Here is a 72089-nt window from a genome sequence, read left to right on the forward strand (position 1 = left end):
CCAATATTTTTTGGCCATGACTTTATGCTGGCATTTTTAAATCTCTTTGATTTTAATGTATCTAAGCCTTTAGAGCGCGTGTGTGTGTGTAAACCAGTATATTGTGATAGTGCTGACCACACACACTTTAATAGTTATTACTCATAGTGAGGAAAGGTGTCCTACTTCCTAGGATACTACACTAGCAAACAAAAAAAACAAAACAAAAGAAAACTGGGTACTGGGCTGAGGGCTGAACCCCCCCATCTCCACACATGGCTGTAGAATTCTTAGCATCCGACTCTAAAGTGCATCATGTATCTCTTCCAATTGGTAAATCCCCAAAACAAAACATTTGGATGTACACATCACACGTAAGCAGATTTTTTTTTTATTTTACTAAACAAGTACAGACTTTGTGTCAGCTCAAGAACATAAGGCTTTGTTTCCATATCCAGTGTTCAGCTGCTAAAACATTAATGACCACAGACACAGGAGATGGTGATTTTCAGCAGCCTGACAGGATCCTCTGTGAATGCCTGCTGTAGCAAGGGTGACAGTCTGTCTTCTGTAGTGAAAAAGACTACAAATGTTTTTTCTGCAAAAGTTTGAGTAATGAACACTTGTGCCACATTTTATTAGGGAAATCTCTCATTTTGAAGGGATGAAATCATCATTTCATATAAATGTCTGCAATGATTGACCTTGATGCATTCCACCACATTGTTCTGTAACTAGACAGCCACCTAGTGAACATTTACTGGAACTTTATGCCTTGAGCCAACGGCAAATCCTTGCTGTAATTGATGGTACTGAAATGAGAAAATATATGATCAATTTACTTAGACTTTTTAGTAAAAAAGGACCCTGAATTATGGTGTATTAGAGAACACAAATCAGCATTTCCACTGCTTAAAATGGATTGTTTTATGTTGCATGGTATAAATAGCATAGTTGTGATCTTCAATCATATCTTGAGATGGACTAATCCTACAGCCATGTTATGACCAAAAGGCAAGAATCAACCTATCAGCTGGGTTCCAGATCCAACTTGGACCCCTTACTTGGGACATATCCCAGATTGCAGTCAGCTGCTGAAACCCAGGATCACACCAAGGGCATTCAGCTTATCAGTCTGAAGAAAGCAACAGACTGGAAATATAAATAGGCATTTTATTATTTAACGTACTCTAAATTTACATATTTGCCAAGTTTTTTTTATTTAGCTGTAAATTTCTTGCCAATACTATTGCTTTTTTTGAGTTGGTGGTGGTAAATTAAACAAATTCTCCTGCTCCTGACAATCGCAGCTATACCACAGAGTTGTGTTCAAAATAATAGTGTGTTGAAAAAAGTGAATAAAGCTCAAAATCCTTCTAATAGCTTTTATTTCCATACACACACAAATGCATTGGGAACACTACACATTCTATTCCAAATCAAAACATGAAGAAAAATATCAAAATTTGTGTTGTTCCTCTAAAAAAAAAAAAAAATGAAGAAAAGTCAATATTAGACTGTTCAAAAAAATAGCAGTGTTTGTATTCTTCTTTACAAACTCAAACATTCACTATATAAACTGAAAAATGTTTGAAGATTTTGCTTTCCTTTGAATCACTTAATGAATATTTAGTTGTATAAGCACTGTTTCTGAGAACTGCTGTACATCTGTGTTGCATGGAGTCAACCAACTTCTGGCACCTGTGAACAGGTATTCCAGCCCAGGATGATTGGACTACATTCCACAGTTCTTCTCTATTTCTTGGTTTTGCCTCAGAAACTGCATTTTTTAGGTCACCCCACAAGTTTTCTATTGGATTAAGATCCGGGGATTGGGCTGGCCACTCCAGAACGTCAATCTTGTTGGTCTGGAACCAAGATATTGCACGTTTACTGGTGTGTTTGGGGTCATTGTCTTGTTGGAACACCCATTTCAAGGGCATTTCCTCTTCAGCATAAGGCAGCATGACCTCTTCAAGTATTCTGATGTATTCAAACTGATCCATGATCCCTGGTATGCGATAAATAGGCCCAACACCGTAGTATGAGAAACATCCCCATATCATGATGCTTGCGCAACCATGCTTCACTGTCTTCACAGTGTACTGTGGCTTGAATTTAGTGTTTGGGGTCGTCTGACAAACGGTCTCCGGCCACTAGACCCAAAAAGAACAATCTTACTTTCATCAGTCCACAAAATGTTGCGCCATTTCTCTTTAGGCCAGTCAATGTGCTCTTTGGCAAATTGTAACCTCTTCAGCACAATTTTTTTTTCAAGAGTGGGACTTTGTGGGGGCTTCTTGCAGATAGCTTGGCTTCACATAGGCATCTTCTAATTGTAACAGTACTCACAGGTAACTTTAGACCTTCTATGATCTTCCTGGAGCTGATTGTTGGCTGAGTCCTTGCCATTTTGGATATTCTTCTATCCATTCGAATGGTAGTTTTACGCTTTTTTCCATGTCTTTCAGGTTTTGGTTGCCATTTTAAAGCATTTGCGGACATTGTAGCTGAGCAGCCTATCATTTTCTCCACTTCTTTATATGTTTTCCCCTCTCCAATGAACTTTTTAATCAAGGTACGCTGTTCTTCTGAACAATGTCTGGAACAACCCATTTTCCTCAGAATTTCAGAGAGAAATGCACTGTAACCAGCATGTACAACATTTGCTGCCTTCCTTCCTAAAATAAGGGCAATAATTGCCACCTGTTTTTCAAAGAATGAATGACCTCACTAACAGAACTCCACACTGCTATTATTTTGAACATGCCCCTTTTAATTAGTGATTCAATTACACAGAATCAGCAGCATGCATGTCATGACTGTTGGGTCTGTTGGATTTCTATTACTCTACTACACCTGCTAGTAAATTTGCCATGTAGAAATATTATTTCTACCAAAAACAGTGATTGATCAGGTTAGTAATGTCTGACTGCTATTATTTTGAACACAACTGTATGTGTATGTTAGTGTGGTTTTTAGGTAGAATAAAAAAAAAGCAAAATGCTCAGTTATTTATACCCATAGTAGGACCCAAAAACAACTGACATGAACACGGATACGAATTTAAAAAATATACAGACCCTATCCTTTGACGCTGACCTTGACCCTAACACTAACCCTGGCACTGACCAAGCTCAAACCTTGATATAGCTACTTTTTTCTTTAACCGCTTTCCCGCTGCCCTATAGTACAACTTCTGCTACAGGGCGGCAGGGCTGCGCAAAATCACCATATGTGCATCAATCATCATATATACATGATTTGCATTCCTGGGTAGGGCACGCATGTGTTCCACCCTAACTGCGCCTCCATTGGCGGCTAGGCATGTTAATCACCGGGTCTTGGCGATCGCCATGGAAAGCTGACGGGAGAGACCTGTGTGTAAAAACACAGTTCTCTCTCCTGTCAGCAAGGACATGCTGTTTTGTATTTCTCTGCACAGCAGAGAGATACAAAACAGCAGTTCTCCAAGGTAAAACAGCACACACAGTAAACAGTTAACCCTTTGATCACCCATAAGTTAACCCCTTCCTGCCCAGTGTCATTAGTACAGTGTCAGTGCTTTTTATTAGCCCTGATCACTGTACTAGTGTCACTGGAGATGTCAAAGGCAGTTAGTTCCCATCCAGTGTCAGAATGTCCACTGCAGTCCTGCTATAAGGTCGCTGATAGCCGCCAGTAAATATATCGCCATATGTAGGCACTAACTTTCATGTAAAGCAATTCACACGTATTGGGATTTTTTTTTTTTTTTTTAGCAAAGACATGTAACAGAATACATTTTGGCCAAATTTATGACAAAATTTGATTTTTAAAATTTTTTCTATTGGCCATGTTTAATAGCAAAAAGTCAAAAATACCAAAGGTGATGAAATACCACCATAAGAAAGCTCTATTTGTGGGGAAAAAAGGGACATAAATGTACAGCATGGCATGACCATGCAATTGTCAGTTAAAGTAATGCAGCGCTGTATCGCAAAAAGTTGCCTGGTCAGGAAGGGGGGTAAATCCTCTGGAGGGCAAGTGGTAACACACATTTGTTTACATCCTCATCTTCTGCAAGGAGAAAAAGATACAATTCATCTTTCTGTTAATTCAGGAGAGAATGTAAACAAATGGGCGGGCACAGCAACTGATCACTGTGATAGCCAATCAGAAGCTATCACAATAATTAGGTGACCCAGAACCAGGAGTCCTGGGCCCTGATCAGTAGTCTGATGCCTGGGGATCTTGGCGACAGCCCGGTCTCTGTGCTAGAAGCATGCTGTGTGGCGCACTCCCAGCACAAAGAAATTGTATGCATATATGCAGCCCCACGGATAAAAGCTCACTTCTGTGAGGCTGCATATATGTGTACGGTCGGTGGGAAAGGGTTAAATTTCATTCTAGCATACTACAGCCTTTTTGCACTGCTTCTCTTTGTGATCATCTTTTGCATGAATTTGGTTACACTATTACCCAAGCATGCTGGCTGCACTAGTTTGTGTCAGAAGGTAAGCCCAGATTCTAAACGTGTATTGCACCTAACTGCATACATATGTTTGTGCTGGTTTATTAGAGTTTGTGTTTTTTTTCCATTACCCTCTATGAAATATTTCCTTTTTTTCCCTTCATTGTGGTAATATCTGCTCTCTGTAGTGATTGAGCACACTAAAGGAAAATGTTTTGTTTACCCCTGCCACTATCCTATTTCATCAGTACAGGAAGAATAAAGAGCTATATTTGGATGACTACTAAACAATACAATAATCTATATATTTACTATTGACTGGTGAGCTATCTTTTGTGTTTTTTATTGTATTGTTTGTCAATGCTTAATAAAAACTCCCAAATGTAAATAAAGACATTAACTATTACGGATTCTTGCCCGTTTACCTACCATGTTGACCTTCTCATATAATGTTTCCAGGAATCACTTCCAGACTCTCTTCCACCACCTGTGTGCTTTTCACCACCTTTAAAAAAATAAAACAAAAAACAACCCACACGCAACATATTAGCAAAGAAGCGATAACAATCAAATGTAATATATTTAGTAAAACAAACTGTACAGTTGTTACTTTTAGATCTCATGCACATGGGGTATCCGTTTGGCCCCTGTGGATACCATCACACCTGGCAGAAGAAAAGCTGTCAAGTATTTCAGCTTTTAATGCAATCCAATGGCCAAAATAAATAAATATTCTGGCCAATGGAATCCATAAAACGCTCAAAACGTGTTCAATATTTAAGTGCATTTAGGCACATGCCCCTCTCTAATATACCTGTAAATGCCTATGTGTACATGGACACATAGGCTTACAAAGAGGTGTTTCTACAGGCTGAAAAAACACAAAAAAGCCAAACCACTGGTAACAGCTGAGTTTTTAAGCTGTGTGCATGGGGTTTTCTTTTTTAGTTCTTGCAGGCATAACAGCTGTAGTTACATCATCCTGTGACCAAATCAGACCTTCCTCAAAAGCAGCATTGTAGCTTTAATGACCAAAAAGGGCTAGTTCCATCCAGAATATGAGATAATATACAAGGTAATACTTCAATTCTATGACCCTTGGTTTAGGGATATACAAGATACAAGCATATTCCCATCAATAGGGTTACTCACCAAAAGCTCCACCAATTTCTGCTCCACTGGTTGGAATATTGACATTTACTATACCACAGTCTGATCCCTTTGGCCTAGGAAGAAAATAAGACACTTACCAGCATGTGAATCAAGGTTGAATTGAATTTGGTTGCAAAGTTTTCAAGAAGCTATTGAATGTGAATTTATTCTGTTGCAGGTTAGCAGAAAATGTATTTATGCTCCTCCATAGGAGGGGTCCTTCTTGATACCCTGAGCGCACAGGAAGAGAGCTGAATAGCGCTGGGCATCATTCAACCCAGAAATTTGAAGGAAAACCCCCATATTAAAAAGTGTATTCAGACAGAATTAGCACTCCTAAGTATGACCCAATTTGTGTCATTTGCACAACAGTAACTTTTTGGTAAAAAAATAGCTACACAAACAAATATAAAATTGTACCCAAGCCAGCGGAAAATTCTTCCCAGGTCCTTTGTAAAGATGCTGCTTGACAGGCCTTGCTTAACCTCATTATTCCATGCAAAAGCCTCTGCTTCAGTCTAGGGAGAAAGAGGATGAATGTAAGAGTACAAAAAAAAGGGTATAAAAAGCTCAGAGCCCCTTTACTGGTGAGAGAAGTTTGATTATTTTGACTGCTCTAAAAGCAAGATCTGGTTGCTGTGGGTTACTGCATGTTTTTGCCATTTGCTTACCTTATTTTAACCCCTTCAGGACCTCCCGGCCCTTTAAGGGCTTCAGAAGCCAGGAGACGGGGTGGGGTTTAGGGTCATGTGACCGCCGTGACAACGGTCACATGATCGGGAAAGGTCCTGATCGAAAGAGGAGATCGGGACTTTTTTGTGAGTACTGGACATGTGTGCTGGGAGCGCGCAGGGCACGCGCTCTCAGCACACGTTCTTTTTTTAATAGAACGCAAATGTGCGGCCGCTCGGTGTCTAGGCCCAGATGCCGGGAGGCCGCACATTTGCGATCGCCCGGCGTGAAGAGGTTAAAGTCCTGCCAAAGCCAACATAACATTTAGGAGTCAACACTGCTCTGTCATCTTCTGCCTTCATATACAGTTAGGTCCATATATATTTGGACACAGGCACAAATTTTAGTTTTTTTTTCAGGTATTTACCAAAACATATTCAAGCTATAGTTATATAATGGATATGGGCTGAAAGTGCACACGCAGGTTTACTTTGAAGGTATGTACATCCCAATTGGAGGAAGGGTTTTGGAATTTCAGCTCTTAAGAGTAGCCATACCCCCCTTTTCAAGGGGCCAAAAGTAATTGGACAATTGAATCAAAAGCTGTTTCATGGCCAGGTGTGGGCTACTCCTTTATTTCTTCATCAATTAAGCAGGTAAAAGGTCTGGAGTTGATTCTAAGTGTGGATTTTGAATGAATGATGTAGGTTCACAGCAATAGATTCCAAATGCAAAAGGAGCTGTCCATGCAAGTGAAACAGGCCATTGTAAGACTTCAAAAATGAAACAAATCGATCAGAGAGATAGCAGCAACATTAGGAGTGACCAGATCAACAGTTTGGTATATTCTGAGGAATGAAGAATGCACTGGTGAGCTCAGCAACCTTAAAAAAGGCATGGAAGACCACAGTGGTGGATGATTGCAGGATCCTCTCTATGGTAAAGAAAAGCCCATTCACAACATCCAGACAAGTGAACGACACTCTCCAGGAGGTGGGCATATCATTGTCAAATTTTACAATCAAGAGAAGACTTCACGAGAGCAAATATAGAGGGTTCACCACAAGGTGCAAACCATTCATAAGCCTGCAGAGTAGAAAAGCCAGATTAGACAAAAAGAAAAAAAAAAAATCTAAAAAAGCCAGACCAGTTCTGGAAAAGCATTCTTTGGACGGATGAAACTAAGATTAATCTGTACCAGAATGATGGAGAAAAAAAAAAAAAAAAAAAAAAAAAAAAAAAGGTGTAGCGAAGGCTTGGAACAGCTCATAATCCAAAGCAAACCATCATCTGTAAAACATGGTGGAGGAAGTTTGATGGCATGGGCATGCATGGCTTCCAGTGGCACTGGGTCAGTGGTGTTTATTGATGTGACAGAAGACAGAAGCAGCTGGATGAATTCTGCAGTGTTTAGAGATATACTGTCAGCCCAGATTCAGCCAAATGCAGCAAAGTTGATTGGACGAAGCCAACAGTACAGATGGACAATGATCCAAAACACTGCAAAAGCAACCCAGGAGCTTTTGAAGGAAAAGAAGTGGAATATTCTGCAATGGCTGAGTCAAACACCTGATCTCAACCCAGTTGAGCATGCATTTCACTTGAAGGCAAAACTAAAGGCAGAAAGAACCACAAAGAACAACTGAAGACAGCTGCAGTTACGAGCCTGGCAAAGCATCAGAAAGAAGGAAACCCAGTCCTTGGTAATGGGGTCCAGACTTCAGGCAGTTCTTGCCAGTAAAGGATTCTCAACAAAATATTAAAATGAATATTTTATTTTTTATGATTATATTAATTTGACCAATTATATTTGAGCACCTGAAAATGGAGGGACTGTGTATAAAATTTGTACTTGATATTTATGTTCAACCCCTTGAATTAAAGCTGAAAGTCTGCACTTCAAATTCATTTGGATGGTTTTGTTTTAATTTATTCTAGTGGCATTCAGAGCAAAATGTATGAAAATTGTGCCTGTGTCCAAATATATATGGACCTAACTGTATCTTTCTGCAGCACACAGTTCACAAACCCCAAAATATTCCTAAAAAGTCACATATTGGAAAACATTCTTTGAGACACAAGATTACTGCACTTCGTGTAGTTGGTGAGGGCAAAGAAGGTCTAATATTTTAACTCATGCTTGTATCTCTCTAGCTGATCTGCCTACATTAATGAGATTCCAAACATAAACCTTTTATTTGATTATCTCCACAAGTGAGTTAATGCCTCTACATAACCCCCCCCCCCCTCAGTCCTATCTCTTTAGATGTAATCCACACAGGAAGGAGGCTCCACCTGTTATATTTAAGGTCCAGGACTAAAACAAGGCAGCATAGACGCTTCAGATTAATGACCATCCAGCGAATTGGATTGTATTCTAGATAATGTAACAGAAGGCAAACATCCAAATCCAAGCAGCTTTCCTAATCTGCTCATGCACTTACTGCACAGCTTGGCCGTTGGACTTGTATGAGCTCTCTGGACTGATACAAAGGTGCATGGGAGCAGAATACATTACAAGTCAACCATAGCATCAGTTCTAAGCACTCTTGTATGGTTATAAGTCAACCAGTAGGATTGTGCATGCTGCACCCTGTGTGCTCAGACCAGTATAGCCAGTCATGTGTACATGTCTGGCATACAGGATATCTAGCAGACTGTTGGTTTGTGTATGCAGTTATTCTCAATATAAATTCTTTGATTCATTTTGAGTCTGAGTGAGAGGAACCAGCTACAGACACAAGACTTTGGAATCTCTTACTTCCAGGCATACCGGCTAAAGAAGGGGCTAGGATGCGGTCAGTTTCACTTTAGACCCCCTTATTACAGCACATTCACCCAGGTCTTTGCAACTGTGCAGTTTTTAAGCATGAGAATATTGCATAAAGAAAAGTATTTCTCAGCTTTTGTCCAATCTACGAAATCAGAGAAATATTCCATCACTGCAATAATATGACAATTTTATTGCCAGTATTATGGAGAATAAAGTGTACAGTCCCTATGTGATGATTTTTCTTTAAAGTGTTACTAAACCAACAGTAAAATCAGTCTGTATATGCAGTAAAGCATGCTTGTTATACTCATTGTGGAACTTAAGGGGTTAATCCTCTGCACTGTGTAAAAACACGGTTTGATCCTGACTTCTCTGATCCTCCCTTTCTTCCAGTGTCCCCCTCTGATCTCCTGAGAAGACATATGTGGCAACACTCTGCACATGCTCAGTTTAGTGAGTATTGCTAGAGAGGTTTTTTTTCTTTTCTTGGGAGAGTGCATGTGATCAGCATAGGGCCAATCAGCACTGTCCAGACAGGTTAGGGGTTCACCAGCAGAAAGAAAACTCCTCCTACAAGCTTTAACCAGTGCTTGGCTGGACACGGATAGTTACAAGACTACTGATGGGGAAAAAAAAAAAAAAGTATTTAGCAGTTCATATTACCAAAGTAATTGCATTTCCATTTTCTGTGTACTGTGGGAGACCAGATATAGTGAATGCAGGGCCCTGGGTTTAGTAACACTTTAATTCAAAAAATTGCCAGTCCAACTTGGAGATTACTACATTTTACACTGCAAGTTAATTCACTAGCTTACAGGATATCCAAAGGGATCATGATAACTCATGCTGTCAGATGTCAATGCTTTTTTTTCCCTGATCGTCCCTTGTTTTCTTTAACACACACACACACAAAAAACACACATTGTAAATGATAAAGGCTAATTCACACGGGCATTTGTATATTTTCTGCACGGAACACAGGTTGTTGGTAAAAGCTCCTAAAGTACCTGCATAAAGACACATCGTGTTTAGACAATTCTTCTGAAGGCTTTATGGGTGTATGTTTAGACATGTTTACATGCATCAACATACGTAAAATCTGAAGCTGTGTATGGCCCAAGAAACAGCGGTGTCCTACCTTTTTTGTACACTGCTAAAACACGGCACACATTTTTGTTTGTAGCCGCAGCTATGTGTATGACCCCATTGACTTCTATAGCACAGCGTTTAAACACAAAAACCAAGTGCATCTAAACGTGGCACTTTAGAAGCCTGTGTAAATGAGCCCTTAGAACTTAAAAAGGACTCGTAATGATAAATTTTTTTCCTGATTCAGTTGACAGAGGCTCTAATTCTTTTTTGGAAGAAGACACCAGCACCAGTGTAACATGCCATCCTGGAATCTCTATATAGAGATTCTGCACGGTGAAATAATGTTACTAGACATAAAGCTACAGGGGCCTGTCAGAGCCATGTCCTTCTAAAACTTTTGGATGGAGCTGCTCCTTAAAGAAAAATCTATACTTTATAGCCAAGTTGAAGCTACAACTCTTCTCCATTAATACAATTATCTACGATACAAATCACTTATTATTGAAGAAAGCTGCCCTCTTGTGGCAGATCAAGATATCAGTCTGCCATAGATCTGTGTGCAGAGCCACTGATTGACCAGCTGCCCCCGTATGGGATTAATGTAGTGGTAACCATCACATAACCCTGAAGCTCTGTTCTCCTTAAGGTAAGAATTCCACAGTTACAACAAATCCTTTATTGTACATGAAAGACTGTTAGCTATAGCTTTGCCAGTCTTGAACTCCAGGTAGAATTAAAAATAAATTAAAAAAAAAAAAAAAAAAAGTTACCTTTACAGTGTTGCAAGGCTTAAATGCTCAGTTTTGCTAGGGAGGACAGAAATAAGTTTTATTTATTTTATTCCACGCTTTCTGCTCCACTCAGATGTTCTGGGTTGTGGACTGGGCCCTGGACTTGCTCACTTACGATGCAGGACTATTGGTCCTGCATTGTATATGATGGCATCAGAGTGCCTGTGAGTTATGTAATTATGGCTACAACAATACCGAAATTGTGCCAGTACTAGGCATTTGAACGAGTACTTGTGCAAATGCTCCAAAATACCTGAAACCAATGCCTTTGCAGTGTTATTTGAGCCTTTATAGCTCACTGAAAAAAAAAATTAAAAAAAAATTATCACATGTGATTTGACTGAAATTGCACTATTTCAGCTGAAGTAGCAGTGCAATTCCAGTCCGATGCACATGCAGTTTCTCTGCCCACACAGTGCAATTTGCACCATTTTGTATGGCTCAAATCACACTGCACCCACAGGGGAACCCCATATAGTTCAGACAGGAATCGCACCGCATTCCTGTTCAAATGTAATTTGCAGTGCGATTTGAGCCCATTCATTTTGTATGGGCTCAAATCACACCACAAGAGATCGGTGTCAGTGAGTTCTTGAGCACAAGTAGTGGTACTCGTAATGATAAAAAAAAAAAAAAAAAAAAAAAAAAAAGGCATTGGTGCAACCCTACATATGACAACCTTTTCCATTCCTCTACACAAAAAGCTGCATTTAACCCTTGCAGTTGAGCTTTAAGTAGAAGTCTGCTTTACTAAAAGCTAAAGAGTAAAAAATATAATTTTACCTTGAATTTAATAATGTAAAGTATCGGAGCAAATGTTTCCTTGTGAACAATTGGGGAGTCATGAGCAAGGCCAGTCATGATGGTTGGTTCAACAAAATTTCCTGAACGATCAATTATCTTTGTCAGGTATAAACGGGGAAAAGAAAAAAAAACAAACAAAAAAACGTTATTGATAATGAAACCATTATCTGTTCATCAATATTGATCTCTCTTCAACATACCTTGCCACCACACACAACGGTACCACCTTCACATTTTGCTTGTTCGATGGCTGAAAGGAACATTTCCACAGACTGCTTAGTGTGTAGAGGTCCACATAACGTGTCAGCTGAAAAGAGCCAGACAGACATGGTCTTTAAAATACACAGAAAAAAGTAAAAGACCTGACATATAAAGAAGCAAAAAGAGACTGGAGATATTCCCTATGGCAACCCTTCAAGTTTTTTGTGTTTTTTTTTTACATTTTTATTGGGTAATCTTGCTTCCATGCAGCTTTCAAACACAGATAGATAGGAAAAATTTCATCAAAAGTGAGAGGAATGTCTGGTTTTAGACAACTGAAACCAGAACATGTCTACACTGGAGGAATTCCCCTCACCTCTTGTGCTGGACATCGGAAAAATAGAGGGGTGAATCTCCCCAGTGGAAACACAGACAACTATAAAAACCCCAACACGATTTCTTACCATTGGCCATTCTACCAAAAAATGAAAATCATCTTGCCTTTACACTCAATTTTAATGTTATTTGCAAAAATTGTATGCCCAACATAGCCCCTCAAATCTTTCCTTTGTTTTATCTATATACATACAGGAAGACAGACAAATTTGCTTAAAATTCTCTTCAGGTAACTTCTCCTTTCATTTATTTTCACAGTTTATAAGCTTCCAACGGAAGTGCTACCATCAGATTATGGTACAGAAAGTAAAATTTAAAAACACATCCAAAAATGAATCTCCGGCAACAGTTACAACACTCAAATTCACAATTAAAGCGGAGCTCCAGCCATTGTGTGTTTTATTAAAAGTCAGCAGCTACAAAAACTGTAGCTGCTGACTTTTAATAAAAACACAAAAAACTTGCCTTTCCCAGGGTCCAGCAATGTGCACACACGCGCGGTCCTCCTCTTCTCGCGGCACCAAAATCTCAACTGTGGGTACCAAGCTTTGATAGCTTGTGGCTCCTGATTGGTCTGGCAGTCTTCTGGGACCTGTGGAAGTTCCCTGGAGACTGTGGGAAGGGAAGAGAGGGCCAAACTTCGTGGCAAACTGAGTCAGAAGTGGGAGCGGGTACCAGTCCAAACCAGGCCCCCGCTCTCACCTCACCCCCAAAAGGTGCCATATTGGGGGGGGGGGGTGTACGAGGCAAACAAGCGGAGCTTCCGCTTTTGAGTGGAACTCCGGTTTAAGATTATTATTAAATATGTTCCCTTAACCACTTGAACTCCTGAGGATTTACCCCCCTTAATGACCAGGCCTTTTTTTGCTGTTTGGCGCTGCACTAATTCAAATGATAATTGCGCGGTCATGCAATGCTGTACCCAAACAAAATTTATGTCCTTTTTATCACACCACCTGTGCACTTTATTTTTTGCACTATAAACAAAAAAAAACATGAAAATTTTGAAAAAAACCACAATATTTTCTACTTTCAGCTATAAAAAATATATCGTAAACTCAAAGTTAGTCATAAATTTAAGCCAAAATGTATTCTGCTACATGTTTTTGGTAAAAAAAATCCCGTGCATTAGCGGGCAAACTGGCGCTATCTGGGAGGGGCGCTAACACTATCGGAAGTCACCAGTGACACTGATACAGTGATCAGTAAAAATCTGTTCACTGTAATCAATGACACTGGTGACAGGGCAGTGAAGGGGTTAACGGGGGGGGCAATCAAGGGGTTAAATGGGATTACTGGTGTACTGGTGGGCAAACCGGCGCTATCTGGGAGGGGCGCTAACACTATCGGAAGTCGCCAGCGACACTGATACAGTGATCAGTAAAAATCGGTTCACTGATCAGTGACACTGGTGACAGGGCAGTGAAGGGGTTAACTAAGGGGGGGGGGGCGCGGTCAGGGGGTTAAATGTGTCCTAGAGAGTGTTCTAACTGTGGGTATGTGCCGTTTTACTCACAACTTGTATGTCTTCTTCTCTGTCTGGAATGGAATGTGTCCAGGCAGAGAAGAATGACATCATATCCTGTCCTGTGTAACTGTCAACACAGGACAGGATAGGACAGGGACCGATCATCCGATTTGAGCCAGACATCACTGGCTGAAATCGAATGATTGATCCCTCCGGGATCAAATTGTGTCACCCACAGGTCGGCGGGAGCGCGCACGCCCCCTGCCCGCAAAAACGTCGGGAGGGCAGAGCCCGTTTTAAAACGTGCTTTTGCGCCCCAGTGCCGCCCTGCACACGTATATATGCAGTGGCAGGGCGGCAAGTGGTTAAAAAAGAAAAAAAAACAAAAAACACACCACACTACTCACATTCCCAAGGGTCTCCGATACGCACTTGTGCATAGGCTTTGGAGAGTTTCTGAACAATGTCATCATGGATGCTTTCATGCAAGAACTATGGACAAAGAATTCTGGATAAGGACATAATACAATACCAGTAATGGTCATGAGAGTCACATAAGAAAGCCAAAATTTTTCCTACCAGGCGTCTGGCTGTGGTGCATCTCTGACCTGCAGTGCCCACAGCAGCAAACAGGACTGATGGGGTGACCAAATTAAGATCAGCATCTTCAAACACTACAAGCAGATGACAGATTTGTGCATTACAGATTGAACACAGATTTGTGACCTACAAATACACTCACCAGCCATTTTATTAGGTACATCTTGCTAGTGTTAAGAAAATATCCCCCACACCATTACACCACCACCAGCAGCAGCCTGAACCGTTGATGTAAGGCAGGATGGATCCATGCTTTCATGTTTACGCCAAATTCTGACTCTACTGTTGCCTATCATGTTGAACTTTTGACCTAAAACAATGGACGCATGTAACTGCCTCAACCTTGTATTCTCCTACCTATGCACTCTTTGCAACCTCACCAACTTCCCTCTTTCTCTCTCTGATCACTCCATTATTAGCATGACTCTCTCCTTGGCTTCCTCCTCATCTTTCAACTACCAAACAGTTACCCGTAGAAACCTTTGTTATCTTAACCCTTCTCTTCTTTTTTCAGCAACAGATTGTCTGACAACATCTCAGCCCTGTCCTGCCCCAACCTGGCCACTTCTGTCTACAATACTTCACTGTCATCCACCCTGGACACATTGGCCCTCCTCACTACACACAGAATTAGGCCCCAACCGGTACAGCTCTAGCAAACAGACAATACCAGATGCCTTAAAAACTGGAGTGTTTATGGCATAAGACTAGGACCCAGCAAGACCAATATAAATCCTCCCTTCAAAAATACAAATCTGGTCTCCACACTGCTAAACAGACCTATTTTATCACTCTCATTAACACCCTCTCACACAATCCCAGTCAACCCTTTTCTACCTTTAACTCTACCTAGTCCTTTACTTCCACCCACTAACTCACTCTCTGCCCAGGAGATCACTAATCACTTCAACAATAGAGATCTCCACTGTATAGATATCTCCCTCACCCTACACTCCTTGTCCACCTGCACAAACTATACTTTCCTTGTTTAACCCAGCTACTATAGAGTAGGCTGATAAACTGTTTTCTAAAGCCCACCCAACCACCTGTCCCCTGGACCCTGTTCCAAATACTACATTCACCCTCCGGCTCTATCCTTCTTTCTTTAACTCATATCTTCAAATCTCTCCCTTTCTACTGGCATCTTCCCCAGCTCTCTAAAACATGCGCTAGTCACCCCCGTACTTAAAAAAGCCACACTGGACCCCGCCAAACTAAGACCCATCTCCTTACTTCCTTTTGCCTCCAAACTCCTTGAACGTCTAGTCTACAACCGGCTCAGCTGCCACCTTATTGAGAATAACCTTCTCAATCCCCCTCAGTCTGGATTTCGTCCACAACACTCCACAGAAACTGCTCTCCTAAAAATTACAAACTACTTACTGACTGCTAAAACCAATGGTCACTATACTCTTGCTCTTGGACCTCTCCGCTGCCTTTCACACAGTTGCCCACCCCCCCTCCTCCTCAAAAAAACTATTTACTGGGTCTCTGTTGGTTTGAATCTTACCCATCTTACCACACCTTCAGTGTCACTTACAACTCTACTTTCTCCTCTCCTACTCCTCTTACAGGTCAGGGTCCCCCAAAGTTCTGTCCTTGGACTTCTCCTATTCTCGATCTACACTTCTTCCTTGAGTCAGCTAATGGCTTCCCATGGTTTCCAATACCATTTCTATGCTGATGGCACACAAATCTATCTCTCTACGCCTCAGCTCACTCCATCAGTTTCCCCACGTATCTCTGATTTACTAACAGACATATCAGACTGGATGTCACATCACTTCCTAAAACTCAATCTATCCAAAACTGAGCTCATAATATTTCCTCCCCCACGTGCTTCTTCCCCGGATTTCTTGGTCAGGATCAATAGCACCACTATCAACCCATCCCTGCATGCCAGGGGTAACCCTGGATTCTGAGCTATCCTTTCAGGCCCACATCCAATACCTGTCCAAATCATGCCGCCTCAACCTCCGCAACATCTCTAGAATACGCCCATTTTTAACCAATGATACCACAAAGCTCCAAATTCATTCCCTGGTTATCTCTCGCCTCGACTACTGCAACTCCCTCATCGGCTTACCTTTATCCCCCCTCCAGTCCATCATGAATGCTGCTGACAGGCTCATCCACCTTACCAACCATTCAGTGTCTGCTACCCCTCTCTGCCAATCCCTCCACTGGCTTCCACTCTCCCAACAAATAAAATTCAAAATACTGACAAAAAACTTACTAAGCCATCCACAACTCTGCCCCCAGCCATATCACCAACCTGGTCTCTAAATATCAACCAAACTGCTCTCTTCGATCCTCCCAAGACCTTCTGCTCTCTAGTTCCTGTGTCACCTCCTCCCATGCTGGCCTTCAGGACTTCTCCGGAGTTTCTCCCATCCTATGGAACTCCCTACACCAATCTGTCCGGCTGTCTCCTAATCTATCTACCTTTAGACGATCCCTGAAAACCTCTTTAAAGAAGCCTATCCTACTTCTACTTAGTAAAGTGCCATTTATTTCCCCCATCAGCTCATCCCCCACAACTATTACCTTTTGTATCACTCAACCCTTCCTCCTAGATTGTAAGCTCTAACGAGCAGGGCCCTCTGTTTCCTCTTCTACCAAATTGTATTGTAACTAATGTCTACCTTCATTTTGTAAAGCGCTGCGCAAACTGTTGTTATTATTCAGGATTTATATAGTGCCAACAACTACCACCACCACCAGGCTGCCCATTCTCCTCTGGCATCAGCAAGGCATTTTTTTTCCACACAACTACAACTCACTGGACATTTTCTCTTTTTTCAGACCATGCTCTGTAAACCCCAGGGATGGTTGTGTGTGAAAATCCCAGTAGAGCAGCAGTTGGTGCCAGACAGGCTGGACTGAGTATTTCACAAACAACCATGCCTCGTTCAAAGTCGCTTAAATCCCTTTTTCCCCCCCAAATCTGATGCTCGGTTTGAACTTCAGCAAGTAATCTTCACCACGTCTAGATGCCAAAATGCATTGAGTTGCTGATTGGCTGATTAGCAATTTGTTACCAAGCAATTGAACAGGTGTACCTAATAAAGTGGCCGGAGAGTGTAGATCATCACTCTAAAAAAAAAAAAAAAATTAAATACATTTTACAGTTAATTCTTTAGTTAAATCAAGCAGAAATTAAACAGATTCCAGGCCTGAATTGACTGTACACCAAACTTTGAATGTGAGGCCTAAAAGGGCCAAATAAATAAAATTTAAACCTTTAAATGAACACCCTCAAATTTTATTTGCCTTTGTGTGTAATAGATGTGCCAATATTAACCATTTTAGGCACAGCGTCCTATTACAAAGGTGATGTAGAAAGCTCCTTTCAGCCATATTAAGACAATACAGAGTTTCAGCACTTGTCAGGTCCTACAAATTAGGGCTTGTTCACACCAACAGCTAGGTTATATTGTGGCAGCCAGTGTGCATAGTGAAGGCTGCGGTGCTGATCACACCACACTTTTTTTCCCAACTTTATTGAAATTTCACAAAAATGACATTGCATTCATCTTTATTCATCACAGCAGTGTAGTGTGTCATAGAATTAAAAAAAAAAAAAAAACCCACACATCTTTTTTTTCAAAAAATGCCTCACTTATGCATTGAGGCTGTTAGGCAGGACTATACAGTGCAGCCCAACGCATATGATGTGGATGGGCCTCCTAGGGGTGCTGCAGATGTCAGTGACAGCTAGCAGCACTTCCCAAGTCACAGAACTGATTAGCTCCTAGGCAAGAGATCAAGTTACAGAGTATTCCAACAGAGCACCCTGTACCACCATGCCTCAAGGATGGTAAATCCCATTGATTTACACTCAAATCTTGAATATATAAGACGGAAGCACCCAACAATAATCTAATTAGCTACTACTTAGTGAACACACCGTGTGCACAGTTACTTTTTATTTTCTTTAGTGTTATCCTTATTGATAAGCAGAAATGGTAAACACTGAAATATGGACAAAACCCTATAAAACATTACACTGTGGATTCACCGGGTTTTTTTTTTATACTCACCAATGATTGCATTGTTTCCGCCAAGCTCAAGTAAGTTTCGTCCTACAGAAAACAAAACACGGAATATTAGTCTCCCTAATGTTTGGCAATTTGGCACCTGAAGAATTTTTCTGCTTTGAGAGGAAATTACTTACTAGCTCTTCACCTTTTGAAATCTATTCTGAAGAGTAAATACATACAACAGGCATCTAAAGAACTTTTAGAATTTTTTTTTTTTAGACAAGCAGCTTTCTCAAAGCCCTTTTAAAAATCACCCTTCAACTCCAGTCATCAAGTGTATTAGACACTGCAAACATCGAGCAGTGCTAAAACTTGCAGAAATTTCTTTAAAGTGTACTAATGGCGTGTTTAAAGTAGAAGATATGGCATGAACCCATAAAATATATATATTTATAGTGAGTATATGCAATTAATATATTTTCATGGGATTATTATGAGCTATGAGCCCACGTTTGCATTGCCAAGATTGCCTCCGATCAAAATAGCTAGTCTTCCCTGCCTTCATTGGTATACTAAAGCCAAATGTGACAGATTGCATTTAAGTTGGCCCTTTGTCTTCAGAGAGCTGGTGAATGAGTGTAGACCAGTTTCCAGAAATTGGTGCCGATTTACTAAAACTGGCGAGTGCAGCTGTGCATGGCAGCCATTCAGCTCTTAACTTCAGTTTGTTCAGTTAAGCTTTACCAAAAACCTGCAAGCAGATTGGTTTCTATGTAGAGCTGCACCCAATTTTGCACTCTCCAGTTTTAGTAAATCAACCCTACAGAGTCTCCATTTGGTCATGTGGCTTTGGTATGCTAAGTTGGCTTTTTCAGGAGATAAGCTTAATGAATTTGCAGGTCTTCAATACATGTTCTAGACATCAAGTCATCGGAATAGCAACTAGAGATAGTAATTAGTATGGAAGAGTTGGAATGTTGATCAGTCTATGACCGGCTTTTAGGGAGACCTTGGCTGGGAAGACCTGACTGAGGAGATTTGTAATATTGGATGTGCTTTCTGCATAGAGGTCTTTCCAGTTGATTGCTTAAATATGGTCTTTGGTTGTCTTAGGTACTGGTCTTCCAAAGTGCAGAGGTTGTATTGGGTATTATTATTACACTTGGTAGTATTGGGTATTATTGCCGCTAATGTAGGTCTGTGATTTATATGCCACTTAGAATTGGTTCTGTAATATTTGTGGAATGTTTTCTTGGCCGTTAAGTAATTTTCTGTCATTTGTATGCTCTACAGTATTGTTTTCAGTAAATTTTCCTTGTCTGTAACATAGCTGTACATGTTCAGTCTTTATGAAAGGGCATAATGACAGCTGTAAATACTTGTGATACACAGTAATCTTCAGTCTTTTTTTCTGAAGTTGAAATCCATGAGAACTAGGCCTAAAAGAATTAGAGATACACCAGATAAGATTATCCATTAGACTCAATTGTAACCAACTGCTGGATTTACTCATGTATCACATGGTTTCTCTCTTCATAAGAACTATGCAAACTGCAATGTCAACAATCTGTACTACGGATGATTTTTTACTTTGTTTTTAATTGATTCAAATAAAGATTTGATATTTTTATAGACAATGGTGATGGCACCATTAAAGGCATCTTAGTTTTTTTTATAATGCTCAAGAATTGAGGATATGGTACCTAGTTAATGGTCGTGTGAGAGTATATCCCCCCCCCCCCATCATTTTTGTTTTAGCCCAAGAAAGCAGGCTTAAAATGCAGGAGTATGGCCATACTGTGGAGCAAGAAGACAAAAAAAAATTGTACATTTATACCCTTCATGCTTAAGGGTAAAACAAATCTTAACTTTGACATGTGTTAATAAAACCGTAAATATCACCACAACTTTGTACATCCAGGTGAATTATACCTTGGTTTTTTTTCAGGACAAATTGGGCTTTCATTTGGTGGCAAATGGTAATGGATATCTCCTGATTTTTTTTATCAAAAGGAAAACTGGCCCAAAAATGGTAAAAAAAAAACACTCACCACACTCATTTTAAATTTAGGGGTGTTTCTTATTACTACCACATATATGAATGAGCGAGATCGAGAGAGCGAACGAGCGAGAGATCGAGAGAGCGAATGAGCGAGAGATCGAGAGAGCGAACGAGCGAACGAGCGGACGAGCGAACGAGCGGACGAGCGAACGAGCGGACGAGCGAACGAGCGGACGAGCGAACGAGCGGACGAGCGAACGATCGGACGAGCGAGAGATCGGACGAGCGAGAGATCGGACGAGCGAGAGATCGGACGAGCGAGAGATCGGACGAGCGAGAGATCGGACGAGCGAGAGATCGGACGAGCGAGAGATCGGACGAGCGAGAGATCGGACGACAGACAGACAATGTATCGCCTCCATTCAGAGAGAGAGAGAGAAACCAAAAAAAAAAAAACAAACCACCACAACAAGGGGGGCAGCCTGTACAATGAAAAATCACTGTGATTGCCAAATCGGAGGCCATTGCAGCGATCATGCGACCTGGAATTGGGAGTCCCAGGTCCTGATCGTTAGAACGGGATCCGGGATTCTCCTTGACACCCTGGTCTTTTTGCTGGGAGCAGTTGTGTGGAGCTCCCAGCACAAAGACAAGTACGCAAATATGCGGCCCCACAGAAAAAAAAAAAAAAAAAAAAAAGAAAAAAGGCCTAGTTCTGTGAGGCCACATATTTGTGTTATGTCGGCGTGAAGGGGTTAATGTGCTAAATAACTGCTTGCCAACCACCTCATGTATGAGCACGGTGGCAGAGTGGCTCTCCTGCGTCCGATCACGTATGCTATACGTCAGGGCTTAAAAACTTTCAAGCCCTGAGCTACTAGCCAGGCTTTAAGAGTTACTAGCCACCAGTTGCCCCACCCAACCCCTACCCTGCTACACCCCTACACACCCTCGTAAATTACTTCATGAAATGACACGGTTAAATGTTACCCACATTACATCAGGGTCCCCAGAGTCTCCCCACATTACATCAGGGCCTCCAATGTCCCCCTAAACACTCCATCATACTTAGACCATGCACTGCATACAACCATAACCCTCCATAATCTTTCACTCACAAAACCATAACTCTACCAAGCATATCCTACCTACTATCCAACCCAGCAGTACCTCAAATGCCCCATATTCTACCACTTATAATAACCACATCATTCTGAACCTGAGCAAACCACCCATACATGTAGGTTTACATACAGACATATGTACACACACAAAGTTGCAGCACTTCGTTGTTCACTCACAGAGCTGGGTACTGCACTCTAAGGGGAGGCAAAGAGCACAGCACACACTCCTTCCCTTTGCTCAACTATTGAGCAGTCTGATAGCTCCCAGTACGAGTGACAGATCCGGCACAGAGTTCCGAGCCTGCTCCATAAGATGGCCCTGGGGACACACTCGCCCCCACCATAATTTCCACTCGCCAATGCGAGCAGGCGAGTGGAAATTTCAAAGACTGCTATACGTGATCCTGCTCTTTCCATTCGCCGATCAGCGGGTCCCACCTAATACTTGCTGGCCAGGACCCACCGATCGGTGAGGAGGAAGATGGGACAGAGCTCTGTGAATGTAAACCCAGAGCTCTGTCCTGTCAGTGGAAAAGTGCCGTTTTTTCTTTCCTTGCAAAGCAGGGAATAAAAACTGGCACATCCTCTTGTAAAATCGGCACACAGTAAACACACCAAAACACTGTTAGGCACACAGTTAACCCTTTGATTGCCCCTAATGCTAACTCATTCCCAGCCAATGTCATTACAGTGTCAGTGTGTATTATTAGCACTCATCACTGTATTAGTGTCACTGGAGCGGTCAGTAGCAGTTAGTCAGTTTTCATCAAGTGTCAAATTGCCCACTGTGCTATCACAGTCCTGCTAGAAGTCGCTGATCGCCGCCATTACTAGTAAAAAAAGAAAAGAATAATAAATAAAAAATTCCAGTATCTATACCATAGTTTGGTTTGAGCAAACGTTATAGCATCTACAAACATATATAGCAGAATACATTTTAACCTAAAATTTATCAAGAAATTTGATTTTTTAATTTTCTTTTTATTATTGGATGTGTTTTATAGCAGAAAGTAAAAAATAAATTCTCAAAAGGTTTTGGTCTTTTTTCATTTATTGGCAAAAAAAAAAAAAAAATAACCCAGTGGTGATCAAATATCATCAAAAGAAAACGGTTTGTTTAACCATTTCAATACCGTGCAATTTTACACCTTCCTGCCCAGGCCATTTTTCACGTTTCAGCGCTCTCACACTTTGAATGACATACAACATTGTACCCAAACTAAAATTTTATCATTTTCTTCACACAACTAGAGCTTTCTTTTGGTGGTATTTAATCACCGCTGGGGTTTTTTTTTTTTGCTAAATTAACAAAAAAAGACCAAAAGTTTAGAAAAAAAAAAAAACCCATTTTTCTTTGTTTCTGTTATAAAAGTTTATAAATAAATAATTGTTCTTCATAAATTTAGGCCGAGATGTATTCTGCTACATGTCTTTGGTGAAAATAACCCAAATTAGGATGTATTTTTTAGTTTGTAGGAAAGTTATAGAGTTCACAAACTATGGTATAGATCTAAATATTGATCAATCCTGAAGTACTGACAGCCAATCTAATTTCTTGAGGTCCAAGAATGTCAGAACAGTACAGATATCCCACAAATGACCCCTTTTTGCAGAGTAGACAGTCCGACGTACTTCATAAGAGGCATGGCGAGCTTTTTGAAGTTGTATTTTTATGACATAATTTTTCGGAAAATGAAAAAATTAAAAAAATTATTTTCACTATTTTTTTTTTTTTACATACTGTCACCAGTGCAGTACAGCGTCATCATATAACTGGCATGGCGGTTAACAGGGACACTGACTGGTGACAGTATGAAAAAAAAATATATATATATATTTTTTTTTTTTATATTTAATTTTTTATTACATTTTTTTTTATAAAAAATTTTCATATTTTACTATGACCAAAGTAGTACAATGTTACCATAGTAACACTGTACTACTTTGGGGAAGTGATCAGTATTTTTTTTTTTTTTTACACACAATTTGCTTATAGCAAAGAATTACTTTGCTATAAGCAAGCATTTACCTGAATGAAATCGATTCATTCAGCTTTTTTTTTTTTTTTTTTTTTTGTGCTTAGCTGTGATTTGGTCACAGCTAATCACATGACATGTGACATGACATATACTAGTGCCTAGCTGTGACCATTCACAGCTAGGCACTAGTATACAATGGATGGCATGAATGAAGCCATCCATTGTAAGCAACTGTCATGTGACCTGCTGTGATTGGTCACAGCAGGTCACATGGTACCAACAACGGGAGCCGGTACTCGGATCTGTCATAGACCGTGTCCGAGGTGCACGGCCCGTGACAGATCCCGCTGCTGCGCCGCTCTGCATTGCCGCAAACGGCGCATGTGCGGGAGCACGCCAAATGGCGTGCACCCGGAATGGAGAAGCACATCTGAAGCCGCCAAACGGCCATTGGCCGGGCGGCTAATGGTTAAAAAAAAAAAAAAAAAAAAAACAAAACTACATTTATTGTGTACAGTGTTGCATGACCACACAACTGTGAAAACACTAGCCCATTGGGCATTTTCACCCCTTCCTGCCCAGACCAATTTTCAGCTTTCAGCGCTGTTGCACTTTGAATGACAATTGCGTGGTCATGCAACACCATACCCATATGAAATTTTAGTTTTTTTATAGACCGAGCTTTCTTTTAGTGGTATATAATCACTATGGAGTTTTTTTTTTTGCTAAAACAAAAAAGGCCTCCCCCATTTTTTTTCCAAAAAAAAAAACCCACACACCTTAGTTTATGTTATAAAATTTTGCAAATAAGCAATTCTCCTTCCCTGATGTGCACTGATGAGTTTGCACTGATAATCAGTGGAAATGTCCCCTGCTGTCACACCGCTGAGGAAAGGATATGCAGATAACTGGCATTTGTTTACATATGATCAGCCGTGCCCAATCACAGCTGATCACATGGTAAAGAACCAACGACATTGGCTGTTTACCCTGATCGGTGATGCGCTGAGTCCAAAGGAACACAGCTCACCAACAACTGCCGCACCCCCACTCCCCCCCCAAGGCACGCATGTGCATATGTCAAATAAGCTGGATGGGGAACTGGGTAAAGTAACAGTGCCAAAATAGCAAACAAAATGGCCTGGTCATGAAGGGGACCAAATCTTTCAGAGGGCAAATGGATAAATGTGCTCCACTGGCTTTAGACTTTAAAGCCCGCAGAGCCCAATAAAAATACAGACATTCTGTATGTAAAGAGAAGCCCAGAGGAGAGCTTATTAATGTGACCTGTCAAAGTCACATAACTGGCTTTCCTTCAATCAAAAGGCTCCATGGAGATGTGTTGGCTACACACGGTGGGCTGATTTTTATGTATGGCTGGGCCACAATGTGCATAGCAAAGTGCTGTGCAACAGATCGCATATAGCTATAACTGCTTTCCGTTATACATGAACCCCTAAGACACCGCTGTGACCATTGGGGTAGCAACCCAACCTGCCTGCTGGTCATTTTAAAACAAAAATAAAGCACATCTAAGGCATGTACAGAGTATGTATAAACCTAAACTGTGCATATGCAAGCAGAACATAATAGCCCTCTTGTACACATTATAGGTCCCTTCTAAAGAAGAGACAGCTTCCCATGAAATAAAACTCACCAAACCTTTCTTGAACCTTCAGAGCCACTTGCTTCCCCACATTTGTACTGCCAGTGAAAGAAACCAAATCCACACTCTCATCCTTGGCTATAGCATTGCTAGAAGAATAGCACAGAAGAGTCACAACCTGCATCTGAAACAGGTACAACATACAGAATGGTTTATAAGAGAATGTGGGAATAGGATAGATACGGCAGACTGAGCAAGATTACCACCTATATGTAATGGGAATGTCCTTCAGATGGCTGGTGGCTGATAATGAGTGACTAATGAAAAAATGATTGAGGAAATAATTGGGCGGAGTTGGAATATATTACATGAGTAGCTTGCATTTGACAACAAATCAATTGCATTTTTACAGCGCTTCAATATTTTTTCAGCCATATTCCTTGAAGAGTAGAAATATCACTTTAGCCTAGTAAGAATTTTAATTTAGCCATAATATTTATATACAGTAGTATCTCATCTACAATCCTAAAAAAATACATATCAGAAACGCATAGTGCAAACAGAAGGCTAGGCATGCCTAAATTACTAGGCAGTACTGTATAATAAATTAACAGAAGACATTGCTGAATTTGTCTTCCAGAAAAAAAAACAGCGCAAAAGACAGAGTTATGAAGTAACATTACTTTTACCATTTGTTAGATATACGTGTCAAACTACCAAATCATCCACCAGAACTTTTTAAAATTTCATTCCTTAAAGAATAAATAGCAAGTACATACTGTATAAAGCTATGATGCATCTTCTGAAAGAACATTACTTCAAATGCGCAAGTACAGTATGTACACTAATACTACACAGGAATGCACATTCATAACACAGCAAGGGGTGCAAACACCTGTCTGCTACAGAACAAAAAAATCCAAAAACGGTTATGACACCGTCTTCAAAGACTAGAAATGCCTCCTGGTCTAATGGTAATGATGAACTTATGTCAGTGGGTACATGACATTGTATGGGTAGCATCTCTTTCAAGGTACACCAACATTCATATCTGCCAATTTTAGTGTTTTCAGCCCAACAAGACAACTACATACCTTTTGCCGAGCTTCATATGTCGTCAGGCATCTCCTGCTAAATTCTCCATTAAACTATCACTACAAAGCAGGGCCCAATGAGAATACCTGTTGGGAGGTAACATGCCATCTTCCATCCAATGCCATCTATTTTATTGCGCTGTATAACTATATAATAACTGTATAACTATTTAATCACCTGCCTAATACATTTGACATTTTACATTTATGCTTTGTATGTGTTTACTGCCTTAAAAAGGCTAGTTGGCATGCTGAACTCCCAGGTTCCTTCTGAGACCCAGGTTCTTGGCTTATCACAAAAGAAATATGAAACCTTCTAGAAATGACATCAGAAAAGATTAACTCACCCAATGTCAGCGCCACCACAGGTCAAGGAGCAGATTGCACCAGGCAGATTATTGTCTTCTAGAACTTGAGCAATTATTCTAAAAAGTGCAATAAACTAGGTTAACCAATTTTCAAGTTCATGTAAGCACTCTAAAACATAAAAACAGTTATGGCAACTATTTGCATATAATAACTATTGAATCAAAAACCGGGACTGTACTATTAGTACACCCACAGACTACAAACTATTTTTATACACAAAACGGAGAAAAATTTAGTTCTCACGCAAGAAGTGCCACATGTAAACATTCAAACAAACTGCAATATATATATATATATATATATATATATATATATATACATACATATACATACATACATATATATATATACATACATACATATATATACACATACATACATACATACATACATATATACATACAATTTCTTAACAGGCAAACAACATGTTATGACATTTCAACTGGGGTAGGTTAGGTCTCAGCGTTTTGTGGTATATAGTCACTTCTTAAGGACATAATACCTTACCATCAGTCAATATTCACATGGGTAAATATGCCAACATTTTCCAACAATGCATAAAAACATAAAATCTGTCTTCTAGTGGTACACATTTAATGTGCCCCTCTTTGGTCTGACTGCCACTGGACATTCAGCTGTTGTGCTACTTACAGATGGAATCTCAGGAACATGGCTGCCACTTGCATCTCCAAACACAGGGAGTCTCGTGACCACCTGTGTTTGGAGATGAGGGTGTGTGTGTGTGTTTGGAGATGAGGGTGTGTGTGTGTGGAGATGAGGGTGTGTGTGTGTGTGTGTGTGTGTGTGTGTGTGTGTGTGTGTGTGTGTGTGTGTGTGTGTGTGTGTGTGTGTGTGTGTGTGGGGGGGGGGGGGGGGGGGGGGGGTGGGGGGGTGTGGGGGTGGGGGTGTGGGTGTACAAATTGCAATTTAAAAAAGCCACAGATGTGGGACATTAACCTCTAATTGGCATTTTAACCTGTGTGTGTCACCTTGTGTGTCTGTACCAAGGCCAAACATTCCAGGGGATGTAAACTTTTGATCATGGCCATTTGGGCGATTTCTGTTATTTGATAATACATGGCTTCATATGATCATCATCCTTCAATAAAAGCATTTTTTTGGCATGATCAGTCATATTTTCAATATCAATGCCAAAATTTCACAATTTCTGCCAGGGAATGCAAACTTGTGAGCACAACTGTATCTATCTATCAACACACACTATATTGCCAAAAGTATTGGGATGCCTGCTTTTACACATACCTGAACTTTAATGACATCCCAGTCTTAGTCTGTAGGGTTCAATATTGAGTTGGCCCACCCTTTGCAGCTATAACAGCTTCAACTCTTCTGGGAAGGCTGTCCACAAGCTTTAGGAGTGTATCTATGGGAAGGTTTGACCATTCTTCCAGAAGCGCATTTGTGAGGTCAGACACGGATGTCGGACAAGAAGGCCTGGCTCACAGTCTCCGCTCTAATTCATCCCAAAGGTGTTCCATCAGGTTGAGGTCAAGATTGTGCAGGCCAATAAAGTTTCTTCACCCCAAACTCGTGCATCCATGCCTTTATGGACCTTGCTTTGTGCACAGCCATGTCGGAACAAGAAGGGGTCATCCCCAAAAACTGTTCCCGCAAAGTTGGGAGCACGAAATTGTCAAAAATGTCTTGGTATGCTGACGCTTTAAGAGCTCCCTTCACTGGAACTTAGGGGCCAATCCCAACTCCTGAAAAACGGCCCCCACACTGTAATCCCCCCTCCACCAAACTTTACACATGGCACAATGCAGGCAGGCAAGTACCATTCTCCTGGCAACCACAAAACCCAGACATGTCCATCAGATTGCCAGACAGAAGTGTGATTCATCACTCCAGAGAAGACATCTCCATTGCTCTACAGTTCAGTGGTGGCGAGCTTTACACAGCTACATCCGACGCTTTGCATTGCACTTGGTGATGTAAGGCTTAAATGCAGCTGCTTGACCATGGAAACCCATTCCATGAAGCTCTCTATGCACTGTTGTGCTATTCTGAAGACCACACGAAGTTTGGAGGCCTTTAGCTATTGACTCTGCAGATAGTTGGCGACTTCTGCGTACTGTGAGCTTCAGCATGCACTGACCCCGCTCTGTCATTTTGCATGTTTACAGTTACTTCCACTGTGTTATAATACCACTAACAGTTGACTGTGGAATATTTAATAGCAAAGAAATTTCACAGGTGGGCTTATTGCACAGGTGGCAACATATCACAGTACCACGCTTGAATTCACTGAGCTCCTGAGACCGACCCATTCTTTTACAAATGTTTGTAGAAGCAGTCTGCATGTCTAGGTGCTTGATTTTATACAACTGGGGCCATGGAGGCGATTGGAACACCTGAATCCAAAGATTTGGAGGGGTGTTCCAATACTTTTGGCAATATAGTGTGATATATAGAGACAGGCACATATATATGATGTGTAATAAAATGGAATGACGCAGGAGGTAAAATTAAAAAAAAAAAAAAAAAAAAAAAAAAAAAAAAAAGGATTGAACACAAGAAGAAAGGGAGGTGCAAAAAGGCATGGAAAGCCAAGGACACAAGCTGAAATGTATCAATAAGTAGACAGCAACCTGCCCCTTGTTAGCACAAGTTATAAAGAAAAAAAAAAAACACAACACACACACACCACACAAACACCTCTGCAAAACCTGTTTTATCTCATCTATACACACCTATCAGCCATAACTTTATGACCACACAACCGTATCTGGTACAGACACGCCATCTTAGAGATCCCGGCAGCTGCCAACCACACACCCTTCCCACTGTCCTGAGGCTCCTTGGCAGAGCAACATACCGTTGGGTACAGGATCATGCGTCATCCTCCAGCTTCTGGGAATACGAGTTTCTCCTCTCCACTGGCTTGGTGACATATCAATCTGAGCACTCTTACATCATGCTTTTTAGCCCAATATTAAAGTGAATTAAGATTTTAACTGTTCCTGGGCTTGTGACTCCATTGACTTCCACAGTTGGGAGCGCTCTTTCATTCGTTTTGTGCTCATGTCTCATTGCTGGTCGGATGAGTTGTTGGAGCTGCCCATACTGTGATTATCTACATATCCCCTGGAACCTCATTGTGCTTGGTATTTGCACCCCTGAAGGTATGCTGTGGTATCTGGCACAAGGCCTTTAGTAGCAGATCCTTTAAGTTGCGAGGTGGGGCCTCCATGAAGAATTAGATTTGCTTTTCCGGCATGGCCCCCAGGTGGGTTATGCCATAATGTGCTAGTAATGCACCGCAAGTTAACACATTATGGCAGACTTACCTGCAAAAGAAAGCTTCCACCACTGCAGTGTAATCAATCAGATGGGCCACCACACTGCCATCTTTGCCTGGTCTTCCTTCCCAGTTCCATGCCTTTGAATGGCCAGGCCTCGATGTCACTCTCATGCACACGTACAGAAGTCACATCGCCACGACACAGATCGGGGGTCAAAAATCTACACCAAGCTGCACATGCATGGTTTGGCATGCATGACAGCTGATGGGCAGGAGGAAGCTTTTATGGCTAAAGAGACAGACAGGGACTCTGTCATAAAATGTCCTGTCTATTAGTTTTTTAAAAACTTCAGTTTACTACCATTTTAATTTTCAGTGGTCATGAAGTTATGGATCATTGGTGAATAATTTCTTTCCTGAAAACAGTGTCCCTCAGCTCAATATTCTGATTTGGGAGAAGCAGGTAGCTGGCTGTTTACTAGGTGCTCTGCAAGGAATGCAGTTAACTGTTTACCTTAATGGTTTCAAGAACATACAAAGATGACAGACAGTGTTACAGTAGAACTTACTTTGTTACTGCCACACTAGTAAGGGATGTGGTTGGTGCTCCCTTCCTAAATGAAAGAATCAAAAGACATAGGGGGGGAAAAAAAAAAAAAAAACACAAGATGAATACCAAATGCAAAATTTGACAGGTTCTAACCATTCAAAACTTGCTGTAAACAAGGCGATTAATTCTTACCACCTGTCCCAATGTTGCCACAAGGGAAGGAAGGTAGGGAAAATTTTCTGATTTGGGGCTACCTGACAAGAGGTTCCAACATTTCCCCCTCCCTGCTATCTATAGCTAGAGAAAAAAAAAAAAAAAAGCCTGGGATTGGAACTGCAGAAAACCATAAATAGAACGCTAACTTTGGTAGCAAAATTGCAAGTTAGAAGCTCTCCAGTACCCAAAATTGTTACAAACTGTACATCAGCTTTATCATGCTATTTGAATGCTCTCTTCTTGCCCCCTACTAGTGTGACATGTAATAAAATACATTTTGGTTTAATAGAACAAGTTATAACTTACTACACTTCAAGGGTATTATGTAGTCATTTAAGATACAATTAACAGAAAATAGTACAGAGCTGAAAATAATCCTTTAACAAGGTTAGGGTCACATTCCCATCCTGTCACAGCTACTGCATTGTCTGAAATAATCCTAGCCCTCAAAACTTCATGCAGATATCAAAAGGAGCACGGCACAAGCTAAAAAACAAAAAAAAAAAACAAAAAAGCGCTCCATGTGGCTTAGAATTCACAATACAATTCCCACTCGACATGTTTCGCCAATTTTTGGCTTCATGAACGTGGATGAGATATCAAACTTCTTTTACAATGTGAAACAAAGTGGATATATACACATTAGTTGCCCCCAAATTTCCAGTACTTAATGAGTCCATCAGTTTTAAGCCTTTATTAATAAGTGGCCTTGATGCTGCTATTTTGCAGTCAGTATGGATCTAACCCCCAAACGTTGTCTCAGTTTAAGAAGTCTGTAAATCCAATATTGGTCTAGTTCGACGTGATTTGTTATAGTTTAAGGGCAGCTCATTATACGGTTATTGTGACTGGTTTTGTATGTATACCTGAGGGGGTTGTTCAATATGTTTGGCATCTCAGATGCCCTCACCTGGTAAACAAACTTGTAAAGGAGACCTAAAATGTTTTTGGAGATTATATTTTTACCTAAATATAGTTATATACATTTTTTTTTAGGTTTTCTACCTCCACTCTTTTTTCTTCTCCCCCCTCCTCCTTCGGGGGTGTTTGGGGCATTTTTGATGGCCATTGGGCTATCCAGGAAGGGTGCCCATGTGTCCCTACATGAGGTGGCACACTCTTAGCTGGGTCCTGCCATAAGGTATCCATCTCCTTGGCCTGCTGGTTTGCTAGTGAGCCTTTGGTTGGACTCTGCGCTGGTGAGGGCAGTGGTGGATGTTCCAAAATGGTGCCGAAGTGCCTTGGCACATGCTCATGACGTCACTTCCGGTAAGCTTGTGCACATGTACAGGGCCCAATTGTTGCATTGGGAATTCTGAGCCACCTGCAGCACTCTGTTGGTTTTAAGCCTTATATAAAAGAACTAAATAACATTTGTAGTTTTATAAACAGTGTAATAAAGTTGTGTGTGATTTTAGTACAACATCAAATGTTTAAGATGTTTTGAGCACCTTGTCTTCACATATTGATGGTCGTATGTATTGACAGTTATCTCTGTGGAAGAAGCAGCAAGCAGTATTACACCCCCGGATCTACAAGAACTTCAAGGAGAGAGGTTCAATTGTTGTGAAGAAGGCTTCAGGATGCCCAAGAATGTCCAGCAAGTGCCAGGACCATCTCCTAAACTTGATTCAGCTGCAGGATCGGGGCACCACCATCACAGAGCTTGCTCAGGAATGGCAACAAGCAGGTGTGAGTGCATCTGCATGCACAGGGAGGCAAAGACTTTTGGAGGATGGCCTGATGTCGAAAAGGACAGCAAAAAAGCTTCTACTTTCCAGGAAAAACATCAGGGACAGACTGATATTCTGCAAAAGGTACAGGGATTAGATTGCTCAGGACTGGGGTAAAGTAAATCTTTGATTAATCCCCTTTCCGATTGTTTGGGACATCAAGAAAAAAAAAAAAAAAAAAAAAAAAAAAAAAAAAAGGGGTGAGCACTACCATCAGTCCTGTGTCATGCCAGCAGTAAAGAATCCCGAGACCATTCATGTGTAGGGTTGCAGCAACTTCTCCAAACCATCCAAGAACAGTTTGGTGACAAACCATGCCTCTTCCAGCATGCTGGAGCACCTTGCCATAAGGCAAAAGTGATAACCAAGTAGCTTGGGAAACAAAACATCAGAATTTGGGTCCATGGCCCAGGAAACTCCCCAGACCTTAATCCCATTGAAAACTTGTGGTCAATCTTCAGGAGGCAGGTGAAAAAAAACAAAACAAAACAAAACAAAACAAAAAAAAAAAAAAACAACACTCCATTCAGTTTTTTTCGAGCATGGATTACGTAAGAATGTGGCCCAGAAGTTGACTGACAGCATGCCAGGACAAATTGCAGAGGTCTTGAAAAAGAAGGGTCAACACTGTTCACATCTGACCAACAGGATCTAAAAACACTGAAGCAGCAGACTTTGTGAAAATTAATATTTGTGTCACTCAAAACTTTAGGCCAAGGCAGTACAGCTCCAAAATATAACTTTTAAAATGGTCTGTAAGTTCTCATGATCACAACTGCCAGTTTGAAATTATATCTTGCCTTCCTTCCAAGCTTATCCTGAGCGGAAGCAGCACTGGCTGGTGACCACACTCAATAAGAGCTATTGTATTCTGACAGCAGGGAGATTTCCCCACCTTCAAATACACTTATCAGCACTGCAGGCTATAGTATGCAGTGCTGATCATGTGGGCGAAATCCAACAGGGCAGTTATACAGAACTCAATAGATCAGTCCCTGCTGAACCAGCCAAATTTCGATCCATGTAAAGCCAGCTTTAAGCTTCTTTTTTGTAATGAAGGTGGTAAAATGCTGCATTTAGCAACACTGCTCATTCAAGTATATTATTATTTGGCTTTTCCATTAGACTGAAGCATTAAAGAGCAACTAAAGACCAAACCTTTTTTTAGTTTTGGACAGGGTGGAGAGGAATAAGAACACCAAGTTGTTACTGATGTCTGTGCCAGTTAGGGAGATTAACCCTCTCTGTTTACTATTACTATTGAAAGTAAAAGAAAAAAAAAAACCCACAAATTTTGGGTTGTCCCCAGAAACAATATAAGAGGGGAGATCTTTCAATAGGGACACCAATTCTGGTGACCTGGAGGGCAAGGGATTCCCTTAGTTTGAAGGGATTTCCTCCCATGTCCTGTTTTGGCTATTGGATAGGAAGTGACAGTAAATCTTCCTATCCTACCTATGGATAGTATAGAGCTCTCAACACCTCTGCACCAGCTTTCCTCTATAGGATGTCCTGAGCCTCTACTCACATCCTCTGCCCCCCTGCCCTGCTTTTATATGATGTAAGACAAATGGGGGGGGGAAAAAAAAAAAAAAAAACAATTGATCCTGATTTCTTACACCTTATTATGGTTATGAGTATTAAGTGCCTTCATCCTTGCTGTGACCGTATGTCGTCTCCCCTAGCCGAATATTATTAATAGTATGTGCGGAATGAGATCGTTTTCTCTGTCTGTTTACCTTAGCATCTCACTGAATGGTATTTATTTGTTTTACATTGCGATTTTCATGGACACATTGTATCTCTTTGTACGCTCTGTTTTCCTAATAAAAAATCTTTATGGTAAAAAAAAAAAAAAAAAAAAAAAAAAAAAATTACACTTTAGCAAAAATTAGATATTACCTTTTGGCAGGTTAGAATGGTAAGAAAAATTAAAGTATTTGCCAATTGGTCCTATGGGTTATTACACAGTACACATGGCTGTTTGCCTTGTGGATGAAAGCTACTGTTTATTACAATATGCATTATATTTCTTACCATAGACAAACATCCCCACAGATTAAAGCGAGAGCATTATTCCAGCCATACACTGCAACTGGGAAATTAAAGGCAGTGATAATTCCAACCAAACCCACAGGATTCCACTGTTCAATCAGGGCATGCCCAGGTCCTAAAAAACATGAGATTGACATTCAGGAGAATGTGTGAACACATACAAAAACACAAAGCTTTAGTTTGCACTGACTATTTCAATTACATTTAACCACTTCCAGTCCGGACACTTATACCCCCTTCCTGGCCAGGCCAATTTTCAGCTTTCAGCACTATCACACTTTGAATGACAATTGTGCGGTCATGCAACACTGTACCCATATGAATTTAGCTTTTTTTTTTTTTTTTTTTTTTTTTTTTTTTAAAGACAGAAAGCTTTATTTTGGTGGTATTTATTCACCACTGGGATTTTTATTGTTTTTGCTATGTAAATGAAAAAGTCCAAAAATTTTGAAAAAAATTGTTTTACAAAATTTTGCACATAAATAATATTCAATCATAAATCTTGGCCAAAATGTATTCAGTTATCTTTTTAGTAAAAAAAAAGATAAACTGAATGGCGACACTGTACTACTTGTAGGGGTGATGAAGATTTTTTTTTTTTTTACACAGATTGCTTTTACACCCATAAAAGGCTGGAAAAGCAATCATTTCTCCTTCTCTCTGGCTGCATTCTTGCAGCCATTGAGAACTATTGCGTGAGCTGTGATTGGTCACAGCTTGTCACATTTGTTTCACTGTTGTGAATAGCCTTGTATCACGTGATCTCACACATAGTAGGCAATGATGTCAGAAGTGACATCTCGCTTACTGTTCTGCATGTGATCACTGATTGGTCAATCAGTGATCACATGATCAGGACCTCGCACAGAGGTCCCATCCGACGATCGGTGTTCCACTGTGTCCTGAAGACACAGCGGGCACCGGATCGCGGTGCTGCGCACTCCCAGGAAGCGCGCACAAGCAGGGGGCGGGGAGGCTGTTTATAAACGACCACCCAACCCTGCACTGCCACCGTCTGGCCGTTTATATACAACGGGAAGTGGTTAAATAAAAAGAGCTGTTTAATGAACTGAAGTCCTGATTCTGGATGACATATCTTTACAAGCCATTGGCGTATTATAGGTCATGAGTTCTCTGCACCCAAATTCGTAGATCCACTATGCTGCCATATTTACTACAGTGCATCGCTGTCACTTGCATATTTATTTTTTACGTTTACATAAAATACTCCAGGAGGAGCAAGAAGTGTTCTGTTGGCTTTGTAAATGCCTTGGTAGGAGACAAAGAATAACCCAACCCACTCGCATAAGCATGGCATTAAATAGTTAGGCTTTGTACAGGACTGCCATTATGATCCCTTACAGTGCTGTTATGTTTTCAGTGCCCTTACACTGAAATCTGAATGACTCATCCCAACCTTCCATAGCTCCATTTGAAATTTTTGCACCAGACATCGTTTGAAAGACGACAATTCTGGTGCACCCAGTGTTAAATATGTTTATTTTTAAACCAGAAGGACTGCATTGAAATAAATACCATTATACCAAGGCCAATATCTTAAAAATAAAATCAATCAGGAGCAAAAAGCCAATGCAACCAGTTAGGCTAGGTATAGACAATTAGTTTTTTTTTTTATTTTTGTTCAGCCAGTAGGCTGAACAGAAAGGAGAAAAAAAAAATTGTCTCTTTTCACACAAGCAAAGAAGTGGAGGAACCCACCCCCACCAGGAAATTGTATACTGACAGCGTGGCTCCCTGCTTCCAGAACACACAGATCAGCAGGTCCACTCACTGATCCTGGAAGTCTTGCAGCATGTCCATTTGACAGACGTTGGTCTAATAACCGGCTTCTGTTGAATAGGGAGGCCTACATATAGATCAAAATTTGCCCAGTCCCTGCTGAACTGCAATCAGTCTGAAGTAGATTCCTTGCTTAACTTCTTACCCTGTAGCAGTACTTCTGCAGTAGGGCAACAGGGCTGCGCAAAAATCTCTCACAGACGCACACACCCTAGCCGCGCCACTATTGGCGGCTAGAGATGGCAATCACTGGGTCCCGGCCAGCACTCGGCAATCGTCGGCCTCTCTCCTGTCAGGATGGACATGCTGTTTTGTATCTCTGCACATGTCTTCCTTGTAAAAAACACAGCACACAGTTAACCCTTAGTTCACCCCAGATGTTAACCCCTTTCTGCTCAGTGTCATTCGTAGTGTCCGTGCTTTTTATTAGCACTGATCACTGTACAGTATAAGTGATTGGGGATGTCATTGGCACTTAGTTCCCACCCAGCATCAGAATGCCTGCTGCAGTCCAACTATACGTCGCTAATCACCGCCATTACTAGTATAAAAAAAAATAAAAATAAATATTCCAGTATATATAGCGCCATTTGTATTACTTTCATGTACACCAATTAATTTGGGATTTTTTTTCTAGCAAAGACATCCAGCAGAATAACATTTGGCCTAAATTTATGAAGAAATTAGATTTCTTTTAATTGGATGTTTTACAGCAAAAAAAAAAGTTTTGTTTTTTTCAAAAATTGGTCTTTTTTTTTGTTTATAGCACAAAAAGAAAAAAAATACAAAATGCAGAGGTTCCCCTACAAAAAGAAAGTTCTATTTGTAGGGGAAAAAAAACAAACACAAATGTCAATTAAGTACAGCGTTGCATGACCGAGTAATTGTCAGTTACACGATGGCATGGTCAGGAAGGGGGGGGGGGGGTAAATCCTCTGAAGGGCAAGTGGTTAATCTGATATTTGAAACCTGGCTACTGTGCACATGCTACAATTTTGCCAAATTGTTTTGCAAATCATGTCTAACATCTTTGTCACATTAACCTTGTAAAAATTACTTTTTTTGAACAAGAAAAATGTTTTGACGCAACCAAGAGTATAAAAACCTTATTTACTTTCTGAAGGTAATATAGGTCCTCCAACAATACGGGAAAGGCCAACTGCATAGTCACAGATGTCAACATACTCTTGGACTTCTCCAACTCCTTCTACCAGAATCTTTCCCATTTCTAGAGAAACCTAAAATGGAAAATGTGATAACGTAAGCCAAGGCAAGAAAAATCATCAATTGCCAAACTAGCATTTTATTACCCATTTTGTTTTCTTATGACAGTCAGTTAAAAAAGTTCCAAACACAGGGATGCTGAATTCATATCACCTGATGCCCAGGACATGTAGTTCCAGGCACCTGGCAGGTAGTTTTTTTTTTTTACCTGCAGCAGGGCTCACCTGTCAGGTGGAAGTATTGAGGTGACAGCACTGCCACCCAATTGCTTCCACACAGTCCAGTATGTCTCCCCCCCCATATGTCCCAGGCTTCACTTGCACATCTGCGTGCCCAGGTCCAGTCACTGGCGGGTATAGGGGAGGGAGGAGAGTTGACACATCCACTCCCCTTCTTGTCCTGACCTGGAAGTGATGTGATGTCACTTCCGGGTCCCCATTGACAGATTCCCAGCCATGGAGACCAGGAAAGAATGTTATGCGGTGCGATGTGCACTGCATTACATTCAGTGGAGCACAGAGGAGACATGCAGGATCTCGTGGACTCAATGTCTCCAAAAAAAAAAAAAAAAAAAAAACCACAACCACACTAGGGCAAAGTTAATGACCAGGCAAAAACACAATTATGTGTGGTGAGCAGATAGGCAACGAGGGGACATATGAAACTTCATCTCAGCCCCCAGATGACTCCTGCGTAGAACGCATATAGAGTGAATCGAGAGCAGGCAGCAGCCTTACAACTGGGTGTGAATACAGGCAGCGTTGCATACCTCACTACTGCAGTATGCCATAATCTGGCATAAACTGCAGAATTGCTACTTTGCACCCAACCAGTAGATATGCTCACAGTCCTGAGGGCAAACCTGGGACTTCAACTAAGAACTCTCCAGGTGGGGGGAAAAACACTTCTGATCCTATAATGATCTGGGTGATGTTTGCCAATCCGCAGTGTAGTGGCAGCAAACCGCAGTGTAGCAGCAGAAAAAGCTGGTCCAATAGTTGTGAGCAACCACCAAGGGGCAAGCCCCCTAGAATGATGAAGGCAAGTGCTCATTGGAGATGCTGGTGGGACTACTCAGATCTATGATACGTGGCTTGTCGCCCAGCACCACAGTTGAAGACTAAAACAATTAAATCAGTCAACTGAAACACAATCCATCGACATCCTCTTCACATCCTAGTGCTGAGGATGCTAGGAAAGAACTGAATCCTGTATACAGATTGGGGGTTGGTTTCACCTAGCATTTCTGCTATAAAAATTTGCAAACAACCACCAACCTTTCTTCATAATTTTAGGCCAAAAATGTATGCCGTTACATTTCCTTGTTTAAAAAAAAAAAAATCCAACATAAACACAAAAATAGTTGTATATTATTTAGTGTGCTGTGTAAAAGCTATAAAGTCTACAAACTTTGGTACATAATAATAGATTATACATATTTGAAAATTGATAACTCCTGATGTTCGGACTGCCTGTCAGAATTCTTGAGGCCCTAAAATGCCAGGACAGTACAAATACTCCCAAAATGACCACTTTTTGACAAATAGGCAGTCTAAAAAAGGCATTTAGTAAGAAGCATGGTGACATTTTTGAAGTTGTATTTTTTTGCTACAATTCTTTGAATTGTACTCTTATGTCCTCTCAAAATGAGGAAGCTCCCACCTTGCCACATAAACATCTCTATAGTGGCCGGGCACGAGGTGGTTAAAGCCAAAAATCACAAGGGACATAACAGTCAGTATGATATGTGCTTTGTGCGGATTCCTCTTCTGTTAATGAAAATCATCCTCTGTCCTTACAGCCCCAACCCCTCCCTTCCCCTCATGACCCCAAACCTCCAACCATAATCTTCCAGTGCGGCTGGGGTTGATACAACTAGGAGGCTGTCATCAAGTAAGCCTGACTATGCTCACCCATTACACTACGATCTGCCATTCATAGAAGCCATACTAACAGAAAAGGAATCAGCACAAGGGGCACATCCTACAGACTTGCACGTTATGTCCCTTGTGCTATTCTTCTGTTTTTGGCTTTGGCTGTACTTAAGATTTAAAGTGTACAGCTACAGGGAGGATGTCAGATTATAAACTAATGTAAAGAGTCTTTTTTTTTCACATCCACTGGGAAAAAAAAAAACCCCACAATCCTTTCTGACCAAATCAATGAACATTGAAGGGATTTTTTATAAACTCTGTAGCATTTTTCTAACTTTTGTTCTGAAGTAGTCATTTGTTTCACTATGCCCTTTGAAATGAAGGAGACCCTCACAATCATAATCTTTGTTCAGTCAATGCACTCTCAGGATTCTAGTGGAAAAAGCAGCATGGTCCTGCATACCTTTAGAAGTATTTAACCCTTGGGGAGTATCTAACCAAAACTGAAATTCCTATTACAAGGGTGCCTAAAACTTTACTTGTATCCCAGTGTAGACTTCTGGGAAAAAAAATCAATGAGCCAAATCACACAGGGAGAAAAATGACATTTCTGGGGACATTATGTACACCAATGGTGTACAAAAACACCCCCAGGTTGCCATATTGCATTGAATTTTACAGCAGTAGGATTAAATTGAGAGTAGGCAGTATTTTCTACAGACGGAATACATTTTAAAACCAAGTTGCATTTTTTGAAATACAAGTCACTGCCATATAACTCTCTCCAAGTTAACGTTTTTTTGGATCTAGGGCGATAGAGTGTATTGGCTTCCTAAATAGACTGTAGTGTAAGCTTTTGAAGGACACAGGCCTTTTCTTCAGGCAATATGCAACGGTTTTCACAAGAGGCATTTTAGCAATGTACACGACAGATGAAAGGAGGATTTCATAAACACTGAGGGAAGAAGTCAAAGTATAGGTCTATAATATGTTTCATGTGCTATCTTTCTGGAAAGGTTAAAAATTAAAGCCAATAACAGAATGGCTGCTCTTTTTTTTCCCTTAAACTTTATTGCTTCAGTTTTAATCAGCACTGCACATCAGCTATAAGAAAATTCAATGCTTTAGACCAGCTAATGGATTGGTGATAAGTGGCCATTAGTACATCCGCAGTCTAACATGGGTTCCTCAAACCACAGTCCCTACTATCAGTGACAATATAATTATATATCTTTTTCTCAGATACCAGTTCCATTGGTCTAATAATTATGCAACTTCATATACTGCATTTAAGCGGGACTTATTGTTTTATTTACTATACCAGATGTCCAAGAACGCTGATCTTTTTTCGGAGTGCATCGCCAATCTGTCTCACTATTTCTCCACGCTTTGGAGCAGGAACCTAAACAAAAAGTTAGCCACATTCGTGAACCAGAAATGGGGAAGAGAAAAAAAAAAATAAAAAAAATAATACAAGCAAGCAATTAAGAGGGTCACACCTAAAGTTATACAAAAGTTATATACTATAAATGGTGTGCCTTATTACCTGCAAAGTGGACATTAAAGCAGCTCATTTTCCACATTCACATGTCATGCATATAGCTACTGTGTTTGCCATCTCAGACTGTGCCACATTTAAATGTGTTTAGCATGTTCTGACCAATTGTAATAGCACACGTTACTTATGTTGTATTTATGAGCTAGCACATGTTGTGTAGTGTCAACAATAACTGACAAAAATAAAAAATTACAGGAAAAAGCACAATCTAGTATTTTAAATACTTATTTGCAGAATTTTTCTTTTTCAATAAAAGATTTTATATTCACTTGCGACATGCCTTTGGACAGGTTAGCAAAGTAGCAATATTGACTGGTCAGTTCCACAACGCAGCTTCCTTTCTCCATGTCATAGATCAGCAGCAGTCTCACCAATGCATACTAGCACACTATATTTTCCAGCAGGGGTCCAATTTTGTTTTTGCAGTTTACTACTGCTTTAATTGTCTGGCGACAGGGTTTCTTTGTACAGTAAACCATACTAAATCAATCGTAAGTCATGCTGCTGAAGTTAAAACCCATAGAAGATTGATTCAAACTGCCCGTTTAGGGACTACCGCACTTAAAGGATGTTAGCCCAACATTTCATATTCTGGATTATATGCCTGTTGTACCATGTACACCTGTTAAAAAGTATCATGTTCTCTATATATTGCTTCCTCTGTAGGAAATACCTGATGATCCTGCCAGTCCGTCTGCTTTTCTGTATCAAACTGACCACACTAGTCATAGAAGCACATCCATTTCACCATGGTCAGTTTTTCTGTCTGTGCTGAGAGCACCACCTGTCTGTCCTCCAATGGTCAGACTTTAGCTGACACCTCCCCCCCTCCCCGCACAGCCATTCACTGGGAAGATCAGTGTAATGCTATTTCTCCATTTTATGCAGCCAAGAACAGAGATTATGTGATCAATTGCAAAACAAGAAAAACAAGTGGTATATATTTCCTATACATACACAAATGTTTTGCCTTGCATTCCATTTGAAACTGAATGGGTTGTTTTACAAGGTAAGGGTGCACATACACTTTAAGAATTATCTAAAAAGGAATGATTTATTGAAGAAGATCTACAGACAGATATGAAGTGTCATAGATGTGTCCAGCACTACTCCAATACAATGAATAAAAGGCACCATTCATGACACATTAAAAACATTAGGAAACATTTTGTAAGTGTACCAATGTCTGTTATACTTACATCAGCCCAGACCTGCCAGGCCTCCTTAGCCTTGATAACCGTTTCATTGTACTCTTCAAGAGTGGCCTGAAGTTAACAAGGACACAAAAAACAGAAAAATAAGAAACTAGCCGTTTCTGCCTTATCCATGCTTTCATCAACCTGTACAAACTCATCAGTTGGTGTTTATCAAGCAAATGTATCAGGTGCCTATTCCTTAATAAAAAATAACTGGATATCAAAAAGTAGGCTATACTAAGTAAAGAAGCCCACCATAGTGAAACGCATCAGCATTGTGTGGCATTTTCACAAAAGGACCCATTTGTTGCTGTCTAACTGACTAGGTCCCTCCAACGTTGTCTACCATCTTTGGCAAGACCATATCTTTACCCACTTAATGTAAAGCAGGATGTCTGCACCTTTGTCATCCTTGTGATGTTTTTATTTGGACACATGCAAGCATAGCCACTGCATCTTATGTATGCGAAACCTTGCATAGTTTACTTGGATGGGATATAGATTTGAGCCATAAAGCTATACTGCATTGGTTTATGCAGTTATAGAGACATGTTGTGACAGCTCTTTGCAAGACTTCCCTATTGACAGATTCTAAATCCCATTTGAGATATTAGTTGTTGATTCAAGCATTTTATTCCACCTTTAGGACTTGATCGACATATACTTTATATGATATTGAGGGATTTCCTTTAAAAACGCATTGCTGGTGTTTGTGAGCACTTCCTTGCTGCTTCTATGTATAGAGGGACTGCCTCTCTGATATACAGAAACAGAACAATCCATCATATCCTTTCACTAGATGGATTGTCAAGCATGGACATAAATGATTGGAATAATTTATCATCAGTGATTATTGCAGACGGCTCAACTTTGATTTACGAGGCGCTTCAGTTCAGGGTTTTTTTACACTACCTGTATAGCTCACAGTCCCACTTATCTGATCCCCAGTGTGAATTTATATGTGTAGGCAAGCTAGGGTAGTTTGCTGCAGCAAGGGAAAATTTTACACATCCTAATGTTGTTTACACTGCTAATGCTGTGTTTTGAGAAAAGGAGTGTGTTTAAATCGACTGATCAAACAAACAGAATATAATGGTACCCTTATGGTACAATTTTTAGGCAAGTGAGTATTTTGACCAAATCAACATTTTTATGCATATTATCCAACTCCAAGCAGTATAAACTTGAATGCTTATTGGATTTAAGCATATCAGGTGATGTGCATTTGTGTAATGAGGGAGGGTGCGGCCTAAGGAGATCAACACCCTATATCAAGGTGTGCATAATTATTAGGCAGCCTCTTTTCCTCAAAATTGTAAAAAGTCTTTCAGAGGGATGCAGCGCTCTTGAAATTACCAGGATATTGGGGTGTGATCACAGAATCAAACGTTTTGTTGCAAATAGTAAACAAGGTCATAAGAACAAAAAAAAAAAAAAAAAAAAAAAAAAAGGGGGGGGGATGCAAAATTGCCTGCCAAAGATCTGAGAAGAATCAAAAACCGTGAAGCTACCAGGAACCCAATATTCTCCAGTGATGTCATATTCTAGAAATGCAACCTACCTGGAGTGCCCAGAAGTACAAGGTGTTCAGTGCTTAGAGACATGGCTAAGGTAAGTAAGGCTGAAACCTGACCACCACTGAACAAGACACACGTTGAACCGTCAAGACTGGGCCAAAAAATATCTGAAGACAGGTTTTCAAAGGTTTTATGGAACAATGAGATGAGAGCAATTCTTGTTGGACCAGATGGAAGGGCCCGTGACTGGATCAGTACTTTGATTCAGAAGCCAGCAAGGTGGGAGGTGGTGTACTGGTATTGTTAAAGATGAGCTAATTGGACATTTCAGGTTGAAGATGGACTACACATGGCCTCCTTCCTCACCTGACCTAAATGCTATTGAGAATTTGTGGGCCTTCTTAAAAAAAAAAAACAAAAAAAAAAAAAAACAAACACACAGTATACCTCTCTGAACAGTGTTTGGGAGGCTGTGGTGCTGCACAAAAATGGTTGATTGGCAACAGATCAAGAAACTAACAGACTCCATGAATGGAGTTATTAAAAAGTAAGGGTGGCTATATTAGGCACATTTTTTTTTTTTTTTAAATGTAACAAAGGTTTATTTGTAAATTGAGTTTTAACAGATTGAAAATAAATCTGAAATAGGAAAAATGTTTTTCAATTAGTTACAGAATAATTCTGCATGCCAAAACCTCATTTTTACTTTCTTAAATATACAGTTTCGAGATTTTGGAATGACCAAGAGCACTATAGTTCAATAATTACATTAAACACAACTTGCCTAATAATTGTGCACAGTCTATGCAAGAACCTAGAGATCGGCAACTGCCAACCATGAGGTACAAGGGACCCCAAATGTGGCCCTGATGTCACCAAGAGGCCGCACATAGTTTCAATATACAGGCAGTCCCTGGATTATGAAGATGGGTTCTGTGGGTTTGCTCTTAGATAATAGAAATACACATACATTTTAAAAGTGCCAAAATGTAAAAAAAAAAAAAAAAAAAAAAAAAAAACAACACAACACCACACATGCCAAAAGTATTGGGACACCCCTCCAAATCATTGGATTCATGTGTTCAAAACACCTCCATGGCCACAGGTGTATAAAATCAAGCACTGAAGAATACAGACTGCTTCTACAAACATGTGTGAAAGAATGGGTAACTCTCAGGAGCTCAGTGAATTCAAGCATAGTACCGTGATAAACTTATTGCACAGGTGGGAACCTATCTGAAATGTCCTTGCTACTAAATATTCCATGGTCCACTGTTAGTGGTATTATAACAAAGTGAAAGCAACTGGGAACAACTGAATCTCAGCCATGAAGTAGAACAGTTCTTTGAAAAAGCATTTATACCCCTTGCAATTTTCCACATTTTGTCATGTTATAACCAAAAATGTAAAATGTGTTTTACGTGAGACCAATACAGTGTCACATAATTGAGAAGTGGAAAGAAAATGATAAATAGTTTTCAATAATTTTTAAAAATAAAATATCTGAAAAGTGTCGTGTGCATTTGTGTTCAGCCCCCTTACTCTGATACCCCTAACTAAAATCTAGTGGAATCAATTGCCTCCAGAAGTCATCTAATTAGTAGATAGACTCCACCTGTGTATAATTCAATCTCAGTATAAATACAGCTGTTCTGTGAAGCCCTCAGAGGTTTGTTAAAGAACATTAGTGAACAAACAGCATCATGAAGGCCAAGGAACACACCAGACAGGTGAGAGATAAAGTTGGAGAAATTTAAAAGCAGGGTTAAGTTCTAAAAAAAATATCCCATGCTTTGAACATCTCACAGAGCACTGTTCAATCCATCATCTGAAAATGGAAAGAGTATGGCACAACTGCAAACCTACCAAGACATGGCTGTCCACCTAAACTGATAGGCCAGGCAAGGAGAGCATTGATCAGTAGCCAGGAGGCATCATGGTAACTCTGGGAGAAGCTGCAGAAATGCTCAGCTCAGGTGGGAGAATCTGTTCACAGGACAAGTATTAGTCGTGCACTCCACAAATCTGGCCTTTATGGAAGAGTGGCAAGAAGAAAGCCATTGTTTAAAGAAAGCCATAAGTCCCATTTGCAGTTTGCGAGAAGCCATGTGGGGGACACAGCAAAAATGCGGAAGAAGGTGCTCTGGTCAGATGAGACCAAAATGGAACTTTTTGCCTAAAAGCAAAACGCTATGTGTGGTGGAAAACTAACGCTGCACATCACCCTGAACACACCATCCCCACCGAGAAGCATGGTGGTGGCAGCATCGTGTTGTGGAGATGCTTTTCTTCAGCAGGGACAGGGGAGTGCACCAGTGCCCAAAGCAAGGTCCATATAAACATGGATGCACGAGTTTGGAGTGAAGGAACTTGACTGGCCTGCACAGAGCACTGACCTCAACCGGATAGTAACCTTTGGGATGAATCAGAGCAGAGACTGTGAGCCAGGCCTTCTCGTCCAACATCAGCGCCTGACCTCATAAATGTGCTTCTGGAAGAATGGTCAAACGTTCCCATAGACACACTCTTAAACCTTGTGGATAGCCTTCCCAGAAGAGTTGAAGCTGTTATAGCTGCAAAGGGTGGGCCAACTCAATATTGAACCCTACAGACTAAGACTGGGATGCCCTTAAAGTTCATGTGCGATAAAGGCAGGTGTCCCAATACTTTTGGCGCGCGCACACACACACTGGCGCGCGCGCACACACACACTGGCGCGCGCGCACACACACACTGGCGCGCGCGCACACACACACTGGCGCGCGCGCACACACACACTGGCGCGCGCGCACACACACACTGGCGCGCGCGCACACACACACTGGCGCGCGCGCACACACACACTGGCGCGCGCGCACACACACACACTGGCGCGCGCACACACACACACACTGGCGCGCGCACACACACACACTGGCGCGCGCACACACACACACTGGCGCGCGCACACACACACTGGCGCGCACACACACACACTGGCGCGCACACACACACACTGGCGCGCACACACACACTGGCGCACACACACACACTGGCGCACACACACACTGGCGCACACACACACTGGCGCACACACACACTGGCGCACACACACACTGGCGCACACACACACTGGCGCACACACACACTTCAAATTATGTGGAAAAAAAATCTATATAATCAAATACAAAAAAAGAAAGTAAAAAAGTCCCAAGGAAAATCTTCACAGAGTGCAACAAAATGGGGAAAGATGCAAGTCCCAATTAACCTGCAGACCTCCACACACTACCTCAGTGCAACAAGAGGGGGGCTTAGTGAAATATTATGAACCCCAACCAAGCATGGTTAAGTAGCACTCTAAAACTCCAAGGCAATCAGTTTTACGCCAGCAGCATGACAGGCTTCCCCACTGCTATATCCGTACTCTGGTTCGAAGCTCAGCCTCTCAAATTCATACTGAACAGAACCAAAATCATAGGAGAAAAAAAAAATGCTCATGGTCTTGCAATGAAGCAACAGAGCTTGTTTTGATCAGTTCTAACAGTCAGGGTCCTATAGTTGCTTAGATCTATTGCAATCACCAATGGTTGGCTACCATGCACAGCTGTGCCAGATTTTGCACTCTAGTTTTTGTATATAAACCCTATTATCTAGGGGGACCTACAGGATGACATTACAACCTTGACTGCAATAGTGATCACAATAAATCTAAGTACTAGGGTCGTTAGTTCGAATCCCAACCATGAGACCACTTGCCTGGAGTTTACATGTTCTCCCTGTGCCTGCGTAGGTTTCCTCTGGGTACTCCAGTTTTCTTCCACACTCCAAAGACATGCTGTAAGTTAATTGGATCCCGTCTAAAATTGGCCCTAGTATGTGTATGTATGAATGTAAGTTAGGGACCCCTTAGATCGTACGCCCCTTGAGGATTAGGGCCTGATGTGAATGTACAACATATATGTAAAGCTCTGCATAAATTGTAATAAACTTTAGGACCCTGACTGTTGAAACTGATCAAAACAAGCCCAAGATGAGGACTTTCTTTTTCTCTCTTATGATGTTAGTTCTGTATGAATTTATTGAGTGGCTGAGCTTCGAAACAGAGTACAGATATAGGGGTGTGGATGCCTGTCATGCTACTGGAGCAAAGCTGATTGCCTTGGAGTTTATATAGAGCACTACTTGGTCACCCTTGATTGCAGGTCATGTTATTCCCACAACCCCCCTCTTGAGGTGGTGTGCAGTCTGTGTGGAGGTTCGTTGGAACTTACAACTTTCCTCCTTTTGTTGCACTCTGGGAAGAACAATTTTTCCTGGGTTATTCAACTTTTTTTAGGCACTATTAAAATTTGTTTATTTGCACTTTCATAGCACTGCACCTAGAATATATTTCAGTACTTTCTATCGGAGTATAGTGCTAGCTGCCATGCACCACTTATATGGGGTCCTAGCACGTTTTTGGTTTGTTCTTAAGTTGAATTTGTATGTAAACTGGAAGAGGTACATTTTTAAGTAATTCCAGCCAAAAAAATTACTTTTAAGTTTTGGATAGCACAGGGAAGGGTTAACTGGCCAAGCAGGGATGTGGGATTGCTAACAGGTCCGCCATAAATTAGGTGGCAGCATGCTGTGAGCACCAAGATGGCCGCCTGGCAGCTTCTGGGACTAGCGTGATATGACACTGCCTGTTTTAAGTACGAGTCAGATGTTTGTAACTCAAGGACTGCCTGTTCACACCAGAAGACAGTCAGAGACCAGAGGTGGATGGAGAAAGGAGACCAATTGCAAGAGACTGTAGACAGGTTACATGAGACTGCTAGAGCTCACTACCATTACAGTTTTCTCAAAATAAAAACATTCCCACTGATGGGGTCCAAGGGCTGCATGCAGGCACGTGGCACCAGGGCTCTATAAAGATTATGAAGATGTATGAAACAATTAAAAGGTTATAATTTTTCTAAACAGTAATGGGCATTTGGTGGTCCAATAACAGCACATCAAGGGATACAACATTTATTCTTACCTGCCTAACTCGTGCAATGGGCAAATTGTTTGCAGGACAATATGATGTTACCACCTGAAAGAAATTGGACAGGATTATCAATATTCTTTAGCAGGTAATACAGTGCAGAAATATATATATTTTAGCTGCATGCCTGGAGTACCACTTTAACTAAAGCCATCCTAAAATGTTCCATAGCCATTTTAGACCTCAATATTACTGCACATTGCCAAAAGATTTGTTTTTCACCATTACAAGGAAAATCCCTGCATTCTGTATGGATCGGTCTCTACCCCATTCTCATGTGACAGCGATCTCCATTTAAACACAAGCTGAGTTGATGCAGTTCAATATGGAGTGTATAGGTTGAGATTTTCTACCAAGAACATTGCAATACAAAGAGTGTTAATCCGATATCACCCTATGCTGCTTTATTAAGCAGCAGTCTGGGTGAAAGATTTTTTACAAATTATTTACTTAAAAAGAGCTAAAGATTGTGTCCTGTAGGCTTCGGCAGTTATTCATTAATGTTATGCCTCAAAATCCTGAGCTCCTGTACAACACGTATCTCTTCACTATATTTTTAAAGCACATTAGGACTTTTAATGTATTCAGTGACAAGAAGCAAATATAAAAAAAGGTTTATCTCTGCTTATTTCCCTTGGCTTGGGTAGCTACTACCGGTGGGACAGTATAAAGTTTCTTGCACTGCAACTGCAGGCAAAGAATAAGACAAAAAGGCAATCAAGTCAACATGCCCATTTAACACATTTAGGTGTCCTTTTATCATGCAGTGGTAAATGACTGCTGCTCAGTTCTCCGGCATTCTCAGAGGATCAGTTCTCTGAATGCCCGTTTATGAAGCGGTGTGGATTGCTTCTCCTAAGGAGGAGAGAAACGATCTACAAATGCTTAGAACTCTAGAAAACGGCTGCTGTTACTGTAATCTCGCGAGATTACAGTAAGATCAAACAGTTTATCAAGCAGCGGTAAATTACCGCATCTTCATTTGCTGCACCCCCAATTCTCCACCTCTGAGCTGGAGAATCTGGGAGGGAGAATTTTCACACAGGGCCGTTTGACAGATTCTCTGTGTGTGGAGATGATCAGCAGAGAACTTTTTTTTTTTTTTTTCTGGGAGAGTACATGTGATCAGCACAGAGCCAGTCAGCACTATCCACACACAGGCCAGGGGTCCAGCATCCTCCTACAGCAGAATAAAAACTACTACAAGCTTTAAAGTGGTTGTAAGGCTCAATGTTTTTACCTTCATGCATTCTATGCATCACCTGAGCCTCATAGTGATCCAGCGATGTACACGGAAGTCTCGGTTGTCTCAGGTCTCTGCCTCCTCATTAGCAGAGACAGCAAGTGGGAGCCATTGAGAAGAGAGGGGCGGGGCCCCCATAGCAAGCTGCTTTGTGTGGGGGCACCCGAAGGGAGGGGGGGCCAGGAGAGCCTGCAGGGGACCCGAGAAGAGAAGGATTGGGGCTGCTCTGTGCAAAAATCAACTGCACATAGCAGGTGAGTATAGACATGTTTGTTCTTTTCCAAAAAAAATAAAATAAATAAAAACCTTTAGAACTACTTTATCATGTGCTCGGCTGGACACTGATAGAAGTCACAAGACTGCTCTAACTGCTGATGGGAAAAAGGTATTTAGCCGTTTATATTTACTAAAATAATTGCATTTCCATGTTGTGTACACTGTGAGAGACCGGATATAGTGAATGCAGGGTCCTGGGTTTAGTAACACTTTAAAGAGAAATATGAGAGCTACCACTGTCAACTTATTTGTTCAGGTTTAAGCTCCATGGCATTTCATCCTCAATGTTTCACTTTCAAAGGCACCGAGTGTGACGATCGCAGCATCAGACCCCAGCCCTTCTCCCCAAACTCGTAACCAAAGGACTAGCCAATCTAAAACCGTGCTGTCACGTGCGTAACAATGCCACGCCCAGCTGCACCCCAAAGATTTTCCAGCTAATGGACCACAACCGGTGTGCTGGAAGCCTGGGAGCGATTGTTACTGGGTCAGGTTACGCAATTAACCCTTCACACTGCCACCACCTCCTTTTTGTACAGAGAAAGAGGAAACTCAGCAATAACACTATGTTTGCATAAGCGTCTGTATACCACTGTCACCGCAGGCAGAGATATACCGAAGTTTAAAACACACAGCGTTCTTCAGGAGGCAGGGGTGCTTAGTTTGCATTAAAGAGCTTTAGAAACAGTTCTGACCTTTTTAGTAATAAATCTTACTTTCTGAAAGTGTTGAAGGGTGCAATAAAAATATTTGCAGAAAAAGATGTAGCATATATATATATATATATATATATATATATATATAAACACAATAGCACAGCAAAGACATACCAGAAAGAAGTTTAGAGGGTTAAAGTACTTGCCGTCAGCCTTGGGTTAAGCAGATCAGGTTTCAGAGCCAAAAGGGTCTTATCTCCCAAAGTTGGTTCCAATGTTAAACGGGAGAATCCTCAACTTAGCTCAACTCAGCTTTTTCTAGGAACTCAGCAGGGTGTCTCCCCGAAGCAGAGAACCAATCGCCTCATTTGGGGAGGGGTGTTGGGGTGGAGACCCAAGCTAGAACCAAAAACTTTCACAGTTGATGTCAAGGTTCATAACTTATTCTCGGTGCATTTAGCAGCCTTGCCACTAGTAGACTAATATGCAGACATCTGCTGAACAGTTAGATATGAAATATGACATATCTGCTTGAATGGTTAAGGAGATATAATTTTCTGCTCTCCTGTATATTTCAGCTAGGGGGTGTAATATACCAGGCGACTTGTCTTAAAGTGAGCCATCCGAATATGTGCTCCATGTTTGTGTAATTATTTCCTATTTGCAGATATAAAATTATATGGAAAACTGAGTTTTAAAATGCAAGTCTGTTTTACGACTCCCTGGAATGTCTTCTGAAGCTCAGTGAAGGCTTGGCTTATGGCTTTAGAATCCCTTCTCCAGCAAGAGTCTCACAGACAGAGGGGCACCAGCTAGTTGTGGGATTTATAACCATGATGCCCTCCCACTGAGTTTGCTGCCTGTGATCTGCATCAAACAGATCACATGTCATTTAACAGAGGGGGGGGGGGGAATGAGGAAAGCCGATTTGGGAGTAGAAATGATACAAAATGAAAGATTCTTAACAAGATGGATGACCGTGTCCATCTCTGTATGCACAATTGCTACACTGAGCAATAGCAAGTATGTAGATCAGGAGTTCCACCAGACACACTTCTGGGTCTGTGACTTACCAGGTAGGAAAGCTAAATGAACATGCTTCAACTAAGAATACAAATATAGGGCTGCCTTTACTGTAGTTGAGGGTGCCAACTGGTTCCTTTTAAAATCTTTCAATGAGAAAGCGCAGATTTTTTTTTATGTGTTGGGAGTAAATACAAAAATTGTGTTTCTGGGAATTGAAAATATTCATTATTCTGTCTGGACAGTGTAGAAGAATTCATGTAAAAGTTCAATGTGCTTCTGTAATCACTCCAGTGTAGTGATGCGCCGATATATCGGCCGCCGAAAAGAAGGTTATAGGTATGGCTTCACCGATACGGTCATCGGTGTTGATACTAAGCGTCTGCAAGAGTATCGGTACTTGTGCAAATGCTCCAAAACTAGAAACGGATACCTTCAGCTGTCAACAGGATTACCCCGCAGACAGCTGAAATGTAAACAAAAGAATACCTGCAATTATCGGTTAAGGAGCAGGGCCGACATGTCCTTGACAACTGATGACATTTCAGCTGTCAGCGGGATTCCCCTGCAGACAGCTGAAAATTTAAAAAAAAAAAAAAAAAAAAAAAAAAAAGGGAAAACCACCAATAGTGGTCTATTCATCTGAGTGATCCTCGATCCTATATTATGTGAGGCAGAGCACAGCCTGCACCTCCCCACTCTCTGCACTCTTACTGACAAGTCGGGTGGCCAGCTCAGCTTTAGGTTTTGCCGGTAAGAGTACAGAGAGGAACAGAGAGTGAGGGAGATGCGGGCTGAGCGCCCTGCATCGTCTGTACACAGGACTTTACAGTGCTCTGCCTCACATAGTACAGGATCTAACAGAGGATCACTCAGGAGTAGCTGGGGGGAGAGAGCACAACCCATACCCCCTCCTGGCTCTCTCCCCACTCTCTGCTGATGTCACTACTGTAGGGACAGAATTTTGCTAGGAAGAGGGGAACTTTGGGGAGCGGGTTGTGCTAGGAGGGGGATGGGGTTTACAACCTATAGACAACTGAACTCTGCCTCACAAAGTTCATATTAGGGCTTGTTCACACCAAGTGCAATATGTGTGAAATCAGTGTTTTCCTGTATTGCACAAAAATGTGCTGCCTTTTGCAGAAATGTGTGGGTGCCTTTAATTCTTAGTCTATGTTCATACTAGCTATGTCAGCAGGCGTTATGGAAGCATTTTTAAAGCTCCTCAAACGCCTATGAAAATTCTACACATGGCAGCACACAGTGCTGTTCACACTGAAGCATTAGTGTCGCGGCAAAATTGACGCCACATGTGGAGTTAGGAGTTGAAGCCTCCCATTCAAGTCTATGGTGACGCGCCCCAAACGCCTGTCAGGTGTTTGCGGAGCGTTAATACCATTAAACTCCATTATAGGCATTTGTGGTGCGGTTTTAATGCTTGGCAAATGCCTATCAAGCGCCTCAAAAACACGCATAGGTCCTTTGAGGAGTGTTAAAAACGCTTCCCAAATGCCTGTCAAAAGCTATAGGGCTGTTTGGCAAGTGTTAGAATTTAGTCAAGTGTGAACAAGCCCTTAATCCTCTACACCCCAATATATCACTCCAAATGATGATTATTGACGTCAATGCAAAAACACCTCTATTTAAGTTTAATTTTATATACATTTCATGGTCTGTCCAATTTTTGTGTGTGCTTACAATAAAAGTTATTTTACGTTACTGGATTGTATTTTTGTTTTAATTCATACTCATTTAAATGCATGATAATAATTAAAAATCAAAAAGAAGGATTTTTTATATACAACGGTCCGTTTCAGTTGTCTGCCACAAGCATCATGAATTTTCAGTTTCGGTCCAGAATTTTCATTTTGGTGACCACTACTCCAGATTATCTAGTACCCTTTGGAAAAGATTAAAACCTACATGTCAGAAAATATTACAGTGTATCAATTTGTCTTCCGGCAGAATAACTAATTCCACTTCAATGTACCAAAGATTCAAAATGGATTTTTACAAACCAACGCTTATCCACGAGCCATATAAAACAGAACATTACAGAATGCCTGTATAATTTATTGTAAGTGGTACGAGTCTCTACCTGTGACGTATCTAGATGCAATGAGTCACTGCTGCATAATAACCCTCTGCATCTCTATTATCCAACTGACTCAACACTGACTTCTTATGGGGTTGAAAAAAAAAAATGGAAGTTGAGCCAGCTGCAAAAAAGGGCTGCATCCAGGGCTAAACAACAGGAATACTTGGTGGATCTGTAACATCATATGTGACAGTGCTGCATGATGTAAGCTGTACTTAGCTAAAGATCAAAAGGAAAACACTTGTTAGCCTATTCAGTATGGAAAAAACAATGCTGATGTGGATACTCAGGTATATGCAACCCAATCACCATGAGAGATCTCCATCTATAGACACACACTTCTATACTAAATCATCCACAACTTTCATTATAATACCTGGTGATCTTGCAACAAAGGTTCAGAATCTTCCTGGTATAGGGTGACAACACTCTATCCCCATCTCCCAGTTGTTCTGTGTTGTCATGTAGATTTCCCATAGAAACTACAAGTGGCTGTGTCAGTGCCCATGAAGAAGGCATGGTCCACTACTGTCACCATCAGTAAACCCATCCTGAGAACAGCCATACAGCCATTGCTAGAGTGCATGCATGTAGAAAGATGTGAATGCAAAAGGCTGCAGGGGGTCAGCAGAACCAAGATGCAACAAAATGATAAAAGTGAAAACAAGTATTTTTATGTGTGTGTGGCAAACCGCTGTCACCCAGCTGGGGTTTACATTTACTCACAGCAATCCAATCAAAAATATTATCTGCGGTTCTTGCAGCAGTAAGCCATGACTGAGGTTGAATGGATTACTGCACATTTCACACGATTGTTACACTTCTGCCTAAACCTCTATAGCACTCATATGTCAGAGCGCGGTTTGGACCTGGACGAAGTGACAGCACTATGCCGACCACCAGCCAACCAGTCCTCAACCCAAGCTCCTCTTCCTCTGGCGTCCCAATTATCAATGATGTCATGTGCATGCCAAGCTGTGCAGCATGCCAGAAGGAAGAAGTCAAACTTCCTCCATCCACACCTGCAGCCTGCTTTGCCTCCAAGTTCTTGCCTACCCGGAGCTAAAAAAAATACTGTAATAGGGGTGCCAGATAAAATAGGGACACGCCAATGGGAACAGCTGATGATTAAGGGGCACACTGATGGGAACAGCTGATGCTAAAAAAGGGTACTCAACATAAGAGGGCACTCTGATGGGGACACCCAATGCGGGGGGGGGGGGGGCACTCTGATGGAAGCACCTAATGCAAAGGGGGCACTCCGATGGGGATGCCCCAGGCAAAGGGGGCACTCAATGTACGAGGGCACTGTGATGAGAACACCTGAGGCAAAGGGGGCACTCTGATGGGCACACCTGATGCAGGGGGGTATACTTATGTGGACACCCTGAGGCCTAGGGGGCACTCCGACGGGGATACCCCAAGGCCTAGGGGGCATTCTGATGTAAGAGGGTATTCTGATGAGCGCACTTGATGCAAAGGGGGCACTCCGATGGGGACACCCCAGGAAAAGGGGGACACTCCAACCTAAGAGGGCATTCTGATGCGCACACTTGATGTAAGGGTGCAGTCAGATGGGGACACCCCAGGCAAAGGGGAAACTTGATGTAAAAGGGCATTCTGATGAGCGCACCTAATGCAAAGGGGGCACTCCGATGGGGACACCCCAGGCAAAGGGGGCACTCCGATGTAAGAAGGTACTCTGATGGGCACACTTGATGCAAGGGGGCACTCCGATGTAAGAGGGTATTCTGATTGGGCACACTTGATGCAAGGTGGCACTCCAATGTAAGAGGGTATTCTGATGGGCACACTTGATGCAAGGTGGCACTCCAATGTAAGAGGGTATTCTGATGGGCACACTTGATGCAAGGGGGCACTCCGATGTAAGAGGGTATTCTGATGGGCACGCTTGATGTAAGGCGGCACTCCGATATAAGAGGGCATTCTGATGGGCACACTTGATGTAAGGGGGCACTCCGATGTAAGAGGGCATTCTGATGCGCACACTTGATGTAAGGGTGCAGTCAGATGGGGACACCCCAGGCAAAGGGGAAACTTGATGTAAAAGGGCATTCTGATGAGCACACCTAATGCAAAGGGGGCACTCCGATGGGGACATCCCAGGCAAAGGGGGCACTCCGATGTAAGAAGGTACTCTGATGGGCACACTTGATGCAAGGGGGCACTCCGATGTAAGAGGGTATTCTGATTGGGCACACTTGATGCAAGGGGCACTCCAATGTAAGAGGGCATTCTGATGGGCACACGAGGTAAGGGGGCACTCCAATATAAGAGGGCATTCTGATGGGCACACTTGATGTAAGGGGGCACTCCGATGTAAGAGGGTATTCTGATGGGCACACTTGATGTAAGGGGGCACTCCAATGTAAGAGGGTATTCTGATGGGCACACTTGATGTAAGGGGGCACTCCAATGTAAGAGGGTATTCTGATGGGCACACTTGATGTAAGGGGGCACTCCAATGTAAGAGGGTATTCTGATGGGCACACTTGATGCAAGGGGGCACTCCAATATGAGGGTACTCTTATGGGCACACTTCATGTAAGGGGGCACTCCGATGTAAGAGGGTATTCTGATGGGCACACTTGATGTAAGGGGGCACTCTGATGTAAGAGGGCATTCTGATGGGCACACTTGATGTAAGGGGGCACTCCGATGTAAGAGGGCATTCTGATGGGCACACTTGATGTAAGGGGGCACTCTGATGTAAGAGGGCATTCTGATGGGCACACTTGATGTAAAGGGGCACTCCGATGTAAGAGGGTATTCTGATGGGCACACTTGATGTAAGGGGGCACTCTGATGTAAGAGGGTATTCTGATGGGCACACTTGATGTAAGGGGGCACTCCAATATAAGAGGGCATTCTGATGGGCACACGAGGTAAGGGGGCACTCCAATGTAAGAGGGTATTCTGATGGGCACACTTGATGCAAGGAGGCACTCCAATATGAGGGTACTCTTATGGGCACACTTCATGTAAGGGGGCACTCCGATGGAGACATCCCAGGCAAAGGGGGCACTGTGAAGGGGGTCTATTTTTGGAGAAGAGTGACATGTAATGGGATCTGAATGACAGCACAAACAAGCGGTCGAGTCTTCTGCCGGAAGATTTCCTGGCCCTCCATAGGTAGAAGGGAGCTGTGTATACAGAGGACAGGCATGTGACACTGGCAGAGCTCTTCTATCCCGGCCTCATGTGAGGACATGACTGTGACCATGAACGTCGCTCTGCCACGTCTCTCCGTGCAGCAACCTCCCAGTGTTAGTTCCAGGCCTGGCGGCAACATGTCATGTGACCTGTCCGGGGACACAGGCGTGCACCTACCTCTCCTCTTCCTCCCCACGTCCCATTGTACACCCCGTCATTGTCTTCTGTCAGCCCCAGCTCCTTCAGCCAGGAATAGTGCGGCTGGTGTATGAGCAGAGAGGACATCGCGGCCAGCCGTCTACAGCACGAAGACCAGATCCTCCTTTTCAGCAGAATCTGTCTGTGAAGAGGGAAGGTTAATGGCAGCATGGTGAACTCACCCGCCAGATGGGGCCACTAATAACAATTAGGAGAGGAGACCCACCTCCAGCTTTCCCAGCCTGTGATTGGTCAGACGAAGGCTCGGCCCACACGTGTACAGTCTCTGTAGTCTCAGCAAGGATTGCTGGAATGAGTCACAGCTCCGGAGTACTGCCCCCTGCTGGACACATCCTGCTGATTGTATGCAGCGAATATAACTATTAAATATCATTGTTCAGTCAACCGGCCAAACCAATATACAGGTGAAACTCGAAAAATTAGAATATCGTGCAAAAGTTCATTTATTTCAGTAATCCAACTTAAAAGGTGAAACTAATATATGAGACTTATTACATGCAAAGCAAGATAGTTCAAGCTGTGATTTGTCATAATTGTGATGATTATGGCTTACAGCGCATGAAAACCCCAAATCCACAATCTCAGAAAATTAGAATATTCCATGCAATCAATAAAACAAGGATTGTACATAGAACAATATCGGACCTCTGAAAAGTATAAGCATGCATATGTACTCAGTACTTGGTTTGGGCCCCTTTTGCAGCAATTACTGCCTCAATGCGGCGTGGCATGGAAGCCATCAGCCTGTGGCACTGCTGAGGTGTTATGGAAGACCAGGATGCTTCAATAGCGGCCTTCAGCTCTTCTACATTGTTCGGTCTCATGTCTCTCATCTTTCTCTTGGCAATGCCCCATAGATTCTCTATGGGGTTCAGGTCAGGCGAGTTTGCTGGCCACTCAAGCCCATTAATCCTACGGTCATTGAACCAGGTTTTGGTGCTTTTGGCAGTGTGGGCAGGTGCCAAGTCCTGCTGGAAAATGAAGTCAGCATCCCCATAAAGCTTGTCTGCGGAAGGAAGCATGAAGTGCTCCAAAATCTCCTGGTAGACGGCTGCATTGACCCTGGACTTAATGAAGCACAGTGGACCAACACCAGCAGATGACATGGCTCCCCAAATCAACACAGACTGTGGAAACTTCACACTGGACTTCAAGCATCTTGCAGTGTGTGCCTCTCCATTCTTCCTCCATACTCTGGGTCCTTGGTTTCCAAATGAGATGCAAAAGTTGCTCTCATCAGAAAAGGGGATTTTGGACCACTGAGCAACAGACCAGAGTCACATGGGAGTCACAGCTGCGGCACAGAGCTCTGAAGGGAAAGCATGAGTATGTCGTCCCTTTAGAGCGTATGCGTAAGTATTGTCATCGGCTGCAGAGACAGTGACGGTGCATGTTAAGGAGATAATCCTTGTACTTACAGGCTAGCTTTATTATAAGCTTACCTGTAGGTATAAGTGTTCAAGTGTTGTTTACTACCACTTTAAGCTGGTCATAGATGGATAGAATTTTTAATTTTGCGAAGTTTTAGTAGAATTTGTATGAAAATTCTCAGAACATTCAAAGGTTGTTCAAAAGCTTTTGCAGGAGTACTCGTACGCATGCAAATGCTCCGATAGCTGAAACCGATGCCTGTGCGGTGTGATTTAAGTCCACATAAAATGAATGGGCTGAAATTGTACTGCAAACAATTGCATGTGATTTGAACAGGAATGTAGTGTGAATCACACGCAGTTTCCCTGCAGGTGTCGTGCGATTTGCAGTGTGATTTGAGACATTCATTTTGTATGGCTCAAATCACAATGTAAATCGCACCTGCAGGCAGTTGATTCAGACAGGACTCGCACCATATTCCTGTTCACATCACATGTGATTCTTTGCAGTGCGATTAGAGCCCATTCACTTTGTATGAGCTCAAATCACAGCACAAAGGTATTAGAAATTGGTATTGGCAAATACTTGAGCATAAGTATCGGTACTCGTACTCGCCGATAAAAAAAAAAACAGTATTGGTGCAACCCTACTTTTAACATTTGATTTTCTGAATGCATACACTTTATCAAATTAAACCACATACACCACAGGTGTCAAACACAAGGCCCGCAGGCCGAATCAGGCCCTCCAGGCCATTTCATGTGGCCCTTGCACCTCTCCTGCAGGTAACCCCTTGTCTCCGCCCCCACCTTGTCTCAGCAGTCGGCAGCAGAGAGGAGAGTAGAACTCTTCTGCCAAATCATGAACATTTCAGTGCAGCTGCAGCACCCCTTCATCTCTGCCTCCCCTGGTCTCAGCTTTCAGCAGACTCTGGTAACTGACTCCACTCCTCTGGTCCTCCTCCAGACCCTGCACTTTCTGCTTTCCAGCTCTGCCTCCAAAAGGGGTGCATGGTGATGTTAGGGAGGGTGTAGGATTCTTGACATCTGATGTAATGGGGGTGGGGTGGTCTGGACATCTAGTCTAGTACAGATACAAGTGGCCCTTTGAGGGCAACCATAATGCTGATATGGCCCGCAATGAAATTAAGTTTGCCACCCCTGACATACACTATTAGAAATGTGTTCATTTGACTAAAATTTTCTATCCTACTCTTTTGAATTTTCTAGTCACTAAAATATACATTGATTTTCCCCACTAATGATTACAAAAACAAACATTCTCAGAACATTCTTTTCCTAAGAATTTTCATTCCAAAGTTTACCCATTTATGATCAGCTTTAGCAAACATAATGTAGGTAGACACACACACACTCACTCAGGTTGAACTGGATGGACTGGTGTCTTTATTCAATCTTACCATCTGTGTAACTATGTAACTTTTGAAAGGTATATAACACACTATTATGAATGGGGTCCAAATGAGAACTTCACTTATTGTATGTGGACGCGAATAAACATGCACATCTTTATGGAACCTATGTTCCTGATCCTGAAACGTATACTGATTTGTTATTGATCTGGCTTCCACGTGACATACTTTCAGATTACCCTTGTCTGCCAATGTTTGCTATCCATCACGATCCTGTTACATTTTTAAACAAAACTTAATTGAAATGTCACACAGCAAAATTTTATAATGTTCTAATGGCGGGCATGCGGTGACTTGCACTACACTGGGAAAAAGTACTGCATGCAGTACTTTGTTTCAGCGCACACTTTTTTGCACACCACTGCAATTCAGGATAGGTGACAGCATACAAGCCATGCAACATGAAACAACACCCATTTTATTGATCACTCATTTCTGTCCACACTCACAAGTGGGTAGCATGTCATAATTTCTTTTTCAGTCTCTTCAAGGCAGGTGTTAGGTGGCCAGACACACCACAATTTTCTTCTCAATCACTTTGAAGTACCGTATTGATATTAATTCTTTTCAAATGTTGACAGCTATTTTATTATTTAGCCTGCTTACACCAATTATAAAACTTATTTTTGCAGTTGCTGACCAGCAATGTAAAGGACAACAAATTACTATGTAGGCACTCTGAACAAAGAACTCTACTGTATATGCTTCAATGTGCTTAAAAAGGGGCTACAGTCTGTGTTCTTATTGCACTGTGGTTTCTACATAACATTGCATCTTTTATTCTGACTAAGCATTTGTCATTATGGCATGTCTGCTTCTATTATAACATGGGGTTCAGCATTGGGGACTCCACTCCTTCACCACCCCCAGCACCAGCACTAGCAAAAAAAACTGTCTGGAGCTGACCCTGGTTCCTGAGTTTAGGTATACTTTAAATTAACATCTACTTATGGTACATATGTTTTATTGTATGATCAATTTCAACCGCCAGGGTTGATGACAGGTTCACTTAAAACAGACACTGTTACTTTTGCTCAATCAGGTTGGAAATCTTTTGCCTTCAATTCGACTCAATTTGGTTTAAACCTTCGATTTTAAAAGTGCAATAGTATAGAAAATAGTTTCAGTTTGCTAATTAAAATATGCTGCTTTGGCTGTACTGAAGATGTACCAGGCCATCATCTATGCCAGTGGTCTCCAAACTGTGGCCCGCGGGCAAGATGTAGTTCTTTGCTTGCCTTTATTTGACACTATTTCTCCCACTGATACCAACAATAGGACACTAATCTTCTCATTGTCACCATTGTTGTGGCACTATTCTTGCCATTGACACCAACAATTGGGCACTAATCTTCTCACTGTCACCTTTGATGAGACACTATTCTTTCCACTGATACCATTTTCTATTTTCCTTGGTCACAGTCTGGCCCCCCTAATATCTATAGGGCTATAAGCTGGTCCTTTGTATAGCACTACCCCCTTAGGGGCCACTGGATTTGAGTTGGGTCCCCCTATGCTCTGCATGGCCATGAAACATGCATTTCCCACACTTTGCACACTGGAGTCAATGAACAGTCCTTGAGTTTGGTTTGTAATTTTTAATAAGGGGCTAAACTTGGATAGGGTCTAGGGGTATATGGGATGCCTGAGGAACTTTAGAACTCGAGGACAACTCATTAGCAACTATGTACAAAGATTCAGATTAGCAACAGTCCTTTCTTTAAGAGCCCCAAAGGCACTTAGGTGTACCTCTTCAGAAACTGCATGATTCCTCTTCTTCATCCAGCTGCCAGAGGGTATCCCTGAGCAAGGGGGCCCAAGAGTTGTTAATTTAGAACAGTCCCAGATGAGAAGCTAGTTGGGTCTTTCACCTGACCACCCTCTCCCCTTATCTGGCCCAGGGATTGTAAGCGTATTCACACTAGCCTTTCCTGTTAGCTTGGTGGCTGCCGTCAGGCCTTACGTTGGGCTGGATTCTTCCCTGTTACACAGGCCATTTTCTCCTGGAGATGTTAAGGCAGTGGTGAGCCTCTTTTCCAGGGACCTGCCTGAAGGTAGGCTCCCCTCCCTGGGACCCCTCCCAGGCTCCTCACTCCAGCCTTCCTCAATCCATCTTCCACCTGACACTGCATCCCTCCCCCAGGCTCTGCCACATTTGAGGGTTTCCCTGGTCACCATTCCCAGACTCCTGCCAGGGTAGTGGCCAGAGTCCCTCAAACATGAAGATGTGGGCCTCCTCCACCCCTCTTCCAGAAAGTTCTCAAGTTTCTGGAGAGGTGGAAGAGAGGAGGATTTAACAAAAGCTACTTAACTAACCTGGAGGGCGTTACATTTGTTTAGAAAGCTTGGAGATCCCTGAACTATGCTACAGCACTAGTCCACATTATTGTAGTCCTTCTATCCTTTAGTACCTTAGTCTGTTACCTCATCACCCTATATGCTGTAAAATATATGGTGCTAATAGATCACACACTTATCAAAATACTTTACACTCTGACCTGCAAGTATTTGCATACAGCTTGCACAAAATGATTTACCAAGGAAAAATGTATCCAGTAATAGAATTTGCTTCATAAGCAGTAAGCTGTAAACAGTTTAACAAACCAGCCAACAGACATATTGGCCTAAACATTGCAGCCACAGCATTTTAACAAATGGAGCACAGAACACATACTTTTGCCAAAAAAAGTTAAATATTTATTGCTGTAATCAATAACACAGTGCAAAAAATGAAATGAATATAGAAAAATTATAATAAAGTCCACAATCCTAAAGAAAATCCGTGATTAAGTGCTCCAACCAAAGAAGTCCATGCCAAAACGAAATCCAAAATGTGTTCTTTAAAATAATATCACCACACAGTGCTCCGTGATCATTCTCTAATATATTCCACACTCACCAGATTTGATGGATTCTTAGCTTGTAGGGCTTAAGAGTCAAAAATGCTTGTTACTGGTGAGATGTGCTCCCAGTAATATCCAGGATTCAAAATGGGATACGGGTAAAATTCCTCAATACATTCCAAAATTCCTCATGCAGGTAGAAGGGAAGCAAAAAAAGGGGACACTGGTAGCGTAATACTGTAACACTCCTTTATTTAAATAAATTCGAAGTACATATTGCACTCACATGTTATAAACAACAGATAGGCCTTAAAATAGTGTGTAATCCATGACCTCCCACATCAGTACAGTGCTAGTCAGCAAAATGGCTCTGGAGCGCAGCTAATCGCTAACCGGATGTGAAGTCATGACAAACTTGCCGGCACTGGAAACTGCGTCAACGCATTTCACCCCTCCTCCAGGGCATCCTCACTATCGCTGTACTGATGTGGGAGGTCATGGATCAGTGTCCCCTTTTTTTGCTTCCCTTTTACCTGCATGAGGAATTTTGGAATGTATTGAGGAATTTTACCCATATCCCATCAAATCTGGTGAGTGTGGAATATATTAGAGAATGATCACGGAGCACTGTGTGGTGATATTATTTTAAAGAACACATTATGGATTTTGTTTTGCCATGGATTTCTTTGATTGGAGCACTTATTCACGGATTTTCTTTGGGATTGTGGACTTTATTATCATTTTTTCTATATTCATTTCATTTTTTGTGCTTTGTTATTGATTATAGTTGTTTTGTTGATTTCACCTTGTGAACAGCAGCATTAATTGTCACATATTGAGTTTTTATGTTTTGTCACATACAGTACATTGTTTGAGCCTTTTGCTATTGTTAGTAATGGAAATGTATGTTCCTTTGCTACTTAAAAGTGCCTGCTGGATGTTATAATAGACAGATTCCTGAACGTTACTGATTTGTTATAAATTAATCTATAATTAGAATTGTGTCGATGTACCAATATTTATGGACCTGACTGTATATATATATGTGCAATGCAATTCTCCACCATGTGTTTAAGTAAAGTTATTTGCTGGTATATATATATATTATATACATGTGTATATTGTGTGTGTGTATATATATATATATATATATATTGTGTGTGTGTATATATATATATATATATATATATATATATATATATATATATACACATGTATATATATATATACACACACACATATATACAGTATCTAAATATATACACACATATATACAGTATATATTATATATATATGTGTATTTTATATATTATTGTATAATAATACTAACTTTTACATATATATATAATTATTATAATTGTTATTAGTATAGGTATAGGGCTTCTCATGTCAGAAAGGAAGCCCCGCCTTCCGGGAAAATACGGTAGGAATATCCCACCGCCACATGCACTGTGTCTGCTGTACCGTATTATTTGTAATGTTCCCGCAGCAGTGAGGCGTGCGCAGCGCTTTGCCGGTTCTCCCCCGGAAGTGTTGCGGAATCGTGCGCTCTTCTCCGCTTTGACGTGATTCCGCTTTCCTGTCAGTGTCATGGCGCTGGAGTCCGCCCGGGGAATGATGGAGGATGAAGAGTTGGAGGATGGGGAGCTGAGCTCCGATACAGACATGAAGGAGTCGGCGGGCAGAGCCCCGCAGCAGGTAGCCGGCAGTGTGTGTGTGTGTGGGCGGGCTGGGCTGTCTTCCCGCCATGGGGCCCCGGCAGTTGTAGTGCGCAGTGTATGTATACTGGAAGCATGGCTCCCCCTCTGTGTGTATGGAGACACAATGACCTCCCGTGCACCCCTCTCCACATTATCCTCGTCCTAATGGCCATGTAATCTACTTTCCAGGAACATCTTCCTTCATGTGTGTTCTGTCTTCTTGTACTGTCCTCTGTGAGCTCCTGAACCTCTTCTCCTCCCCCTCACGTCCCTTTATTTGGAACAAGCCATGTATGTTAGTGGTCATGTATACAGCTCCATACATATTACACATCTCACAGTCCATAGCATACCTCAGGATCGAGCAAGGCGGGTGGCTACATTCCTACATACCGTGGCCCATGGAGAATGAATGTAGCCACCCTATAACAGGAAGTCAGATTACAGCTCAAAATAAAAGAGGATTTTGGAGGAGGCGGAGAGCAATTTGAGTTAAGAGGTAAAAGCAAAGCATTTTTTTCATTTTGGATAGAGTAAGGGTATGTTAAAACCCCATAATATTTATTTGCCATCTGTGTCCAATTGAGGAGATTTCCCTTTGCTTCCTGTCCCATAGCCACAACGGGAAGTGAGAGGGAACCCCCGGGTGTATCACCAGAACTAGTGTCCCCATTGAAAGATCCATTACTGTTCTGGGGACAAACCAAAATTTGGTATTTTCTTTTACTTTCAATGATAAACAGGACAAACAGCGTAACTCTCCCTAACAGGGCACAGATAGCAATAAAAACATAAAAGTTGTTCTAATACCTCTCTATCCAAAATTAACAAAAAAAAAATTAAAGGGGAGGGAAATGAAAAAAAAATGAAAATGGGGAGGGAAATGAAATGTAGGTCACAGAGGATGTTGCAAGAAACACAGAAAACAATTTTCTGAAAATGAAATTACAGGGCCATTACGTAGTTGATATGTATGGATTATTTTTGGAGATTGGGATATCATTCAGTGTCACTTTAAGGCATGGGGTGGATTTACTAAAGGCAAATAGACTGTGCAGTTGTACTTATTTCCCCAGATCATAGTGATTGTGATCAGGCTTTACTGATTTCCATCATCCAATAATGTACAAGCAGAAATGCTCTTTTTTTTTTTCCTCCTTGCACCCGATTGGGTATTCTTTACAAAGTAAATCTTCACCACATTCATTAATCTCTGGGGAAAATGTGTGCAATACACTTGCAAAGTGTGCAGTCTATTTGCCTTTAGTACAGGGCTTGAAATTTCTACTCACCTCCTCGCCAATGGCGAGTGGAAATTATGGTGGGGGTGAGTGTGTCCCTCAGGACCCTTTTGCTGAGCAGGCTTTGAGCTCAGGCCGGATCTGTCATTGGCACTGGGAGTCGTCAGACTGCTCAATAGCTGAGCGCAGTGAAAGCAAAGCAAGGAGTGTGTGCTGTGCTCTCTGCCTCCCCCTAGAGTGCAGTACCCGGCTCTGTGAGTGAACAACGAAGTACTGCAACTTTTTATGGGGGAGGGAGTTTACATGTGTATGCATGTACAATTGTACATGTGTCTGTGTGTATCTGTACATGTGTCTGTGTACGTGTGTGTATGCACATGCGACTGTATGTACATGTGTCTGTGCCTGTGTGTAAACATGTGTCTGTCTCTGCGTGTACAGGTGCGTGTGTTTGTTGGTGGTGAGTAACTCTAAGGCCTGGCTAGTAGCTCAGGACTTGACATTTTAATCCCTGTCCACTCCATAATGTACTTTGAGGTGTTTTAGAGAGATTTTTTTATGCTGATTAGCTGACCTTTTTGTCCAATAAATTTCTGTAAATATTTTCAAACTCATTACCTTTTAAAAATTGTTTATTTGCAGAAAGTTGGTTTACCCAGTGCTGGTGACTACAGAAACAATGCAGCTCTGTCTTCCAGTGTCCCTTACAGAAATGTCAAAGGTTTGGATTCCAGTGATGACAGCTTTTCTGATTCTGACACAGATGAGGGTTCTCCTTGGAAACGTAAACGCCAGAAGTCTTCCCATCCTCCTCCAGAAGTGTCAAGACCAACTGTGGCCTCAGCTCCAATACAGAACAGGCAGGCAAGAAGTACAAAGAATAATATATGGGGGGCAGTACTTCAAGAGCAGACACAAGAGGCTGTAGCTGCCGAACTTGGAATTATGGACATGGATGGCCAGATAGATCTGAGCAGACAGTCAGAGACTTACAATTATATTCTAGCCAAGAAAATGATGGCAAAAGAAAATGAAGGTGAGAAGTCAAAACTAGACAAAGATTTGGATGACTACATGAATGAAGACAAGGATCGTGTGCCAAAAGAAGAGAACGGTCATTTAAAGAGGAAGCGACCTGTGAAAGAGAGGCTTGGTGATAAATTAGAGATGGACTATAAAGGCAGATATGAAATAACTGAGGATGATTCAGAAGACAAAGTTTCGGATGAAATTGCTTACAGGTTAGTTCTGAATTGTACTTGTTAAATGTGCTGTTATGCATTCAGAAAAGGCATGGAGGATCAGATTGGCAGCAGGTCATTACATTATTTAGTCAGCAGAAAATTAAAATGGATTGTCTGTAGTTTTCTGTCTAAATGGATTACCTTCAGACATTATACTAGTCTCCAATGGTTGCTTTGCGAAAATGGTTTCTACTGTATACACAGACCCTATATACATTGCATCAGAAAAGTTCCCTCTGCAAATCATTTTTGAAACAGTGAGAAGTTTTTCACTGACTCAATTTGTTGTTGCAGCTCCACTTTTCGTGCAATTTTCTGTCATGTGCATGATCAGCTACAAAGCCCAACTCATGTTTACTCCACAACGTGTGCGCTCCTTTGCAATGTGATTTTGACACAAGATTCATTTGAATGGGCTGCAAAACTCACTGGACCAAGCACTACTCTTTCAGAGCTCGCCATACCAAACCGCATGGTACTACGGTACCACTCAATTTAGTGGGTGCAAACACTCTGTATTTGTAAGATGCATTTGGGGTAGTGGTGCATTGAAATGAAAATTAAGGTGCCAAAAATTCAGGATGCACTTGGCTGAAAACCAAAACTGACAGTTTTTAAAAATGTATATATTTTTTAAACGCAATTGTTTTTGGCAAAAAATGCACTTTAATGAATAAAAAAAAATACAGGTATCGGCGGGGGCGGGGCTATCTTTGGCACCTGTGTCGGTGCCTATTTTCAAATCGGCCAAAGGCCTATAGGGGTATTTTCCACCAAAATTTTGGTGCATCCCTAGTTTGGGGCAGCATTAACATTTCAATGGAACCTGCGTGTCTCTCACAAGGGCAGCACGTTCACCTGCGTTGCCTGAAACAAACAAAACGCCTTTTCCACACTGCGTTTTGGGGAGCACGGGTCCTTAGACAATACCGACATAAAATGCTTTGTGGGAGGGCAGGCAGGGTGCTGTACATGGTTTCTTGAAAATATCAAAGCCCCCCTCCTCAGCACTGCTATCAAGAGACCTCAGTCCTGATGCAAGCAGTGGGCTCTTTGGAAGGACTTCTGCAAGAATCAAAATGCCTTAATGGGTGGATGTTCGTTTTGAAGGCGTGGACATTTGCATACAGGTTGCCCTAGGTAATGTCCATATATAATAAACCTCTATGACTGAAAAAAAATAAAATCCAATGAATGAAATGGGCGGGCCAGGGACAGTCAGGATGGGAAAGAAAGGGCTAGATCGGAGTTTCTCAACTGGGGTTCCATGGAAGGTTTACATGAGTTCTGCCGCTTGTTCCAGCAGATTTATCTCAGTGGCAGCTTCTGTGTTTCTCCTTCAGGATACAGTGCTGTGTACTGCCAGGCAGATTGATATCAGCCCGACAGTGCTTTTTGAGATTAGGCACCTGATGTCACCATTGTGAGCCAGCAGCCCAAGATGAGAGGAGCAACAGGTAAATACAAAATGCAGCAAAAATGCGAATCAAGATAGTAATCACAAATGGTAACAGAGTATAGTGTCATAATCATTTATTTTATTACAATAGAAAACCAGTAAAGTCCATTTTTGGTTTGCTTGACAACATACACTTGCTGTGAACTAAAATCTCCTTAGTTTAAATTCCTTGGGTCCCAGCAGTTGTGGCTCCTTCCAGTTGAATTTGAAGAAACTAGAGATTGCAGAAGCGCTATACCAGCTGTGTGGACCACCTGTCTATATTTGGAGATTAATGGCCTTGAGTGAGTGAGGTCCTGGCTTCAAGGGGGTGTTGTCATTCTTATGAGAGATGGGAATATGGATATTTCCTTATTAATGCTTAACTTTGTACTCTGGTATTTTAAACCCTTCCAGCCAACATATGTCAATCTGAAAATTGAAGGGGTTGGGTAGAAAATTGTTGGACAAATAGCTGCAGCATCCAGTCAGATGCACCCACTGTCCAGGTATTTTCACAGATGGGGGTTGTGCAGGTGTGCAAGGGACATTCCCCTTATTTAGCATGGATTGGGGGGGCGATCGACCAATTGTTTAGTCCTTGGACCTGAACTCATAAATCATACATTGTATGACCATTGTAAGACTGGAGTTAAACTTTAGCCTTTTCCCTCAGCTGGGTCTTAATGCTAGGAGGTGGTGCAGACTTTCTGTCCAGCCGGCTCTCGGTCAGAGAGAGACTGGGAGCTGTCTGTCACAGCCTGATCACTGAGCTGAGAGCATGCTCTCCACATAGAAACCTCTGCCACCATGATCACATATGTGTGGCTTGCGAGCATTAAGGCTCCCCCTCCCTGCTGCCACACATATGCATTACGCGGTCGGCAGCAGGTTAAATAATCTAACAATTTTTACAATAAAAAAGCAGCCCCAGCTGCATTACTCACCTCCTTTCTGGTACTATTCCCACAGACTTGGAAATGTTAATTATGCCTGAGTAGTACCCTGGAAAATTCTGTCTGGAATTCCTCTGGAAAATGTAGTGTACTTTCAAGCATGTACATGTGCCTAGGTACACCTTGGCCTTAGTATGAGATCTAAGGCGCTGCTGCCTCTGTTTGTCTCAGGAGATTTGGTAATGACACTACTAAGCTGCTCATTTTTCTCCTTGCTGGAGGCTCTGACATGAGGAAGCAAAGCCCTGCGTCTACCAAGATGGTTTCCTCCACACAGAAGAATATGTTATATATGCCTCTCCTTTTTGCAGGCTCCAAGAACCTAAAAAAGATCTCATCCAGCGAGTTGTGAAAACCATTGGCACCAAGAAGGCGATAGAGCTCCTAATGGAGACTGCTGAGGTGGAACAAAATGGCGGACTCTTTATTTTGGTAAGATTTAACAAATATATTTGTATGAAAAGTGCAACTTGTCCAACCCCACTGAATGAAAAGTGCAAAAGCAAAATTCTTCATTGTAGTTCAAGGTTATAGCACTAGTAGTAGGAGCAGCAGTTGTGAGGATGCCGTTATGACGATTTAATGGTTTCACATAGGGATGCACAGATGCCAATACCCTATTGGTGCCAATACTGAGTATTTTCATGCGTACTTGTGAAAATGCTCCCGATACTTGAAATCGATACTTTGCTGTGCGATTTGCATAATTGTAATATGTATGGACGCAAATTGCACCACAAAGAATAGCATCTGATTTGAATAGGAATGCGGTGTGATTCCTATCCAAATCGCATGCTGTTTACCCACTGCTCCTGTGTGAACCCAGGCTTGTCATAGCCTGACTTCACACAGGAGCATTGTCGAAAACCTCCCTGCACCGATCCCATTCTATCACAGAAGGAAGAGCTGGGGATTTGAAATCCCCACAACTTTCTCTCCTCTCAGTGCAGGGATGACAGTACGGGCTAGACGGCATTTGATTGGACAGCACCGTCACAGTGCTGACCACTCAGAAGCTAGCCCGTACTGTTATCCCTGCACAGAGAGGAGAGCAAGCCACTGGGATTTCAAATCCCCAGACCTGCGAAGTGACTCTTCTCTCCTTGCAGGGATGACAATATGAGCTAGAAGGTTTCTGATTGGTCAGCACCATCATGATGCTGACCAATCAAAAGCCATCTAGCCTGTACTGTCATCCCTGCAAGTCACAGGGATTTAAAATCCCTAACTTTTCCTTCTGTGACAGCATGGATTTGCTGCAGGGAGGTTTCACACAGGAGCAGTGGGTTCAGACACAAGCCAGGGTTCCCACAGGAGCAGTGGGTTCACACACAAGCCAGGGTTCCCACAGGAGCAGTGGGTTCACACACAAGCCAGGGTTCCCACAGGAGCAGTGGGTTCAGACACAAGCCAGGGTTCCCACAGGAGCAGTGGGTTCACGCACAAGCCAGGGTTCCCTCAGGAACAGTGGGTTCACACACAAGCCAGGGTTTCCACAGGAACAGTGTGTTCACACACAAGCCAGGGTTCACACACAAGAGCAGTGGGTTCACACACAAGAGCAGTGGGTTCACACACAAGAGCAGTGGGTTCCCACACAGGAGCAGTGGGTTCCCACACAGGAGCAGTGGGTTCCCACACAGGAGCAGTGGGTTCCCACACAGGAGCAGTGGGTTCACACACAGGCCTTGGTTCCCACAGGAGCAGTGGGGAAACTGTATGTGTTTTGGATAGGAATCGCATTGCATGCTGTCGATGCAATTTTTGTCCATACACTGCAAATTTATCAGCGAGTACTTGTCAAAGTATCGGTACTTGTACTTGCCAATCAAAAAAGGGTGTCGGTGTATCCATAGCTTCAAACTTTGGGGGCCATCATTCTCACACTGCCTTTGCAGCTTAATTATTACAAATCTGGAGCAAGCATACAGTAAATGAAGTCCGAAAAGTCTTGAAGGCTTATTCCCTTGTTAAGTAACTCACTAGAACAGTGGTTCTTAACCTTGTTGGAGGTACTGAACCCCACCAGTTTCATATGCGCATTCACCGAACCCTTCTTAATTGGAAAAATAAAATATGATTTTTAAAATTCAAAACATAGGTATATATTTAGGTATATATTTATACATAGGTGCACAAAATGAACAAAACCGTTAAGAACAAAGAACAAAACCATTAAAACATGATTTTCACACAAAAACAAAAACATAATAATGAATATTTACTGCACGAATCATATGAGTCGGGTGTGGGTCTTCACCTCCGCCGAACCCGCGAGACTGACTCACCGAACCCCTGGGGTTCGATCGAACCCAGGTTAGGAACCACTGTAGTAATTCATCCCCCATATAGTAATTCATCCCCCATAGTAATTCATCCCCCATAGTAATTCATCCCCCCCATAGTAATTCCTCCCCCATAGTAATTCCTCCCCCATAGTAATTCATCCCCCATATAGTAATTCATCCCCCATATAGTAATTCATCCCCCATATAGTAATTCATCCCCCATATAGTAATTCATCCCCCATAGTAATTCATCCCCCATATAGTAATTCATCCCCCATATAGCAATTCATCCCCCATATAGCAATCCATCCCCCATATAGCAATCCATCCCCCATATAGCAATCCATCCCCCA

The 72089-nt window shown here is 41.8% G+C and overlaps 2 protein-coding genes across 4 annotated transcripts in view; one reads left to right on the forward strand and one right to left on the reverse strand.

Moving 5' to 3' along the window:
- Positions 1-354: 354 nt before the first annotated feature.
- Positions 355-57533, reverse strand: ALDH7A1 (aldehyde dehydrogenase 7 family member A1). Of its 2 annotated transcripts, XM_089676166.1 has the most exons (19): positions 57429-57533; positions 57182-57344; positions 48529-48582; positions 42013-42078; positions 40577-40657; positions 37272-37395; positions 34340-34472; positions 30373-30417; positions 26517-26594; positions 25127-25224; positions 18425-18466; positions 14361-14455; positions 14189-14273; positions 11917-12023; positions 11696-11812; positions 6005-6102; positions 5585-5658; positions 4862-4937; positions 355-791 (listed from the first exon to the last, which is right to left on the reverse strand). In XM_089676166.1, the coding sequence occupies exons 2-19, from the start codon at positions 57287-57289 to the stop codon at positions 737-739; spliced, it is 1536 nt and encodes a 511-aa protein (XP_089532292.1). In that variant the 5' UTR covers positions 57290-57344; positions 57429-57533; the 3' UTR covers positions 355-736. The 2 variants fall into 2 exon arrangements, with proteins under 2 accessions (XP_089532292.1, XP_089532214.1); XM_089676088.1 differs by lacking the exon at positions 57429-57533 and having other exon boundaries at positions 57182-57409.
- A 6850-nt stretch (positions 57534-64383) lies between these two features.
- Positions 64384-72089, forward strand: part of PHAX (phosphorylated adaptor for RNA export) — a 19249-nt gene continuing 11543 nt past the window's right edge. The window contains exons 1-3 of one of the 2 annotated variants that reach the window (XM_089676322.1): positions 64384-64567; positions 66453-67051; positions 69760-69880. In XM_089676322.1, coding sequence (XP_089532448.1) covers positions 64460-64567; positions 66453-67051; positions 69760-69880 — 828 coding nt within the window. In that variant the 5' untranslated portion in view covers positions 64384-64459. The remainder of the gene's footprint in view (positions 64568-66452; positions 67052-69759; positions 69881-72089) is intronic. The other variant, XM_089676289.1, reaches the window with a different exon arrangement.

Source organism: Staurois parvus, unplaced genomic scaffold (genome assembly GCF_062004578.1).
Source record: "Staurois parvus isolate SC_StPar_1 unplaced genomic scaffold, SC_StPar_1.0 ptg000004l, whole genome shotgun sequence".
NCBI classification, from domain to species: Eukaryota; Metazoa; Chordata; class Amphibia; order Anura; family Ranidae; genus Staurois; species Staurois parvus.

Coding starts and splice junctions, on each gene's coding strand:
- ALDH7A1 (XM_089676088.1), bottom strand. CDS start 57,373: ATGCTGCCATTAACCTTCCCTCTTCACAGACAGATTCTGCTGAAAAGG. Junction 11,813..11,916: donor CCGTTGTGTGTGGTGGCAAG/GTATGTTGAAGA, acceptor TACCTGACAAAG/ATAATTGATCGTTCAGGAAA. Junction 4,938..5,584: donor AGAAATTGGTGGAGCTTTTG/GTGAGTAACCCT, acceptor ATTTTTTTAAAG/GTGGTGAAAAGCACACAGGT.